Source organism: Sminthopsis crassicaudata, chromosome 5, assembly GCF_048593235.1.
Source record: "Sminthopsis crassicaudata isolate SCR6 chromosome 5, ASM4859323v1, whole genome shotgun sequence".
Classification (NCBI taxonomy): domain Eukaryota; kingdom Metazoa; phylum Chordata; class Mammalia; order Dasyuromorphia; family Dasyuridae; genus Sminthopsis; species Sminthopsis crassicaudata.
The window spans coordinates 56,640,888-56,712,976 of NC_133621.1; the positions used below are offsets into that span (position 1 = coordinate 56,640,888).

Genomic DNA, 72,089 nt, shown 5'->3' on the forward strand with positions numbered 1-72,089 from the left:
GAAAGGTGTCTCAAGATGAAAATAAGCCTTTGAAAAATGAATATTGGCAATGGGAATGTAAAAATCGAAAACAAAGTGAACAAAGTGAAACATAACTTAGAGGCAGATCTGCAGTACAGATTAGGAATAGACAATTGAAGAGACAGATTACCGGACATTTTTACCAAAAAGAGAACCTTAACACAATAACGCAGAAATAATTTGGCGATATTATTTGTGGAATGATAAGACATGAGGGAAAAATATCCAAAGAGGAAAATAACATCCCATAATACCAAGTCAAGGAAATTCATTGGTGGGATTTAAATGCGAACGATAATTGGAATTTACCAAGGCACATCAGCAGCTCTAGTTAAAGACTGGAAAGAGATCTACTAAGTGCTGATTCTGAGAGGGGAGGGTGGAGATAGCATGAGGAGAAAGGAGAAAAATGGATGAGAGAGCATGCAGCAACACCAACTTAGAGAAGACAGAAGAGAAAGGTGTAGTTAAAAGGGGAGAGAGGCAAAGGAGAGAAAGAAGAGAAGAAAGGGAGAGCTTACACTAGAATGTTTGCATAAAGTATATTTAAAATTTTATTTTTATCTTGAAATGAGTATTTTTTTTCTTTCTTTCTTTTTTTTTTTTAATGGATGTCATCACTTTATTTTATTTTTTTTCTTTTTTTATTATTATTATATATATATTTTATAATATTATCCCTTGTATTCATTTTTCCAAATTGCCCCCCCTCCCTCTATTCCCTCCCCCCGACGACAGGCAATACCATACATTTTACATGTGTTACAATATAGTCTAAGTACAATACATGTGTGTGAATATCATTTTCTTGTTGCACAATAAACATTAGAATCCGAAGGTACATGCAACCTGGGCAGACAGATATTAGTGCTAACAATTTACATTCGCTTCCCAGTGTTCCTTCTCTGGGTATAGTTATTTCTGTCCATCATTGATCAACTGGAAGTGAGTTGGATCTTCTTTATGTTGAAGATTTCCACTTCCATCAGAATACATCCTCATACAGTATCGTTGTTGAAGTATACAGTGATCTTCTGGTTCTGCTCATTTCACTCAGCATCAGTTGATTTAAGTCTCTCCAACCCTCTCTGTATTCCTCCTGCTGGTCATTTCTTACTGAGCAATAATATTCCATAACTTTCATATACCACAATTTACCCAACCATTCTCCAACTGATGGACATCCATTCATCTTCCAGTTTCTAGCTACAACAAAAAGAGCTGCCACAAACATGTTGGCACATATATGTCTCTTTCCGCTCTTTAGTATTTCTTTGGGATATAATCCCAGTAGTAGCGCTGCTGGGTCAAAGCGTATGCACAGTTTGATAACTTTTTGGGCATAATTCCAGATTGCTCTCCAGAATGGCTGGATTCTTTCACAACTCCACCAACAATGTATTAGTGTCCCAATTTCCCCACATCCCCTCCAACATTTGTCATTATTTGTTCCTGTCATCTTAGCCAATCTGACAGGTGTGTAGTGGTATCTCAGAGTGGTCTTAATTTGCATTTCTCTGATCAGTAGTGATTTGGAACACTCTTTCATGTGAGTGTAAAAAGGAATTTTGACAGTCACCAGGGTGATGTCAGCGAAGCCTAGAGACTTAGATAAACTGGTGCTAAAGGTAAGGAGCAGAACCAGGAAACCATAGTATGCAGCAACATCAGTACCACAGTCAATTGTAATGGACCTGGCTCTTTTCAACAGTGAAATGATTCAGGCCTGAGCCAATGATCTGTTCATGATGACAATCATCTGCACAAAGAGAGACGACTGTGGGAACCGAGTGTGGATCACAACATAACATTTTCACAGTTTTTGTTATGATTTGCTTGAATTTCATTATCTATTCCATTTTTATTTTTTTTAATTTCATTTGTCTTTTGCATCAAAATAATCGCATAAATGTGTATGCCTATATAGGAATTAACATGTCTTTAACTGTGGTAAGCATATATTGAATTGCATGCCATCCACATGAGGGAGGGGGGGGAAGGTGGGAAGAATTGAAACACATGGTTTTTCAAGGGTCCATAGTGAAAAAAATTTCCTTGTGTATGTTTTGAAAATAAACAACTCCAATGAAAAAATAAATTAAAAGAAGTTTGCCTAAAGCATGTGAATGGAGGTAAAGAGTGTTAGAGAAGATACGAGATGAGAAGGAGGAAGATGTCAAGTTTGTGGCCTGTGCAGTAATGCAAGACATATATCTATCCTGGATTTGAACCAGAAATAGAAAAGACATGAAACCCAAATGAAAAATGTTTTAGAAAGAAGTGAATCCAATTCTCTTTACCCGTGAACACCCGATGTAAATATATTTTTTCTTTGTTAATGGACAGTCCGAGAAAGACAAGAAATTTAAAATTTTAGTGTTCAGAAATATTTTCAATCTTTGGTAAAGGTACACTCTAGGTGGAAGCTGGGAAGAAGTTTGAATGGGAATCTGTGGGAAATACAGTTTGAAACCCAATTCAGGGAGAGTGTCTTTGGTTCAGGAAACAATGTAATGAAGAAGCATGCTGATTGTGCACATATACTCCGGTTGGTAACGGATATAACAGCAAAATGGTTCCATTTGATGTCATCACTACCTCACAATGTGTTACTAGGATAAAAGGCCAGGAGTCTCAACAACCGTGCTCTGTGCGAGAGGGAGAGGAGAGGGAGAGGGAGAGCGAGAGCGAGAGCAAGAGCGAGAGCGAGAGCGAGAGAGCGCCAGAGCCAGGGGTAGGTGGAGAAAGTGAAAGAGGGTTAGGGTTAAGGTTTGTGTGTATTCATTCCACAACCTCATATTTCATCAGCTAAGGGGCTTCCTTGTATTTCCCATCCTGAAAAAGCTGTTACAGGTAAGAAGTTCCTTGGTGCAGACCATTCTGGTGGGAATACATGTAGGACGAAGAATGAGGAAGTTTGTAGTTTGGGGGGAGCTGTGTCATTTTGTGGGAAGACATTGTTCTAGAGATTAATGTGAGAGACCTTCCTTGTGCAAGCAACAGGAAATGGACAAGATACTTGTTCCTCAGTCCTCAATGTCCTCAATACAACTGAGATCCTAAGAGAGAAGCCTCCTGTGTAGTCTCTTAGGAGATAACTCAAATTATCTGAGACTCACCTACAAAGAAAATGGCACTTTCTTGTTTTCCTGAAGAGGCTCCTTTGTTCATGAGTAGAAGAGAGACATGGACCTGGGAGTCAGGATGACTAGAGTTTCAAATTCAGTATAAGACAGAGTTGAGAGTTCCCTGAGGCAAACCAGTTGCCCTGTTTGCCTCCATTTCCTCACAAGATTGATATAAGGATCAAGTGAGATGGTATATTGGGAAAAGATGTTGAGAACAGTGAAAGGACCGAAAAGTGTTTCCTCTTACACCCTCTCCTGATGTGAACCCGAGACTGCCAGCAGATCCTATTGGTTAGATTATTCAAAGAATTCCATCCTTTGGGAGACCAAGCTTAAACCCCAAACACTTGTGGATTCCTTTAGCCAGAGAGGAGGTGGGGCAGAGCAGTATCAATGTTCTTCCACTTTTTCTGACAAGCTACTGGAGCCTCTTCCATCTTTCTCCAAACCATCTTTAAAAGTCATAAAACACATTCTTTGTAATTTCAAAATATCTATCTATTCCATTTTTTCGATGGGAGTGGGTGGACAAGATTTTTCTTTGTATCTGTAGATATCCAGGGAAGGTATGGAAAATCCCTTTCTCTCTGTATATGGGAAGACAGTGTTTCATTACTTCTTAGTGACCTAGTGTGCTTCAAGTCACGGAAAGTGTTCAGAAAGGTGAATCCAGGGTACAAGTGTAGGTTAGGACTTCGAACTTGTATGTCTGGCCCATCTGATCCAATTTGTAATGAGAAGTTTGCCCTTAGGGCTTGTGGATTTGAGAACAGAAATAGAGAACTCTTCAGGGAAAGAAGAAAGAGGGATAGGAGCCAATAGTCTGTCAGCCTGGCAAGTCCATAGGATGTTTTGAAATCAAAAAATATTGTAATTCTCAGAAATTTTGTGCTTTGAGCAGTGTAAAGTAACCACCAAAGCAAACAAATGAATTTGATTGAGAGTTTATACTGAATGACACTTTGTCTGCAAGGTGTCAACTTCTATTTCTCTTGTCCTATAATGGAGTTCCTCATTTGCTGCCTTTGGATTTCTTTTAATATGAGGAACCTGGCAAGAAGGGATGGAGAAAGGAAGAAACAGGGACTGGGACCCAGAGGAATGTATCATTTTTATCAAAGGTGTTGAGGTTGGCTCTACTGTTAAAACATAGAGGACGATGAAAGGAAGCTGCTGGGTTGTGTCCGATGAGCTATTAGAGCCTTCTTGAACTGCTAGCTGCTGCTTTAGCTGGGAAGATAGGGTAGTTATTGGAAACAAAGCTGAGGATTTATTTGTTATCATTCTTTTCCCTCAGGACATCCTTGCAGTTCTACATGATGAAAAGAAATGGAGTATTTCCCCAAGGTGAGAATCCTTGAACCAACATGTAGTAATACTTCTTTTTATATCAGTCACTGAATTAAATGAGGAAGATAGACTACCAGAAATTCCTTGAAAGAGGGAAGACCAAAAGTACATCCACTAGAATATGCCAGATCAATAGAGTCTAGAAAAATAATGTCCTAAAACATAATTGCAATGATACACTGAAGCTATCAGAAGAGCTTAGGAGACAGGTGGACAGGGTAACCAGCTTGTTAGCTATGGGAGTGAAGAAAAGCAAACCTCTGTAGGAAAATGCATTTGAGGAAGTTATGAAAACATGCCTCAGTGAAGCGATGGTATGTGGGCTAAGCAAAGGAAAGTGTGGCAGATGACTGAACCAGCAAACCTCAATGACAGAAAAGCGAATTTCATATGAGAGCAGAGGGTGCAGGACAAAGAACACATTCTGTTTTGGACACATTGGGGGTTCTGGTGCAATTCGGCATCCAGGTCAAAAACAGATATTACATGCGAGTTGGGGAAGACAGTTCAAGACAGAGACTGCAGCACGATCGGTATATTTGGGAGTGTTTTTAAGTTGTATCTATTTCCATTGCTTCATAGGAGGATGATACTTGTAAGTCGCTAGGACATGGCTGTAATTCTGGCAGTTGAAGGAGTAAACATGGCCAGAGAATAAGAGGTGTGAGGTGAAGAGGAAGGGATAACAGCTTTTCTCAAAAAGTGATTTAGTGCAGTGAGATGGGAATGCACTGAGAAAAGGGAAAGGGGCCAATTAACTTCCATTGGAAGTTAGAGTCAAGAAGAAACTTTTCTGTTGGAGGGGAAGAGGGATACATGAGGTTGGTTGAGTGAACCTTATTCTCATCAATATTGCTTCAAATAGGAAACACCATCAATACTGAATAGGGATATCAAACTCTTATCTTAGCTTGCAGGAAAATAGGAGGTTAATGCAACATGAGAAGGGAGGAGTGATTAAAGAAGAGGTCATTTTGGAAGAGTCACTGATAAGCAGCAAACTGCTTTGCAGGAGAGACAGTGTAAAATGAGAGAATAAATTTGGGTTGGAAATGCAATTAGAAATAGTAAATGTAAACGCAATTTTTGAAACAAGTTTCCCTGATAGATGTTCCTTGTTCACTGGGAAATGATGAGCAGAATATTCACAGGGAGAAAAAACCCTACAAAATCCTCCATGAACAGAGTGAAACATGCCATATGTAAAAAGATCTCAATATTCTTCGATGATCAGCACAAAATGATTTAATTATTCTCAGTAATGCAACCATCCTTAATTATTCTGAAGGAGGCATGGTAAAAAACAAAAACAAAAACAAAAACAAAATCAAACAAATAAACAAAAAAGACTATCCATTCACAGAAAAGAATAGAGTGTTCCTGTATACAGATCAAAGCATTCTCTATTTCCCTCTATATCTATTTTTCACTTAATTTTTCTCATGGCAATTTTTTTGTCATTAAGATGGGAGACCTATATTTTGTTAGCTTTTTATTACAGATTTTATTTACAAGATATATGCATGGATAATTTTTCAGCATTGACAAATTGTTCCTACTTTTCCCCTCCTTCTGCTCACCCTTTCCCCCAGATGGCAGGTTGAACACTACATGTTAAATATGTTAAAATATAAGGTAAATTCAATATATGTATACACAGCAAAACAGTTATTTTGCTGTACACAAAGAATCCGACTTTGAAATAGTGCACAATTAGCCTGTGAAGGAAATAAAAAATTCTGATGAACTTTTGATCCAGTCTGCTATCTGCCTCGGTTTAATGGGAGAGTTCATCTCATTAACATTTACAGTTAAAATTCCTAATTCTGTATTTCCTGCCATCATATTATCCTCTGATTATGCTTTTTTCCCCCTTGACCCCCCTGAATCCCTTCCCAAGTATTTAATTTATAGACCCCACTTGTGATGCGCAGCCCTCCCTTTTTAGTATCCCTCCCCCCTCATTTTAAGTCACTACACATTTCTTGTACCCTTCCCTTATTCCCCTTTTCCTTTTCCCTTTTCCTCTCCCCTTTTCAATGAGGTGAGAGAGAATTCTTTGAAAATCAAATATGTCAATTATTTCCTCTTTGAGCCTACTCTGATGAGAGAAGATTCACACAATGTTTCTTCCCCTCTCTAAATTCCCTCAGATGTGGTACATTTTTATGCCTCTCCTGGGATTTGGTTTCTCTATTTTTATCACTCCTTCCCTTTTACTGATACTAAGCCATTCCCTTTCCTACTTCCCTTTTTTATATTATATAAGTAAAATCAAATTACCCATGTGGACTTTTGGTATATCCACAACAGAGATACAGTTCTCAAGAGTTCTTTTTTTGTTTCTCTTCAGTCTTGTGGATGTAGATTAATTTTTTTGTTAAAGTCTGTTTTTTGTTTTGTTTTGTTTTGTTTTTTCTTAGAAACAAATGGAATTCCTCTGTTTCATTAAATGACCATCTTCTTCCATGGAAGAAAATGCTAAACTTAGCTGGGTCGTTTATTCTTGGTGGCAATCCTTGTTCTTTTGCCTTTTGGAATATCAGGTTGCAGGCCCTTTGATCCTTTAATGTGGAGGCAGCCAGATTTCACATGACCCGTACTGTGGCACCTTGATATTTGTTTTTTTTTTTTTTTTTCCCTAGCTACTTGCAATATTTTTTCCTTAGTTTGGTAGTTCTGCAGCTTAGCCACAATATTCCATGGAGTTCTTTTTTTAGGGTCTTTTTCAGAAGGAGTTTGATGAATTCTTTCCACGCCTATTTTCCCTTTTGTTTCTGTTATTTCTGGACATATCCCTTTGATGATTTCCTGTAAAATAGAATCTAGGCTCTTTTTTTCATCATAGGTTTTGGAAAGTCAAATGATCCTCAGATTATCTCTCCTAGATCTATTTTTCAGGTCTATAGATTTTCCCAGTAAGTATTTGATGATATTCTCCAGCTTTAATTTTTTTTTTTGATTTGTATGACTGATTCTTGGTTTTGCAATGAATCATTCATTTCTATTACTTCAGTCCTGATTTTTAATGAATTATTTTCTTCATTCACATTTTTTAGTTCTTTTTTTCCTGGTTGGTTGGAATATTTTTTCTTTAGTCTGATACTTCTGAAATTTAGTCACACTATTCCTTGGAGTTTTTATTTTAAACTCAATTTCAGAAGGTGTTTGATGAATTCTTGCAATACTCATTTTACCTTCTGATTCTATTACTTATGGGCTTTTTTTTGTTTGTTTGTTTGTTTGTTTGTTTGGATGGTTTCTTATTAAAGAATATATATCTCGGCTTTTTATTTTACCATAATTTTCAGGAAGTACAATAATCCTCAGATTATCTCTCCTAGATATACTTTTTAGTTCTTTTTTTCTCCAAGTAGAAATTTCACATTTTTTTTCTATTTTTTATTTTATTGTCTTTGCTTGACTGATTCTTTTCTTTGAATGTTATTTTTATTTTTTTTTACAAAAAAAAATTATGCCTAGGTAATTTTCTAGCATTGATAATTGCAAAATTTTTGTTTCAACTTTTCCCCTCCTTCCCCTTACCCCTTTCTCCAGATAGCAGGTAAACCAATATATGTTACATACATGAAAGCATAAGTTAAATACAATATATGTATACATATCCAAACAATTATTTTGCTGCACAAAACGGATTGGACTTTGAAACAGTGTACAATTAACTTGTGAAGGAAGTAAAAAATGTAAGCAGACAAAAATAAAGGCATTGGGAATCCTATGTAGTGTTTCATAGTCAACTCCCAGAGTTTTTTCCTGAGGGTAGCTGGTTCAGTTCATTACTGCTCTATTAGAACTGTTTTGGCTCATCTCATTGTTGGAGAGGGCCTCATCCATTAAAATTGATCATCATATAGTATTATTGTTGAAGTTTATGATGATCTCCTGGTCATGCTCATTTCACTCAGCAAATTTTCATATAAGTCCCTCTAGGCCTTTCTGAAATCAGCCTGTTGATCACTTTTTATAGGATAATAATATTCCATAATATTCATATACCACAATTTATTCAGCCATTCCCAATTATTGGGTATCCACTCAGTTTCCAGTTTCTGGCCACTACAAAGAGGGCAGGCACAAACATTCTTGCACGTGCAGGTCACTTTCCCTTCTTTAAAACCTCTTTGGGATATAACCCCAGTAGTAATGCCACTGGATAACTGGGTTTGCACAGTTTGATAATGCTTTGAACATTGTTCCAAATTGCTCTTCAGAATGGCTGGATGTATTCACAATTCCAGCAACAGTATATCAGTGTCCCAATTTTTCCACATCCACTTCAACATTCTGTAGTCAATTTCCCTGTCATTCTAGGCAATCTGACAGGTGTGCTTCTTGACTGATTCTTGATGTCTCAGGGAATCATTCATTTATATTTGTTCAGTTCTTATTTTTAATGCGTTTTTTTCATTAGTTTTTTTTTAATTTTTTACTTTTATGTATATTTCTAATTAATTTTTAAATGACTATTTTTGCTCCATGGAATTATTTTCCATTTCATTATTTCTTTTTTATTTATTTATTTATTTATTTTACTGCGTTAATGCTCTTTTGTTTTTTTTCAATTCACAAATCCTGTTATCTTTTTTGAATGCACAAATCCTATTTCCTGGCAGTTCTTTACCTTTTCCAATTCATAAATTCTGTTTCCTTGCACTCCCTTGGAGTTCTTTACCTTTTCCAATTCACATTTCAGGAAGTTCCTTTTGTTTTCCACTTTATCAAATTTTTCTTTAAATGAGTTATATGCCTTTTCTTTCCTCTCTTGCATAGCTTCTCTTTCCTTTCCCCAGTTTCCTTCTAGCTGTCTTTTAAAATATGTTTTTTATCATTTCTTCTAGGAGAGCCTTGTATGATGGGGACAGGTTACATCCCCCTTTAGGGTTTTGTCATGAACCTGTCAGCTATTTGTCTCCTTGGAGGTGAAAACCTGCTCTCTTTCTGAATAGAAGCTATCCATGGTCCATTTGCTATTTTGACTCATTGTTCTAAAGCCCTTATGATGTGCCTTCAGGTCAAGGGTTTTCCAGTTTCCTCTGTAGAGCAGGAAGAGAGATATTGACAATAGCTATCCTTCAAACAGGCTGCAAAGAGCAGAAAGCTGTGGAAGTGGTCTGGGAAAAGCTCCCCACTAAAAGTGTCTCTGCCCTGAGTAGCACAGGCCTAACTGTGGAGCTTCCCTGCTAGAAGCCCTGCAGTTTGGATTAGAGACTACCCTGGGCTAGAAGCATAGCAGCAAAAGTAACTGCCCTAGGCAGGACCTTGCAGTTGGGAGTAGCAGTTGCCTTGGGAAGATCCCTGTACCAGACAGGAAGTGTCTCAGCCCTGGAGAGGGCAATTGCACTGTGAAAGTTCTGTTGCCCCTGGCCCATCCCCTCCCCATGCAGGTTAGAGGCTTCCCTGCCTGGGACCCCCTGCCTGTCAGATTTGTGACTGCCCCGGACAAAATCCCTGTTCTCCAGAATGCAGCTGCACACGTGTGCTGTGATCTGTGCTGAGTCACTCACATCTGGTTTTGGGTGCTTATAGCCAGATCCAGTTAGATTCTGGTGTTATTTTGGAGTACACTCAACCTTTGGCTGTAATTCCTCTGTTGCTCTACTGCTTTGCAACCAAAGCAGAGCAGCCAGCCTGTGGTAGAGTCCTCCTTGTAAATTTTCCAGCCATACAGACCAACCCACCCAGGTGCACTCACTAGACTAGCCTCTCCTTCTATCTCCCTGCTTAAGGTGGTCTGCTCCCTCCACTCAGGATAAACCTTTTCTGGCGATCATACAGATTTTTTTGGATGGTTAGTTGTTGTACTTCCAATCTTTGGGAATTTTACTAGTCAAGCACTATTTTGGAAGCTGAATTTGGTAATTAGTAATGAGGTATGGGAGGAGTTTAGAATATCACATGTGTCTTCTCCACCCTCTTGGCTCTGCCCCTCAAGATGTATGCTTTTTCTCTATGTTTTGAATAATTGTAAATGCAGTTTATTAATCATAGGTGGGAATCAAGGAAAAAGGTTAGAAAACAAAAAAAAAATGAAAAAGGAATTTCTTGAATGTAAATTCGGTAAAATGTCAAATGTATTTATAAAAAGAAAAAATGCAATCACTTTTTAACTTTGGATAAAGTGAGAATCATTTTGCTTTTCAATTAGTAAAACTTGACTGTGTGAGAAACCAGAATCCAGAGTTTCAAAGCCAAAGAAAGAGGATAGAATAAGTGGTGGTTACAGTCAATAAACATTGATTATCTACTCTGCACCAAGCTCCATAACAAGCACTGGGTGTATAAAAAGGCTCAAGGTGGGTTCTGGCCTGAAGGAGCTTCCATTCTAAGGAGGTGACTCCATACAAACAACTCTGTTCAAATAATGGGGTTACCACAAAAATTGGAAGGCAGGAAAGTGTCTCTTGGGCTTCCTCCAAGTATGAAATATAGGAGCGCATGTTGACTAGGGAAAAGTTGTCTTCCAAAGGCCAGTTATCACTATGGGTACGTCATACTCCCTGTGCTATTGCTCTCTTTCCCACACACAGTCTCTTTCTTGATTCCTTCCCGTTTGCTCATATGCTGCCTTCTTCATTCACAGACTTTGTCCAGGATCAACACAAGAGCCTATTGGGGAAAGCAAAATCGCTGATTTTCCGAGGTCCCCCTCACGGAATGCAAGGGCTGGACTTTGAGGGCCAAAAGCACGGCATTCCTGGAAGACCAAAAATGGAGGCAAAGGACGTTGGGGGCCCATCCTGGGTGAGGAGTTCTTCTTACACGACTCCTAAAAATGAAAAAAAAATGAAAAGGGGGATATTTCCACCAATGAAGAGGAAATTAGAGAAATAATAAGGAGTAACTTTGCCCAACTTTATGCCAATAAATTTGATAACTTAATCAAAATAGATGACTTCCTCCAAAAATATAGGCTCCCTAGATTAACAGAGGAGGAGATAAATTGCTTAAATAGTCCCATTTCAGAATAAGAAATAGAACAAGCTATTAATCAACTCCCCAGGAAAAAATCCCCAGGACAAGATGGATTCACATGTGAATTCTACCAAACATTTAAAGAACAATTAGCCCCAATGTTATATAAATTATTTGAAAAAATAGGGGATGAAGGAGTCCTACCAAACTCCTTTTATGACACAGACAGGGTACTGATACCTAAACCAGGTCGAGCGAAAACTGAGAAAGAAAATTATAAACCAATTTCCTTAATGAATATTGATGCTAAAATCTTAAATAAGATATTAGCAAAAAGACTTCAGAAAATCATCTCCAGGATAATACACTATGATCAAGTAGGATTTATTCCAGGAATGCAGGGCTGGTTTAATATTAGGAAAACTATTAGTATAATTGACCATATTAATAATCAAATTAAAAAGAACCACATGATCATCTCAATAGATGTAGAAAAAGCATTTGACAAAATCCTACATCCATTCCTACTAAAAACTCTTGAGAGTATAGGAATAAATGGACGATTCCTTAGAATAATCAGGAGCATATATTTAAGACAGTCAGTAAGCATAAAATGCAATTGAAATAAACTGCAACCTTTCCCAGTAAGATCAAGACTGAAACAAGGCTGCCCACTATCACCATTACTATTCAATATAGTACTATATTAGTACTAGAAACGCTAGCCTCGGCAATAAGAGCCGAGAAAGAGATTCAAGGAATTAGAGTAGGAAATGAGGAAATCAAACTATCACTTTCTGCAGATGACATCTACCAAAGAAAAGTCAGGAATTATATGAGAAAAATTACAAAACACTTGCCACAAAAATAAAGTCAGATTGAAATAATTGGAAAGACATTCAGTGCTCTTGGATAGGCCGAGCGAAAACAATAAAGATGACAATACTCCCCAAACTAATCTATTTATTTAGTGCTATACCAATCAGACTCCCAAGAAACTATTTCAATGACCTAGAAAAAATAACAAAATTCATATGGAAAAATAAAAGGTCGAAAATTGCAAGGGAACTAATGAAAAAAAAAAAACTCAGAGGAAGGTGGTCTAAGTGTACCTGATCTAAAGCTATATTATATAGCAGCAGTCACCAAAACCATTTGGTATTGGCTAAGAAATAGACCGGTAGATCAGTGGAACAGATTAGATACAAAGGACAAAAAAGGGTACATGTATAGCAATCTAATCTTTGACAAACCTAAAGATACCAACAGTAGGGATAAAAATTCATTATTTGGAAAAAACTGTTGGGAAAACTGGAAATTAATATGGCAGAAATTAGATATGGATCCACACTTAACACCATATACCAAGATAAGATCAAAATGGGTCCATGATTTAGGCATAAAGAGGGAGATAATAAATAGATTAGAGGAAGAGACTTGTGGAGGAGGAAGTAATTTATGACCAGAGGAGAACTAGAGATCATTATTGATCACAAAATAGAAGATTTTAATTACATCAAACTAAAAAGTTTCTGTACAAATAATACTAATGCAAACAAGATTAGAAGGGAAGTAACAAATTGGGAAAATATTTTTAAAAGCAAAGGTTCTGACAAAGGTCTCATTTCCAAAATATATAGAGAACTGACACTAATTTATAAGAAACCGACCCATTCTCCAATTGATAAATGGGAAAAGGATATGAACAGACAATTCTCAGATGAAGAAATTGAAACTATATCCACTCACATGAAAGAGTGTTCAAATCACTACTGATCAGAGAAATGCAAATTAAGACAACTCTGAGATACCACTACACACCTGTCAGATTGGGTAAGATGACAGGAACAAATAATAATGAATGTTGGAGGGGATGTGGGGAAACTGGGACACTAAATCATTGCTGGTGGAGTTGTGAAAGAATCCAGCCATTCTTTAGAGCAATTTGGAACTATGCCCAAAAAGCTATCAAACTGTGCATACCCTTTGACCCAGCAGTGCTACTACTGGGCTTATATCCCAAAGAAATACTAAAGAGCGGAAAGAGACATATATGTGCCAAAATGTTTGTGGCAGCTCTTTTTGTTGTAGCTAGAAACTGGAAGATGAATGGATGTCCATCAGTTGGAGAATGGTTGGGTAAATTATGGTATATGAAGGTTATGGAATATTATTGCTCGGTAAGAAATGACCAGCAGGAGGAATACAGAGAGTCCTGGAGAGACTTACATCAACTGATGCTGAGTGAAATGAGCAGAACCAGAAGATCATTGTACACTTCAACAACAATACTGTATGAGGATGTATTCTGATGGAAGTGGAAATCTTCAACATAAAGAAGATCCAACTCACTTCCAGTTGATCAATGATGGACAGAGGTAGCTACACCCAGAAAAGAAAAACTGGGAAGTGAATGTAAATTATTTGCACTAATATCTTTCTGCCCAGGTTACATGTACCTTCGGAATCTAATGCTTATTGTGCAACAAGAAAATGGTATTTACACACATGTATCTAGGTTATATTGTAACACATGTAAAATGTATGGGATTGCCTGTCATCGGGGGGAGGGAATAGAGGGAGGGGGAGATAATTTGGAAAAATGAATACAAGGGATAATATTATAAATATATATGTATATATATATATACATATATATATAATAAAAATTATTAAAATAAAAAAAATAAATGTGACTCCTCCTGACAGCTTTTCCTAGAAGAGGTTGCAAAGAACACTTTTCTGCCACTTCCTGCTTTTGTTTTTTTGTAGACAAACCCTTAGTAAACCTGATTAAAAAAAGGAAAGAGAAAAAGCAAATTGATAGTCTTGAAAATGAAAAGGGTGAACTCACCACTAATGAAGAGGAAATTAGAACAATAGTTAGGAGCTACTTTGCTCAACTTTATGCCGATAAATTCGATAACTTAAATGAAATGGAAGAATACCTTCAAAAATATAGCTTGCCCAGATTAACAGAGGAAGAAGTAAGTAGTCTAAATAGTAGCATCTCAGAAAAAGAAATAGACCAAGCTATTAACCAACTTCCTAAGAAAAAGTCCCCAGGACCAGATGGATTTACAGGTGAATTCTACCAAACATTTAAAGAACAACTAACTCCAATGCTATGTAAACTATTTGAAAAAATAGGGATTGAAGGAGTCCTACCAAATTCCTTCTATGACACAGACATGGTACTGATACCTAAACCAGGTTGATCGAAAACTGAGAAAACTATAGACCAATTTCCTTAATGAATATTGATGCTAAAACCTTAAATAAGATATTAGCAAATAGACTTCAGAAAATCATCCCCAGGATAATACACTATGACCAAGTGGGATAATTTCCAGGAATGCAGGGCTGGTTTAATATTAGCAAAACTATTAGTATAATTAACCATATTAATAATCAAATTAATAAAAACCATATGATCATCTCAATAGATGCAGAAAAGGCATTTGATAAAATCCAACATCCATTCCTACTAAAAATGCTTGAGAGTATAGGAATAAATGGACTATTCCTTAAAACAATAAGGAGCATATATTTAAAACCTTCAGTAAACATCATATGTAATGGTGATAAACTAGAACCTTTCCCTGTAAGATCAGGAGTGAAACAAGGTTGCCCACTATCACCATTACTATTCAATATAGTACTAGAAACTCTAGCCTTGGCAATAAGAGCCGAGAAAGAGATCCAAGGAATTAGAGTAGGAAATGAAGAAATCAAATTGTCACTTTTCGCAGATGACATGATGGTATACTTAGAGAACCCCAAAGACTCTGCTAAAAAGCTATTAGAAATAATTCAGAATTTTAGCAAAGTCGCAGGATACAAAATAAATCCACATAAATCCTCAGCATTTTTATACATTACCAACACAATCCAACAGCAAGAGATACAAAGAGAAATTCCATTCAAAATAACAGTCGATAGTATCAAATATTTGGGAATATATCTACCAAAGGAGAGTCAGGAATTATATGAGCAAAATTACAAAACACTTGCCACAAAAATAAAGTCAGATTTAAATAATTGGAAAGACATTCAATGTTCTTGGATAGGCCAAGCGAATATAATAAAGATGACAATACTCCCCAAACTAATCTATTTATTTAGTGCTATACCAATCAGACTCCCAAGAAACTATCTCAATGACCTAGAAAAAATAACAACAAAATTCATATGGAAGAATAAAAGGTCGAGAATTGCAAGGGAACTAATGAAAAAAAAGTCAGAGGAAGGTGGTCTAAGTGTACCTGATTTAAAGCTATATTATAAAGCAGCAGTCACCAAAACCATTTGGTATTGGCTAAGAAATAGACCGGTAGATCAGTGGAACAGATTAGATACAAAGGACAAAAAAGGGTACATGTATAGCAATCTAATCTTTGACAAACCTAAAGATACCAACAGTAGGGATAAAAATTCATTATTTGGAAAAAACTGTTGGGAAAACTGGAAATTAATATGGCAGAAATTAGATATGGATCCACACTTAACACCATATACCAAGATAAGATCAAAATGGGTTCATGATTTAGGCATAAAGAGGGAGATAATAAATAGATTAGAGGAAGAGACTTGTGGAGGAGGAAGGAATTTATGACCAGAGGAGAACTAGAGATCATTATTGATCACAAAATAGAAGATTTTAATTACATCAAACTAAAAAGTTTCTGTACAAATAATACTAATGCAAACAAGATTAGAAGGGAAGTAACAAATTGGGAAAATATTTTTAAAAGCAAAGGTTCTGACAAAGGTCTCATTTCCAAAATATATAGAGAACTGACACTAATTTATAAGAAACCGACCCATTCTCCAATTGATAAATGGGAAAAGGATATGAACAGACAATTCTCAGATGAAGAAATTGAAACTATATCCACTCACATGAAAGAGTGTTCAAATCACTACTGATCAGAGAAATGCAAATTAAGACAACTCTGAGATACCACTACACACCTGTCAGATTGGGTAAGATGACAGGAACAAATAATAATGAATGTTGGAGGGGATGTGGGGAAACTGGGACACTAAATCATTGCTGGTGGAGTTGTGAAAGAATCCAGCCATTCTTTAGAGCAATTTGGAACTATGCCCAAAAAGCTATCAAACTGTGCATACCCTTTGACCCAGCAGTGCTACTACTGGGCTTATATCCCAAAGAAATACTAAAGAGCGGAAAGAGACATATATGTGCCAAAATGTTTGTGGCAGCTCTTTTTGTTGTAGCTAGAAACTGGAAGATGAATGGATGTCCATCAGTTGGAGAATGGTTGGGTAAATTATGGTATATGAAGGTTATGGAATATTATTGCTCGGTAAGAAATGACCAGCAGGAGGAATACAGAGAGTCCTGGAGAGACTTACATCAACTGATGCTGAGTGAAATGAGCAGAACCAGAAGATCATTGTACACTTCAACAACAATACTGTATGAGGATGTATTCTGATGGAAGTGGAAATCTTCAACATAAAGAAGATCCAACTCACTTCCAGTTGATCAATGATGGACAGAGGTAGCTACACCCAGAAAAGAAACACTGGGAAGTGAATGTAAATTATTTGCACTAATATCTTTCTGCCCAGGTTACATGTACCTTCGGAATCTAATGCTTATTGTGCAACAAGAAAATGGTATTTACACACATGTATCTAGGTTATATTGTAACACATGTAAAATGTATGGGATTGCCTGTCATCGGGGGGAGGGAATAGAGGGAGGGGGAGATAATTTGGAAAAATGAATACAAGGGATAATATTATAAATATATATGTATATATATATATACATATATATATAATAAAAATTATTAAAATAAAAAAAATAAATGTGACTCCTCCTGACAGCTTTTCCTAGAAGAGGTTGCAAAGAACACTTTTCTGCCACTTCCTGCTTTTGTTTTTTTGTAGACAAACCCTTAGTAAACCTGATTAAAAAAAGGAAAGAGAAAAAGCAAATTGATAGTCTTGAAAATGAAAAGGGTGAACTCACCACTAATGAAGAGGAAATTAGAACAATAGTTAGGAGCTACTTTGCTCAACTTTATGCCGATAAATTCGATAACTTAAATGAAATGGAAGAATACCTTCAAAAATATAGCTTGCCCAGATTAACAGAGGAAGAAGTAAGTAGTCTAAATAGTAGCATCTCAGAAAAAGAAATAGACCAAGCTATTAACCAACTTCCTAAGAAAAAGTCCCCAGGACCAGATGGATTTACAGGTGAATTCTACCAAACATTTAAAGAACAACTAACTCCAATGCTATGTAAACTATTTGAAAAAATAGGGATTGAAGGAGTCCTACCAAATTCCTTCTATGACACAGACATGGTACTGATACCTAAACCAGGTTGATCGAAAACTGAGAAAGAAAACTATAGACCAATTTCCTTAATGAATATTGATGCTAAAACCTTAAATAAGATATTAGCAAATAGACTTCAGAAAATCATCCCCAGGATAATACACTATGACCAAGTGGGATAATTTCCAGGAATGCAGGGCTGGTTTAATATTAGCAAAACTATTAGTATAATTAACCATATTAATAATCAAATTAATAAAAACCATATGATCATCTCAATAGATGCAGAAAAGGCATTTGATAAAATCCAACATCCATTCCTACTAAAAATGCTTGAGAGTATAGGAATAAATGGACTATTCCTTAAAACAATAAGGAGCATATATTTAAAACCTTCAGTAAACATCATATGTAATGGTGATAAACTAGAACCTTTCCCTGTAAGATCAGGAGTGAAACAAGGTTGCCCACTATCACCATTACTATTCAATATAGTACTAGAAACTCTAGCCTTGGCAATAAGAGCCGAGAAAGAGATCCAAGGAATTAGAGTAGGAAATGAAGAAATCAAATTGTCACTTTTCGCAGATGACATGATGGTATACTTAGAGAACCCCAAAGACTCTGCTAAAAAGCTATTAGAAATAATTCAGAATTTTAGCAAAGTCGCAGGATACAAAATAAATCCACATAAATCCTCAGCATTTTTATACATTACCAACACAATCCAACAGCAAGAGATACAAAGAGAAATTCCATTCAAAATAACAGTCGATAGTATCAAATATTTGGGAATATATCTACCAAAGGAGAGTCAGGAATTATATGAGCAAAATTACAAAACACTTGCCACAAAAATAAAGTCAGATTTAAATAATTGGAAAGACATTCAATGTTCTTGGATAGGCCGAGCGAATATAATAAAGATGACAATACTCCCCAAACTAATCTATTTATTTAGTGCTATACCAATCAGACTCCCAAGAAACTATCTCAATGACCTAGAAAAAATAACAACAAAATTCATATGGAAGAATAAAAGGTCGAGAATTGCAAGGGAACTAATGAAAAAAAAGTCAGAGGAAGGTGGTCTAAGTGTACCTGATTTAAAGCTATATTATAAAGCAACAGTCACCAAAACCATTTGGTATTGGCTAAGAAATAGACTAGTTGATCAGTGGCATAGGTTAGGTTCACAGGACAAGATAGTGAATAAAAATAGCAATCTAATCTTTGACAAACCCAAAGATCCCAAATTTTGGGATAAGAATTCATTATTTGACAAAAACTGCTGGGAAAACTGGAAATTAGTATGGCAGAAACTAGGCATGGACCCACATTTAACACCACATACTAAGATTAGATCAAAATGGGTCCAAGATTTAGGCATAAAGAACGAAATCATAAATAAATTGGAGGAACATGGGATGGTTTACCTCTCAGACTTGTGGAGGAGGAAGGAGTTTGTGTCCAAGGGAGAACTAGAGACCATTATTGATCACAAAATAGAACATTTTGATTACACCAAATTAAAAAGTTTCTGCACAAACAAAACTAATGCAAACAAGATTAGAAGGGAAGTAACAAATTGGGAAAAAATTTTTACAATTAAAGGTTCTGATAAAGGCCTCATCTCCAAAATATACAGAGAATTGACTTTAATTTATAAGAAATCAAGCCATTCTCCATTTGATAAATGGTCAAAGGATATGAACAGACAATTTTCAGATGATGAAATTAAAACTATTTCCACTCATATGAAAGAGTGTTCCAAATCACTATTGATCAGAGAAATGCAAATTAAGACAACTCTGAGGTATCATTACACACCTGTCAAATTGGCTAAGATGACAGGAACAAATAACGATGAATGTTGGAGGGGCTGTGGGAAAACTGGGACACTGATGCATTGTTGGTGGAGTTGTGAAAGAATCCAACCATTCTGGAGAGCAATCTGGAATTATGCCCAAAAAGTTATCAAAATGTGCATACCCTTTGACCCAGCCATACTACTACTGGGCTTATACCCCAAGGAACTACTAGAGAAGGGAAAGGGTCCTGTATGTGCCAAAATGTTTGTGGCAGCCCTTTTCATAGTGGCTAGAAGCTGGAAGATGAATGGATGTCCATCAATTGGAGAATGGTTGGGCAAACTATGGTATATGAATGTTATGGAATATTATTGTTCTATAAGAAATGACCAACAGGAGAAATACAGAGAGGCTTGGAGAGACTTACATCAACAGATGCTGAGTGAAACGAGCAGAACCAGAAGATCATTATACACTTCAACAATGATACTGTACGAGGATGTATGCTGATGGAAGTGGATTTCTTCAACATAGAGAAGAGCTAATCCAATTCCAATTGATTAATGATGGACAGAACCAGCTACATCCAGAAAAGGAACACTGGGAAATGAATGTAAACTGTTATTTTTACCTTCTGAATCCAATTCTTCCTGTGCAACAAAAAATTCGGTTTTTTAAACTTTCAATATTAATTTTTCTTTTTTTTTTAGAATTTGAAATATAGTATTTGATTGAGGGTTTTTAATTTGGGCTTTTTTTTGAGTGTTTTAAGTTGCTAACCCAATTCATTGATCTTCTCTTTACCTATGTTATTTCAAGTAAGCTTATAGACATGTAACATTTTCCCTCATTTCTGCTTTGGCTACATCCCACAAATTTTGGTTATGATTTCTCATTTTTGTCATTTTCTTGGATCAAATTGTGTTAATAATTTGCTGTTTCACCCAATCATTCTTTAAGATGAGGCTATTTTGTTTCTAATTACTTTTTGATCGATTTATCCCTAGCTTTTTTTGGATGAAGATTTTATTGCATCATTACTGAACAGAATTCATTTACTATTTCTGCCTTCCTGCCTTTAATTTTGAGGTCTTTATGTCCTAATAAAGCAGCAATTTTTATATAGGTTCCATGAACTGCTGAGAAGTAATTATATACCTTTCTGTCTCCATTCAGTTTTCTCCAAAGGTCCTTATTGTGCCCCCCAACTATCAGATTTTTTTTCTGGTTGCTTTGAATATTTTTCCTTAGTCTGATAGTTCTGAAATGTAAATTCCTTGGAGTTTTTGTTGTAGGGTCGGTTGCTGAGGGTGTTTGAGGGATTCTTTCAATGCTCATTTTACCTTCTATTACATATGGGCAGTTCTTTTTGATTTACTGTAAATGTATATCTAGGCTTTTTATTTCACCATAATGTTCAGGAAGTCCAATAATCCTCAGATTACCTCTCCTAGACCTATTTTCCCAGTCTTTTGTTTTACAAAGTAGATATTTGTCATTTATTTTATTTATTTATTTTTTTTTGTTTTACTTGACTGATTCTTGATGTCTTAATGAATCATTGATTTCTATTTGTTCAGTTTTGATTTTTAATGAGTTATGTTTGTCATTAGCTTTTTTTTTCACTTTTTTATATGTTCAATTGAGCATTTAAATGAATTGATTTGATCAATGGAATTATTTTCAATTTCACTCTTTTTTTTTTTTTTTTTTTAACCCAGTTATTTTATTTTTCCAATTCACAAATCCTACTTTCTTGGGAGTCCTTTTTCTTGTTGAATTCACAAATCCTACTTTCCTGGCAGTGCTTTACCTTTTCCTATTCACATTTAAGTAAGTTGCTTTTATCCCCAAATTATCAATTTTTCCTTAAGTGAGTTATATGGCTTTTCTGTACTATCTTACATAGCTTCTCTTTCCTTTCCCCATTTTTCTTGCAGCTCTCTTTTAAGATTTTTTATAATTCCTTCTAGGACAGCCTTGTATTATGGATACCAGGTTACATTCTTCTTTAGCTTTTTGCCTGAAGATTGTCTGCTATTTGTCTCCTTTGGGTTGAAAACCCATTCTCTTTTTGTATAGAAGCCATTAATGGTCCCTTTATTTATATATTTGTTCATTCACTTTTAAAGCCCTTATGGTCTTCCTTCAGGGCAAAGAGCTTCCCAGCTTTCTCTGCAGAGCAGGGAGAGATATATTGACAGTACCTATCCTGCAAATGGGCTACAAAGAGTATCAAGCTGCAGAAGGGCTATGGAAGAAGTTCCCCACTTGAAGTGTCTCTGCCATGGGTAACAGAGGCCGAGTTATGGAGCTGCCTTGTGAAGGAAGGGCCTTGCAGGGAGGATTAAGGACTACCCTGAGGCTAGAGGCAGAGCAGCAAAAGTCATTGCCCTAGGCAGGATCCTGTAGTTGGGATTAGCAACAACCTCGGGAAGATCCATGCACCAGGCTGGAAGTTTCTCAGCCCTGGGGAGGGCATTTGCACTGGGGAAGTTCTGGTACCCCAGGCCCAACCCTTCCTTGTTCAGGTTAGATAGTACCCTGGGCTGAGACCCCCTTCCTGGCAGATTTGTGACTGCTTTAGGAAAATTCCTATTCTACAGAATGCAGCTACACAGCTGTGCTGTGGTCTGTGGTGAGTCATATCTAGTTTGGGGTGTGTGTAGCCAGATCTTGTTAGATTCTGGTGTTTTTTTATAGTACAAACTGCCTTTTTCTCTGCTGCTCTAATGCTTTGCTACCAAAGCAGAGCAGCCAGCCTGTGGTAGAGTCCTTCTTGTAAATTTTCCAGTGATAAAGACCAACCCACCCTGGTAAACTCAATAGACTAGCATCACCTTCTATCTCCCTATTTAAGCTGGCCTGCTCCTCCACTCAGGATAAACCTTTTCTGGCAATCTTACAGATAATCTTTGGCTGGTAAATTATTGCACTTCTAATCTTTGTGAATTTTATCAATCAAGCATTATTTTTGCTGCTGAATTTGGTAATTAGTAATGATGGTATGGGAGGAGTTTAGAATGTTGCATGTGTCTTCTCCACCATCTTGGCTCCGCCCCCCAAGAACTAAATTTTTTGTCAAATTTTATGGAAATGTTTTGAAAAATTGTAAATATACTTTCTTAATAGTGCTTGGGAATAAAGGAAAGAATCTAGGAAGCAAAAAATTAAAAAAAAAACATCTGAAAAAGGATATTTCTTGAATTTAAATTGGGTAAAACATCAAATGTATCTATAAAAAGAAAACAATGCATTCTCTTTTTAACTTTGGAGATCATGAGAATAATTTGACTTTTTAATTAGTAAAACTTGACTATGTGAGAAACCAGAATGCAGAGAGTTTGAAAGCCAAAGAAAGAGGGAAGAATAAGTGGTGGCTACAGTCAATAAACATTGATTATCTACTGTGCACCAAGCTTCATAGTAAGCACTGGGTGTATATGAAAGCTCAAGGTGGGTTCTGGCCTGAGAGAGATTCCAGTCTAAGGAGGTGGCTCCATACAAACAACTCTGTTCAAATAATGGGGTTACCACAAAAATTGGAAGGCAGGAAAGTGTCTCTTGGGCTTCCTCCAAATATAAAATGAAGGAGGACATGTTGACTAGGGAACAGTTGTCCTCCAAAGGCCAGTTATCAATATTGGTAGGTCATTATCCCTGTACCATTGCTCTCTTTCCCTCCTACAGTCTCTTGCCTGATTCCTTCCCATTTGCTCATATGGTGCTTTCTTCTTTCACAGACTTGGTCCAGGAGTAGCACAAGAACCCATTCGAGAAGGCAAAGCTGGTGATTTTCCAAAGTCCACCTCAACAAATTGCAACCTCTTTAAAGAGAAGCAATGCTCAAGCTGTGGCCCTTTAGGGCCAGGATGATGGCATTCTTGGCAGACCAAAAATGGAGGCAGAGGACATTGGGGGCCCATCCTGGGTGAGGAGCCATCTTGCACCATTCCAACAATATCCTGGCATTTCCTTCAATCATGATGCAACCATTACCCGCTGTTTCCCCTGAAAGTCACCCAAAAGCCACCCTGGCCTCTCCTGGCCAAGCAGTCAATGCTGCTGTGAAGAGGACATCAAAAGTCCATTCCAAGCTGGGCATAGATTACAAGACTTCCTCTGAGACTAGGCTTGAACCCTCCTCTGTGTGGCCCCAGGGAGAAGCTTCTGCAGCCAAAGAAGCCACCACAAAATGTGCCATTAAAAGGTTCAGTGCTCTTTGGAAGAAGACCGCCAAAATATCTCATACAGTGCTCAATGAATCCAAGCCATCTCCCAGAGATCTCTCTGAACCCTCCTTTAATTGGGTGCAGGGAGGTGGTCCATCAAACTAAGCAGCCAGCCCAGTTAGTGCCATCAAACCATTGAGGACTCCATGGAAGAGGAGAACCTAAGTATCCCCAGCACTGCCCACTGAGTCCAAGAGAACCTTCCTTCAATTGGGCCCAGGGAGGCGCTTTTGCAGCCCAAGAAGCCAGTCTTGTTAGTGCCACCAAAGGAGTCAGTGCTTTATGGAAGAGGACCAGCAAAATATGCCAGGTGCTACTGGCCTACTGAGTGGGCCAAATACATTCCACAAACCTCTTCCTTGGCCCCCGGGAGAAAGTCCTTGACTCAAAGATGCCATCCGAGGCTCTGCCATCAAAGGAGTGAGTACACTTCAGAAGAGGATGGCCAAGGTTTCCCCAGCACTGCCCAATGTGTCCAAGACACCCCACACTGTTGTCTCCAAACCATCTGACAATTGGCCTCAGGATGAAGGTCCTCCACTCCAAGAAGCTCTCCAAGTCCGTGCCTTTAAAGGAGTCAGTGTTCCTCAGAAGAAGAACACCAATGTATACCGAGTCCCATCCACTGGATCCAATTCATTCCCCAAAGTTGTCTCTGACAGCTCCTCTAATTGGCCCCAGTGGGAAAGCTTCTGTAGGCCAAGAAGCCACCCCGGTCTGTAGCATTAAAGTAGTCATTACCCATATAAAGAGGAGCACAGAAGTATCTCCAGGCCCGCCAACTGAATCTAAGACATTCTGTGAAATTCTGTTAGAATCTTCCTGTAACTGTCCCCAGGAAGAAAGTGCTGGAACTCAACAAGCTCCCCCAGCATGTCCTATCCAATCCAGTGGGCCCTGGAAGAGGACTGTCAAAGTCCAGGCAGCCTCGTCTCCCCAGTCTGAATCTTCAGCGAGGATGGTCACCGAGAACACTGACCAAAGGCCCCAGGAAATAGGCAGTGGACCACAAAGTGTGTTTTGGGCCTTTTGAGAAGATTTAGACATTAGTGGATTGAAGGAAGCTTATGGAGCTCTCCTGATTTCTCCCAGAAAAAGGAACATATTTGCAACTGAGAGAGGGAATAAAGACATAAAGACATTAATATCAGCCTTGGGAGTAGCACAGGGTGGTCCTTCACACATAAGCCCAAAAGCTGTAAAAAAAAAAAAAAAAAAAAAAAGCCATGAGCTGTGGATGAAGCTCACTAAAGTGGCAACAGCTCCAGGCTAAATACACAGAAACAACAAGTAGGGACTCCTGGCCACTCTAGGAGTGGTTGGATCCTCAGAGGAATCATAGACACTTTCATCTCTCAGACTTTTTTTTTCAAGTTGAGGACAGAGTCCTGGAGGCTTGAATGAAGCTGGGTTGACTAGGATGGCAGACGGGGCAGCTGTGCCACTGAAGCCTGAGGGCATGGTCCTGGCAAGGAGGAACCAGCTCCACTGGGTGAAGAGGCAGGGGACTGGGAAGCTGTGGGCAGCTGTTACTTGCATGTGAAAGGAACTCTTGCTTTGGGCTTCCTGTTCTATGAGTTTGCATTTCCTGGTCAGACTCTTTGGGGTTCAACAAAAATCATACCTTCATGAAACAAGGAAAACAAACTTGCAAAGGAGGAAAGGTGTCTCAAGATGAAAATAAGCCTTTGAAAAATGAATATTGGCAATGGGAATGTAAAAATCGAAAACAAAGTGAACAAAGTGAAACATAACTTAGAGGCAGATCTGCAGTACAGATTAGGAATAGACAATTGAAGAGACAGATTAACGGACATTTTTACCCAAAAGAGAACCTTAACACAATAACGCAGAAATAATTTGGCGATATTATTTGTGGAATGATAAGACATGAGGGAAAAATATCCAAAGAGGAAAATAACATCCCATAATACCAAGTCAAGGAAATTCATTGGTGGGATTTAAATGCGAACGATAATTGGAATTTACCAAGGCACATCAGCAGCTCTAGTTAAAGACTGGAAAGAGATCTACTAAGTGCTGATTCTGAGAGGGGAGGGTGGAGATAGCATGAGGAGAAAGGAGAAAAATGGATGAGAGAGCATGCAGCAACACCAACTTAGAGAAGACAGAAGAGAAAGGTGTAGTTAAAAGGGGAGAGAGGCAAAGCAGAGAAAGAAGAGAAGAAAGGGAGAGCTTACACTAGAATGTTTGCATAAAGTATATTTAAAATTTTATTTTTATCTTGAAATGAGTATTTTTTTCAAATATAGGTAGAGACTTCAACATTCATTTTTGTCAATCTTTGTGATCCCAGTGTTCTCCTTCACTCTTTTCACCCCACTCTTCCAAAGACAGCAAATGATCTAAGAGAAATAATTACATTTCTTTTATGCACTAACGCACATTTTCATGTTTTAAAAGAAAAAATCTAATCCTGAGCCAAAAACCCAGGACAAAGAAAAAAATTAGGATTCTGAGTGTGACTTCCTGACTCAGATGGGCTACTCGGAGGCATCTCCAAATACAAACAGAAAGCATGGATTCAGTGCTTGCAAGGTGAGGGCCCAGCACACAAGGAAACAGCCCATCATGTCCCCAGGCCAAAAAGATGGGTTGGCAAAAGAGGAAAAGCCTTGGTTTCAGTGGATGGCTGGAAAAGGAAGTAACAATTGGCCTATGACCAGCAATGCAGTCTCCTTCCTTCATGAAACTTAGGCCTGACCTTTTCTGCCTTACAATCCTATGAGAGTAGAGATCATGTGATGTCCTGAAATTTGGGCTTAAAGTCTTAGGGCCTCTGAGACATCTTCCCCTGATCCCATTCAGTCTCCTCTCTTTAGATGATTCCTTCTCCCACCAGTTCTTTTTTTTTTTTTTTTTTTTTTTAGCTTTTATTGACATTTTTATTTATTTATGGGTAATTTTACAACATTGTCCCTTGCTCTCACTTCTGTTCCAACTTTTCCCTTCCCTTTCTCCACTCCCTCCTGTAGATGGCAAACAGTCTCATACATGTTAAACAATGCGAAAATGTATAAACAAATATATAATGTATTTATTTATGATGTATAATTTATATGTATAGATACATATAGATACATACACACATTTTTAAAATATTCACAAAAAGATGTATTCTTCAAGCAAACATTCTCCCCATTTTCTCATCATCATTCCATGTTTTTCCAAATCCCTTGTTTTTATTGTTTGACCATTTCTTAATTTATGGGCACACAACTTTGTTTCCAGGTTTTCATTCATGAAGAGTTAGAAATGATTAAAAGTAATTATAAAGAGTGGCAGAAGATTAAAATCTCGGAAAGCCAGCGTCTCTCAGAACCGGCCACCCCCAACCCCCATCTAGACTGACTCAGAGCCTTCTCAGAGCCTCAGAGCACAGACTCAGTACAGTCATCGCTGTTCTGTTAGTGCCTCTCTGATGTCCTACCCCCGGTCTGTAGAGGAAGCCCATTGATACCATCCAACCCCAATCCCCGCAAAACAGACCTCCTGTTTCTCTTGTCAATTTGTTTTTTTTTTTTTTTTTTTCGATTCCTACTCTGACAAAATGAACAAAAAATTCAAAAGGGCTCTAAATTTTGACAGCTTTTGTATGGAGAGAGGGCAGACTTCAAACACTGAGGAGACTAAAAACAGACTGTCCCCAGAGGAATCCCCTAAGGGGGATATGAGCTGCTCCTCAATACAAAAGAATCTCATAGAGGAAATCAAAAAGGCTCTCACAAGAGAGCTGGAAGAGAAATGGGAAAAGGAAAAGGAAGCTTGGCAAGAGAGCCAGGAGAAGTCATCCCATGCATTCAAAGACAGAGTGCATAAAGAAATCAAATCATTGAGAAACAAGATTAGTGAGCTGGAAAAAGAAAACAGCTCCCTAAAAAATAAAATGAATAAAATGGAAAAAAAATTCCATAGAAGATAAAAACTCAATTGGACAATTACAAAGAGATATAAAAAAGTGAGTGAAGAAAATACATCATTGAAAATTAGACTGGAACAAGTAGAAAAGAATGACTCAAGGAGAAACCAAGAGGTAGTCAAGCAAAACCAGAGCAATGAAACAATTGAAAAGAATGTCAAGTACCTTACTAGAAAGACAACAGACCTGGAAAACAGATCCAGGAGAGACAATTTGAGAATAATCGGACTCCCTGAAAAATGTGGGGAAAAAAAGAGCTTGGACACCATTTTCGAGGAAATTATCAAAGAAAACTGCCCAGACGTTCTGGAAACAATTCATCAATCACCTACTGAAAGGGACCCTTAAATCAAAATGCCAAGAAATATAGTGGCCAAGTTCAAGAACCATCAGACAAAGGAAAAGATATTGGAAGCTGCTAGAAAAAAGCAATTCAGATATGGAGGATCCACAATAAGGATAACCCAGGATCTAGCAGCGTCCACATTAAAAGAATGAAGGGCCTGGAACATGATATTCTGAAAGGCTAAGGAACTTGGTATGCCGCCAAGAATAACTTACCCAGCAAGAATGAGCATCGTTTTCCAGGGAAGAAGATGCACATTTAACGAAATAAATGAATTCCATCTATTTTTGATGAAAAAACCAGACCTCCATAAAAGGTTGGATCTTCAAATACAGAACTCAAGAGATTTCTAAAAAGGTAAAAAGAAATCTTGAGAACTATACTTCTGCCAAAAAAATACATAAAGAACATATGTACAATTTGTCTTAGAAACTAGAGGTGGAAAGGAAATTATATCATAAAAAAGTGTCAAGTGGTGGTACTACATCTCATGAAGAGGCAAAGCTAACCTATTATATCTGAGAGAAAGAAAAGAGGGAGATGAATATAGTGTGTATCAATAGACATATTCGATTTATGGTGAAACTTCTTCCACTTCATTGAAAAGTGAAAGGGAAGGAGTAAACTAAGGGGAAGGGAATACAGACATTTGGAGGATAAGGGGTAAAATAAGGGGAGGAACTTTAAGGTGGGGGAGGGATCCTAAAAAGGGAGGGCTGTGAAAAGCAAGTGGTGTTCACAAGTTTAATACTGGGTAGGGGGGTAAGAGGGAAGGAAAGGGGAAAAGCATAAGCAGGGGCTTAAGAGGATGGCAAGCAATATAGAATTAGTCCTTCTAACCATAAATCTGAATGGGGCAAACAGCCTCATAAAGAGGAAGCAGTTAGCAGACTGGATTAAAAGTCAGAATCCTACTATATGTTGGTTACAGGAAACACACCTGAAACAAGGTGAGACATTCAAACTAAAAGTAAAAGGGTAGGGAATAGCCAGCCTCATCTCAGATCAAGCAAAAACAAAAATTGATCTAATTAAAAGAGATAAGGAAGGGCATTATATCCTGCTAAAGGGCAGCATCAATAATGAAGCAGTATCAGTATTAAACATATATGCACCAAGTGGTGCAGCATTTAAATTCTTAAAAGAGAAATTAAGAGAGCTGCAAGAGGAAATAGATAGCAAAACTATAATAGTGGGAGATCTCAACCTTGAACTCTCAGAATTAGATAAATCAAACCACAAAATAAATAAGAAAGAAGTCAAAGAGGTAAATAGAATACTAGAAAAGTTTAATATGATAGATCTTTGGCGAAAGCTAAATGGAGACAGAAAGGAGTATACTTTCTTCTCAGCAATTCATGAACCTATACAAAAATTGATCATATGCTAGGGCATAAAAACCTCAAAATCAAATGCAGTAAGGCAGAAATAGTAAATGCATAATTTGCAGACCACAATGCAAGCAAAATTACATTCAATAAAAAGCCAGGGGGAAATAGACCAAAAAATAATTGGAAACTACATAATGTTATACTAAAGAGTGATTGGGTAAAACAGCAAATCATAGACATAATTAATAACTTCACCCAAGAAAATGACAATAAAGAGACACCGTACCAAAATGTGTGGGATACAACCAAAGCAGTAATAAGGGGAAGTTTTATATCTCTACAGGCCTACTTGCATAAAATAGAGAAAGAGGGGGCCAACGAATTGGGCTTACAACTAGAATTGCTAGAAAAGGAACAAATTAAAAACCCCCAGACAAACACAAAACTTGAAATTCAAAAAATAAAAGGTGACATTAATAAAATTGAAAGTAAAAAAACTATTGAATTAATTAATAAAACTAAGACGTGGTTCTATGAAAAAACCAACAAAATAGACAAACCCTTAGCAAACCTGATTAAAAAAAGGAAAGAGAAAAAGTAAATTGTTCGTCTTGAAAATGAAAAGGGTGAACTCACCACTAATGAAGAGGAAATTAGAACAATAGTTAGGAGCTACTTTGCTCAACTTTATGCCGATAAATTCGATAACTTAAATGAAATGGAAGAGATATAAAGGAAGTGCTTCTAATAAGGCGACAGCACTGGCCTGCATGGGCGAATGAAATGAGGCCTCTTCCCACTCTAAATTTCCAAGATTTTGTAGAGTAGCAAGGAGGTTTTGCCTTTTTTAAAGTTACTTGAGGCTTTGGATTTGTTATTGAAAACTTGCTGGCAATCTATACCTGAAAAAGGAGATCATAGACAAAGCTCATATTTGATTTCATAGGATTTCTACATCTACCATCTCATTATCTCTTATCAGCAGTCTTACATATGCTACCCTTTATTAGCCACAGTTTGCAGCTGAGCAAATGGAGTTGTACAAATTGTGTCTCTTTTGAATCTTTACTCAGGCTTTTAAAGTTAGTATCTCAACTAAGAGCTCGAGTCAGGTCTTCTGATTCTAAGACATCAACCTGAAAACTTCTAATAATGTGCTTTAAATAAGCACATTAATAAAAAGAAAATACATTTGCATAAAGCTTGAAAGATTACAGAATGCTTTTCTCAGAATGCTTCATAAATACAAGTGTTGGTATCCATTCCCATTCTCTAGGTGAAGAAACTGAGGATCAAAGGAACAGGTGATATTATTGGAAAACAGGATATTTTTACTATCAAACATCAAGGAAAGCAAGGGAAGATGTATAACAATACAGTATATGCTTCAGTGTGAAATGAACAAGTAGGGGTACAGAGGTTTGGAGTGTTGGCGGAGATCAAGCTCTTTCTGATCTTATTTTCCATTTGATTCGTGGCATTGTTAAGGGAATGAGAGAGGCTGAAATTAGCCCTTTCACAGCAACTGTACTAGTTCCTTCACAAATTGGATGAGTTGAAGTCACCAAATGATTTCAGTAGAGGCAGACTAGACTACCTAAGGTGTGAGAGTAAAAAGGAATTTTGACAGTCACCAGGGTGATGTCAGCGAAGCCTAGAGACTTAGATAAACTGGTGCTAAAGGTAAGGAGCAGAACCAGGAAACCATAGTATGCAGCAACATCAGTACCACAGTCAATTCTAATGGACCTGGCTCTTTTCAACAGTGAAATGATTCAGGCCTGAGCCAATGATCTGTTCATGATGACAATCATCTGCACAAAGAGAGACGACTGTGGGAACTGAGTGTGGATCACAACATAACATTTTCACAGTTTTTGTTATGATTTGCTTGAATTTCATTATCTATTCCATTTTTATTTTTTTTAATTTCATTTGTCTTTTGCATCAAAATAATCGCATAAATGTGTATGCCTATATAGGAATTAACATGTCTTTAACTGTGGTAAGCATATATTGAATTGCATGCCATCCACATGAGGGAGGGGGGGGGAAGGTGGGAAGAATTGAAACACATGATTTTTCAAGGGTCCATAGTGAAAAAAATTTCCTTGTGTATGTTTTGAAAATAAACAACTCCAATGAAAAAATAAATTAAAAGAAGTTTGCCTAAAGCATGTGAATGGAGGTAAAGAGTGTTAGAGAAGATACGAGATGAGAAGGAGGAAGATGTCAAGTTTGTGGCCTGTGCAGTAATGCAAGACATATATCTATCCTGGATTTGAACCAGAAATAGAAAAGACATGAAACCCAAATGAAAAATGTTTTAGAAAGAAGTGAATCCAATTCTCTTTACCCGTGAACACCCGATGTAAATATATTTTTTCTTTGTTAATGGACAGTCCGAGAAAGACAAGAAATTTAAAATTTTAGTGTTCAGAAATATTTTCAATCTTTGGTAAAGGTACACTCTAGGTGGAAGCTGGGAAGAAGTTTGAATGGGAATCTGTGGGAAATACAGTTTGAAACCCAATTCAGGGAGAGTGTCTTTGGTTCAGGAAACAATGTAATGAAGAAGCATGCTGATTGTGCACATATACTCCGGTTGGTAACGGATATAACAGCAAAATGGTTCCATTTGATGTCATCACTACCTCACAATGTGTTACTAGGATAAAAGGCCAGGAGTCTCAACAACCGTGCTCTGTGCGAGAGGGAGAGGAGAGGGAGAGGGAGAGCGAGAGCGAGAGCAAGAGCGAGAGCGAGAGAGCGCCAGAGCCAGGGGTAGGTGGAGAAAGTGAAAGAGGGTTAGCGTTAAGGTTTGTGTGTATTCATTCCACAACCTCATATTTCATCAGCTAAGGGGCTTCCTTGTATTTCCCATCCTGAAAAAGCTGTTACAGGTAAGAAGTTCCTTGGTGCAGACCATTCTGGTGGGAATACATGTAGGACGAAGAATGAGGAAGTTTGTAGTTTGGGGGGAGCTGTGTCATTTTGTGGGAAGACATTGTTCTAGAGATTAATGTGAGAGACCTTCCTTGTGCAAGCAACAGGAAATGGACAAGATACTTGTTCCTCAGTCCTCAATGTCCTCAATACAACTGAGATCCTAAGAGAGAAGCCTCCTGTGTAGTCTCTTAGGAGATAACTCAAATTATCTGAGACTCACCTACAAAGAAAATGGCACTTTCTTGTTTTCCTGAAGAGGCGCCTTTGTTCATGAGTAGAAGAGAGACATGGACCTGGGAGTCAGGATGACTAGAGTTTCAAATTCAGTATAAGACAGAGTTGAGAGTTCCCTGAGGCAAAACAGTTCCCCTGTTTGCCTCCATTTCCTCACAAGATTGATATAAGGATCAAGTGAGATGGTATATTGGGAAAAGATGTTGAGAACAGTGAAAGGACCGAAAAGTGTTTCCTCTTACACCCTCTCCTGATGTGAACCCGAGACTGCCAGCAGATCCTATTGGTTAGACTATTCAAAGAATTCCATCCTTTGGGAGACCAAGCTTAAACCCCAAACACCTGTGGATTCCTTTAGCCAGAGAGGAGTTGGAGCAGAGCAGTATCAATGTTCTTCCACTTTTTCTGACAAGCTACTGGAGCCTCTTCCATCTTTCTCCAAATCATCTTTAAAAGTCATAAAACACATTCTTTGTAATTTCAAAATATCGATCTATTCCATTTTTTCGATGGGAGTGGGTGGACAAGATTTTTCTTTGTATCTGTAGATATCCAGGGAAGGTATGGAAAATCCCTTTCTCTCTGTATATGGGAAGACAGTGTTTCATTACTTCTTAGTGACCTAGTGTGCTTCAAGTCACGGAATGTGTTCAGAAAGGTGAATCCAGGGTACAAGTGTAGGTTAGGACTTCGAACTTGTATGTCTGGCCCATCTGATCCAATTTGTAATGAGAAGTTTGCCCTTAGGGCTTGTGGATTTGAGAACAGAAATAGAGAACTCTTCAGGGAAAGAAGAAAGAGGGATAGGAGCCACTAGTCTGTCAGCCTGGCAAGTCCATAGGATGTTTTGAAATCAAAAAATATTGTAATTCTCAGAAATTTTGTGCTTTGAGCAGTGTAAAGTAACCACCAAAGCAAACAAATGAATTTGATTGAGAGTTTATACTGAATGACACTTTGTCTGCAAAGTGTCAACTTCTATTTCTCTTGTCCTATAATGGAGTTCCTCATTTGCTGCCTTTGGATTTCTTTTAATATGAGGAACCTGGCAAGAAGGGATGGAGAAAGGAAGAAACAGGGACTGGGACCCAGAGGAATGTATCTTTTTTATCAAAGGTGTTGAGGTTGGCTCTACTGTTAAAACATAGAAGACGATGAAAGGAAGCTGCTGGGTTGAGTCCGATGAGCTATTAGAGCCTTCTTGAACTGCTAGCTGCTGCTTTAGCCGGGAAGATGGGGTAATTATTGGAAACAAAGCTGAGGATTTATTTGTTATCATTCTTTTCCCTCAGGACATCCTTGCAGTTCTACATGATGAAAAGAAATGGAGTATTTCCCCAAGGTGAGAATCCTTGAACCAACATGTAGTAATACTTCTTTTTACATCAGTCACTGAATTAAATGAGGAAGATAGACTACCAGAATTTCCTGGAAAGAGGGAAGACCAAAAGTACATCCACTAGAATATGCCAGATCAATAGAGTCTAGAAAACTAATGTCCTAAAACATAATTGCAATGATACACTGAAGCTATCAGAAGAGCTTAGGAGACAGGTGGACAGGGTAACCAGCTTGTTAGCTATGGGAGTGAAGAAAAGCAAACCTCTGTAGGAAAATGCATTTGAGGAAGTTATGAAAACATGCCTCAGTGAAGCGATGGTATGTGGGCTAAGCAAAGGAAAGTGTGGCAGATGACTGAACCAGCAAACCTCAATGACAGAAAAGCGAATTTCATATGAGAGCAGAGGGTGCAGGACAAAGAACACATTCTGTTTTGGACACATTGGGGGTTCTGGTGCAATTCGGCATCCAGGTCAAAAACAGATATTACATGCGAGTTGGGGAAGACAGTTCAAGACAGAGACTGCAGCACGATCGGTATATTTGGGAGTGTTTTTAAGTTGTATCTATTTCCATTGCTTCATAGGAGGATGATACTTGTAAGTCGCTAGGACATGGCTGTAATTCTGGCAGTTGAAGGAGTAAACATGGCCAGAGAATAAGAGGTGTGAGGTGAAGAGGAAGGGATAACAGCTTTTCTCAAAAAGTGATTTAGTGCAGTGAGATGGGAATGCACTGAGAAAAGGGAAAGGGGCCAATTAACTTCCATTGGAAGTTAGAGTCAAGAAGAAACTTTTCTGTTGGAGGGGAAGAGGGATACATGAGGTTGGTTGAGTGAACCTTATTCTCATCAATATTGCTTCAAATAGGAAACACCATCAATACTGAATAGGGATATCAAACTCTTATCTTAGCTTGCAGGAAAATAGGAGGTTAATGCAACATGAGAAGGGAGGAGTGATTAAAGAAGAGGTCATTTTGGAAGAGTCACTGATAAGCAGCAAACTGCTTTGCAGGAGAGACAGTGTAAAATGAGAGAATAAATTTGGGTTGGAAATGCAATTAGAAATAGTAAATGTAAACGCAATTTTTGAAACAAGTTTCCCTGATAGATGTTCCTTGTTCACTGGGAAATGATGAGCAGAATATTCACAGGGAGAAAAAACCCTACAAAATCCTCCATGAACAGAGTGAAACATGCCATATGTAAAAAGATCTCAATATTCTTCGATCATCAGCACAAAATGATTTAATTATTCTCAGTAATGCAACCATCCTTAATTATTCTGAAGGAGGCATGGTAAAAAACAAAAACAAAAACAAAAACAAAATCAAACAAATAAACAAAAAAGACTATCCATTCACAGAAAAGAATAGAGTGTTCCTGTATACAGATCAAAGCATTCTCTATTTCCCTCTATATCTATTTTTCACTTAATTTTTCTCATGGCAATTTTTTTGTCATTAAGATGGGAGACCTATATTTTGTTAGCTTTTTATTACAGATTTTATTTACAAGATATATGCATGGATAATTTTTCAGCATTGACAAATTGTTCCTACTTTTCCCCTCCTTCTGCCCACCCTTTCCCCCAGATGGCAGGTTGAACACTACATGTTAAATATGTTAAAATATAAGGTAAATTCAATATATGTATACACAGCAAAACAGTTATTTTGCTGTACACAAAGAATCCGACTTTGAAATAGTGCACAATTAGCCTGTGAAGGAAATAAAAAATTCTGATGAACTTTTGATCCAGTCTGCTATCTGCCTCGGTTTAATGGGAGAGTTCATCTCATTAACATTTACAGTTAAAATTCCTAATTCTGTATTTCCTGCCATCATATTATCCTCTGATTATGCTTTTTTCCCCCTTGACCCCCCTGAATCCCTTCCCAAGTATTTAATTTATAGACCCCACTTGTGATGCGCAGCCCTCCCTTTTTAGTATCCCTCCCCCCTCATTTTAAGTCACTACACATTTCTTGTACCCTTCCCTTATTCCCCTTTTCCTTTTCCCTTTTCCTCTCCCCTTTTCAATGAGGTGAGAGAGAATTCTTTGAAAATCAAATATGTCAATTATTTCCTCTTTGAGCCTACTCTGATGAGAGAAGATTCACACAATGTTTCTTCCCCTCTCTAAATTCCCTCAGATGTGGTACATTTTTATGCCTCTCCTGGGATTTGGTTTCTCTATTTTTATCACTCCTTCCCCTTTTACTGATACTAAGCCATTCCCTTTCCTACTTCCCTTTTTTATATTATATAAGTAAAATCAAATTACCCATGTGGACTTTTGGTATATCCACAACAGAGATACAGTTCTCAAGAGTTCTTTTTTTGTTTCTCTTCAGTCTTGTGGATGTAGATTAATTTTTTTGTTAAAGTCTGTTTTTTGTTTTGTTTTGTTTTGTTTTTTCTTAGAAACAAATGGAATTCCTCTGTTTCATTAAATGACCATCTTCTTTCATGGAAGAAAATGCTAAACTTAGCTGGGTCGTTTATTCTTGGTGGCAATCCTTGTTCTTTTGCCTTTTGGAATATCAGGTTCCAGGCCCTTTGATCCTTTAATGTGGAGGCAGCCAGATTTCACATGACCCGTACTGTGGCACCTTGATATTTGTTTTTTTTTTTCCTAGCTACTTGCAATATTTTTTCCTTAGTTTGGTAGTTCTGCAGCTTAGCCACAATATTCCATGGAGTTCTTTTTTTAGGGTCTTTTTCAGGAGGAGTTTGATGAATTCTTTCCACGCCTATTTTCCCTTTTGTTTCTGTTATTTCTGGACATATCCCTTTGATGATTTCCTGTAAAATAGAATCTAGGCTCTTTTTTTCATCATAGGTTTTGGAAAGTCCAATGATCCTCAGATTATCTCTCCTAGATCTATTTTTCAGGTCTATAGATTTTCCTAGTAAGTATTTGATGATATTCTCCAGCTTTAATTTTTTTTTTGATTTGTATGACTGATTCTTGGTTTTGCAATGAATCATTCATTTCTATTACTTCAGTCCTGATTTTTAATGAATTATTTTCTTCATTCACATTTTTTAGTTCTTTTTTTCCTGGTTGGTTGGAATATTTTTTCTTTAGTCTGATACTTCTGAAATTTAGTCACACTATTCCTTGGAGTTTTTATTTTAAACTCAATTTCAGAAGGTGTTTGATGAATTCTTGCAATACTCATTTTACCTTCTGATTCTATTACTTATGTGCTGTTTTTTGTTTGTTTGTTTGTTTGTTTGGATGGTTTCTTATTAAAGAATATATATCTCGGCTTTTTATTTTACCATAATTTTCAGGAAGTACAATAATCCTCAGATTATCTCTCCTAGATATACTTTTTAGTTCTTTTTTTCTCCAAGTAGAAATTTCACATTTTTTTTCTATTTTTTATTTTATTGTCTTTGCTTGACTGATTCTTTTCTTTGAATGTTATTTTTATTTTTTTTTTTACAAAAAAAATTATGCCTAGGTAATTTTCTAGCATTGATAATTGCAAAATTTTTGTTTCAACTTTTCCCCTCCTTCCCCTTACCCCTTTCTCCAGATAGCAGGTAAACCAATATATGTTACATACATGAAAGCATAAGTTAAATACAATATGTGTATACATATCCAAACAATTATTTTGCTGCACAAAACGGATTGGACTTTGAAACAGTGTACAATTAACTTGTGAAGGAAGTAAAAAATGTAAGCAGAAAAAAATAAAGGCATTGGGAATCCTATGTAGTGTTTCATAGTCAACTCCCAGAGTTTTTTCCTGAGGGTAGCTGGTTCAGTTCATTACTGCTCTATTAGAACTGTTTTGGCTCATCTCATTGTTGGAGAGGGCCTCATCCATTAAAATTGATCATCATATAGTATTATTGTTGAAGTTTATGATGATCTCCTGGTCATGCTCATTTCACTCAGCAAATTTTCATATAAGTCCCTCTAGGCCTTTCTGAAATCAGCCTGTTGATCACTTTTTATAGGATAATAATATTCCATAATATTCATATACCACAATTTATTCAGCCATTCCCAATTATTGGGTATCCACTCAGTTTCCAGTTTCTGGCCACTACAAAGAGGGCAGGCACAAACATTCTTGCACGTGCAGGTCACTTTCCCTTCTTTAAAACCTCTTTGGGATATAACCCCAGTAGTAATGCCACTGGATAACTGGGTTTGCACAGTTTGATAATGCTTTGAACATTGTTCCAAATTGCTCTTCAGAATGGCTGGATGTATTCACAATTCCAGCAACAGTATATCAGTGTCCCAATTTTTCCACATCCACTTCAACATTCTGTAGTCAATTTCCCTGTCATTCTAGGCAATCTGACAGGTGTGCTTCTTGACTGATTCTTGATGTCTCAGGGAATCATTCATTTATATTTGTTCAGTTCTTATTTTTAATGCGTTTTTTTCATTAGTTTTTTTTAATTTTTTACTTTTATGTATATTTCTAATTAATTTTTAAATGACTATTTTTGCTCCATGGAATTATTTTCCATTTCATTATTTCTTTTTTATTTATTTATTTATTTTACTGCGTTAATGCTCTTTTGTTTTTTTCAATTCACAAATCCTGTTATCTTTTTTGAATGCACAAATCCTATTTCCTGGCAGTTCTTTACCTTTTCCAATTCATAAATTCTGTTTCCTTGCACTCCCTTGGAGTTCTTTACCTTTTCCAATTCACATTTCAGGAAGTTCCTTTTGTTTTCCACTTTATCAAATTTTTCTTTAAATGAGTTATATGCCTTTTCTTTCCTCTCTTGCATAGCTTCTCTTTCCTTTCCCCAGTTTCCTTCTAGCTGTCTTTTAAAATATGTTTTTTATCATTTCTTCTAGGAGAGCCTTGTATGATGGGGACAGGTTACATCCCCCTTTAGGGTTTTGTCATGAACCTGTCAGCTATTTGTCTCCTTGGAGGTGAAAACCTGCTCTCTTTCTGAATAGAAGCTATCCATGGTCCATTTGCTATTTTGACTCATTGTTCTAAAGCCCTTATGATGTGCCTTCAGGTCAAGGGTTTTCCAGTTTCCTCTGTAGAGCAGGAAGAGAGATATTGACAATAGCTATCCTTCAAACAGGCTGCAAAGAGCAGAAAGCTGTGGAAGTGGTCTGGGAAAAGCTCCCCACTAAAAGTGTCTCTGCCCTGAGTAGCACAGGCCTAACTGTGGAGCTTCCCTGCTAGAAGCCCTGCAGTTTGGATTAGAGACTACCCTGGGCTAGAAGCATAGCAGCAAAAGTAACTGCCCTAGGCAGGACCTTGCAGTTGGGAGTAGCAGTTGCCTTGGGAAGATCCCTGTACCAGACAGGAAGTGTCTCAGCCCTGGAGAGGGCAATTGCACTGTGAAAGTTCTGTTGCCCCTGGCCCATCCCCTCCCCATGCAGGTTAGAGGCTTCCCTGCCTGGGACCCCCTGCCTGTCAGATTTGTGACTGCCCCGGACAAAATCCCTGTTCTCCAGAATGCAGCTGCACACGTGTGCTGTGATCTGTGCTGAGTCACTCACATCTGGTTTTGGGTGCTTATAGCCAGATCCAGTTAGATTCTGGTGTTATTTTGGAGTACACTCAACCTTTGGCTGTAATTCCTCTGTTGCTCTACTGCTTTGCAACCAAAGCAGAGCAGCCAGCCTGTGGTAGAGTCCTCCTTGTAAATTTTCCAGCCATACAGACCAACCCACCCAGGTGCACTCACTAGACTAGCCTCTCCTTCTATCTCCCTGCTTAAGGTGGTCTGCTCCCTCCACTCAGGATAAACCTTTTCTGGCGATCATACAGATTTTTTTGGATGGTTAGTTGTTGTACTTCCAATCTTTGGGAATTTTACTAGTCAAGCACTATTTTGGAAGCTGAATTTGGTAATTAGTAATGAGGTATGGGAGGAGTTTAGAATATCACATGTGTCTTCTCCACCCTCTTGGCTCTGCCCCTCAAGATGTATGCTTTTTCTCTATGTTTTGAATAATTGTAAATGCAGTTTATTAATCGTAGGTGGGAATCAAGGAAAAAGGTTAGAAAACAAAAAAAAAATGAAAAAGGAATTTCTTGAATGTAAATTCGGTAAAATGTCAAATGTATTTATAAAAAGAAAAAATGCAATCACTTTTTAACTTTGGATATCATGAGAATCATTTTGCTTTTCAATTAGTAAAACTTGACTGTGTGAGAAACCAGAATCCAGAGTTTCAAAGCCAAAGAAAGAGGATAGAATAAGTGGTGGTTACAGTCAATAAACATTGATTATCTACTCTGCACCAAGCTCCATAACAAGCACTGGGTGTATAAAAAGGCTCAAGGTGGGTTCTGGCCTGAAGGAGCTTCCATTCTAAGGAGGTGACTCCATACAAACAACTCTGTTCAAATAATGGGGTTACCACAAAAATTGGAAGGCAGGAAAGTGTCTCTTGGGCTTCCTCCAAGTATGAAATATAGGAGCGCATGTTGACTAGGGAAAAGTTGTCTTCCAAAGGCCAGTTATCACTATGGGTACGTCATACTCCCTGTGCTATTGCTCTCTTTCCCACACACAGTCTCTTTCTTGATTCCTTCCCGTTTGCTCATATGCTGCCTTCTTCATTCACAGACTTTGTCCAGGATCAACACAAGAGCCTATTGGGGAAAGCAAAATCGCTGATTTTCCGAGGTCCCCCTCACGGAATGCAAGGGCTGGACTTTGAGGGCCAAAAGCACGGCATTCCTGGAAGGCCAAAAATGGAGGCAAAGGACGTTGGGGGCCCATCCTGGGTGAGGAGTTCTTCTTACACCACTCCTAACAATACCATTCTATTTCCTTCAATCGTTATGGAACCATTACTTCCTGTTACCCCTGAATGTCTCCCAAAAGCCACCCCAGCTTATCCTGGCCAAGCCGTCAATGCTGTTCCAAAGAGAACATTCAAAATCCATTTGGCCACAGAATGCCAAACATTGTCTGAGACTGGGCTTGAACGTTCATCTGTGTGGTCCCAGGGAGAATCTTCTGCAGCCAAAGAAGCGGCCCCTAAATGTGACAACAAAAAGATCAGTCGTTTTTGGAAGACCACAGCCAAAGTATCCCCGACACTTCTGAGTGAATCAAAGCTATGTCCCAGAGACCTATCTGGACCTTCCTTGAATTTGGCCCAGGGAGAAGGTCCACCAACCCATGCAGCCACCCCAAAATGTGGCATGCAGAAATTCAGTTCTCTTTGGAGGAAAACAGCCAAAGTTTTCCCGGCACTGCTGAGTGAATTGGAGACATCTTCCAGAGATCTCGATGATCCCTCCTTCAATTGGGCTCAGGGCGAAGGTCCACCACCCCAAGCAGCCAGCCCAGTACGGGCCATCAAAGTAGTCAGAACTCTAGGAAAGAGGAGCACCAAATCATCCCCAGGCCTGCCGACTGTAGCAAATACATTCTCCAGTATACTCTCTTCCCAGGGGCCCCAGGGAGAAATTCCTCAAGCCGAAGAAGGCATAAGAGCTTGTGCCATTAAAGGAGTCAGTGAACTTCGGAAGAGGATGGCCAAGGTTTCCCCAGCACTGCCCAATGTGTCCAAGACACCACACAAAGTTGTGTCTAAACCCTGTGATGTTTGGCTCCAGGATGAAGATCTTCCACTGCAAGAAGCCCTCCAAGTGAAAGGTTTCAGTGCTCCTCGGAACAGGAAGACGACCACTGTAAACCCTCGCCCACCCATTGGATCCAAGACATTCCCCACAGTTGTGTCTGACAGGTCCTCTAATTGGCCCCAGGGGGAAGCTGCTTCAGGCCAGGAAGCCACCCCGTTCTGTGGCATCAAAGTAATAATAACTGGGATAAAAAAGTGCACAGAAGGATCCCCAGGTCTGCCAAGTGAGTCCAAGGCATTGCGTGAAATTATCTTCCAATCTTCCTGTAACTGGACCCAGGAAGAAAATGCTGGGACTCAAATTGCTACTCCAGCATGTCCTCCCCAAACCAGTGGCCCCTGGGAGGGGTCGGTCAAAGTCCAGCTAACCTCGTCCCCCCGGTCTCAACCTTCGCCGAGCCTGGTCACCAAGAACTCTGAGCAAAGGCCCCAGGAGATAGGCTGTGGAAAACATAGTGCATTTGGGGCCTTTTTAGAAAATTTACAGATTGGTGGATTAACAGAAGCTCATCGAGCTCTCCTGATTTCTCCCCGAAAAAGAAACAAATCTGCAAATGAGCAAAAATAAAGAAATTAATATTAGAGTTGGGATAGCACAGATGGGTCCTTCACACATAAGTCTGAAAGCTATAAAAAAAAAAAAGAAAAAAAAAGCCATGGAGGTAGGGATGAAGCCCGGTAAAGTGGCAACACCGCCAGGCTAAATCCACAGAAACAAGTGGGCAATCCTGGCCAATCTAAAAGTGGTTGTATCCTCAGCAGGAAACACAGAGACTTTCATCTCTAAGACTTTCTTTTCAAGTTGAGGACTGAGTCCTGGAAGCCTGAGTGAAGCTGGGCTGACTTTGATGGCAGGGGGGGCAGCTGTGCCACTGTAAGCCTTAGGATATTGTCCTGGAGTGGAGCAACCAGGCCCCCATGGGGACAGATGCAGAGGCCTGGGACGATGTGGGCAGCTGCTCTTTGCATGTGAAGGGAGCTTTTGCTTTGGGCTTCCTGTTTAAAGCGTTTGCCTTTCCTGGACAGAGTCTTTGGGGTGCGTGCTCAGAGAGTGACATTGAAGGGGAGCTTAAGGAACTTTCCCCACACACATCAATTAGAGCAGCTTCACACTCATTCCTATTTTTAAAAATGCACCTGCAAAGAACCCCCCACCATTGAAACATGCTATTGGAACAGGGAAGATCAGAGATTTCATTTTTAGAGGATGTAAAAAAATCTTTTGCCCCAAAGAATAACGTGTAATGGTTGCATACGCAAAGAAAATATGGAGTACTGAAAAAAGAATGTAAAAATCAAAAGAAATTGAGAAAAAATTATCTCAAAAAAATCCTTCTAAGAAAAACCATAAGCTTATGAAACAAGGAAAACAAACTTCTAAAGGAGGAATGGAGTATCCAGATGAAAATAAGGTTTTGATAAATGAATATTTGAAATGGGAAGCCATAGAAGTGTGGTATAACCAAGAAATTACAAGATTGGAAAAATTGAAAACAAATTGAACAAAGTGAAATAAAACTTAAAAGACAGATCTTCAGGAAAGATGAGAATAGACAATTGAAGAGATGAACTACCTGGAAATTTTGACCAAAAAAAGAGCAGTCCTGATCTCATCTCCTGGAAGTGTTTCAACCTAAAAGGGGCAAGTTACTGACCTGGGCTAGTGGGGTGCGGACTGAGGAGGGGCAATGGGTGACATATAAGCGACACCAGAGAGGATGGGTGTGCTGAGTGGCAGAATCAGGGATCCGGTGATTCCAGCTTTGCCAAATCAGTGGGATCTCATTATTTGCTGTCTTGAGGAACCAACTCTGATGATTAGATGAAAAATGCAAGGATCAAATGTGACTAAAATAGAATCAACAAACTGAAGTTACTGTGGGGGTTGCTAAGAACCCCACTCAGAGGAAGACTGAGGAGATAGACAAACCTATCATAAATGTGACTCCTGATTTTGGAGGGGGAGGAGCCAAGATGGCGGAGAAGAAACACACGACTCTGTGAACGTCCTTACTCCCTCACAACCAATTAGACAAATCAGCCTCAGAAGTAGCACTGGACTGATAGATACCACAAGGACTGGAAGCACGACTTACCAGCTGAAGAGAATCTGGATTTTCAACAGAAAAGGTCAGTCCCCAGGGGAGGAAGAAGAGAGGCCAGCAAAGATGGCTGGGTGCTAGCATACTGTGCCTATCGCGCTGGGAAGGGCTCTGGGATCAGAGAAGCCACTGAGATAAAGGAATCTGGCACAGGCTGTTAGCTCTTCTCTGCTTATAATATAGCAGTTCAGAAGAGAAATCTAAAATACTTTAAAAATTCAGATAGATTAGATTTTCCAGGACCCTGGGGGTGACTCAGTAGATCTAGGCACCAGGGGGTGTGGCCTCAGCTCCCACCTGAGAATAGTTAAGAGTTTGACAAGTGGGTGGATATGGCCCAAGGCAACACACACTGCCTAGCTTAGCTGGAGGAAGTGGAACTCAGCTCCAGGAAGTCCCAGAGAAGCGGAACCTTTGAACCACGGACCACGGTTTCTGGCGACACTTCCAGTTTGAGCGCAGGGGCTTTTCACCTCACCTGCTGCAGACATCCACGCCCCACCGGGACGCATAGGCTAGGCTTTGTGCCATATTTACTGTTCAATCTCAACCTCAGCAAGCCACTAAAACACAGCGCCCTCAGGGCACAGCAGTGCTAGTCACCTGGGAGGCACTTCAAGGGAGGGGGTGGGGAACTCTCTCCCAGAGCTCTATCTTAGCTCAGGTGCAAGAGCTGCTGCATCCATCCAGTCTGGTAGGAAGCTGGTAAAGAAGTAAATAAATAATTTCCTACCCCAGGGACAGACCCCAAAAGATTTTGTAAATATGAACAAAAAAGCCAGAAAAACTATAGATTCCTTCTACACAGAGAAAGAGCGGGTATCCAACCCCGAGGAAGTTAACAGCAGAGAGTCAGCAGACAACAACCTAAAGGGGAACGATTCCTAACCCCCATCACATAACTCTCTCTTAGAAGAGTTTATTAAAAAGTTAAGAGAGTTTGAGGAAAAATGGGGAAAGGATAGGGAAGCTATGATAGAGAATAACAACGTCCTGAAATTGGAGTTGGAAAAAATAAAAAATTCACAGGAGATGCAGGGAAACAAAATCTGTGAATTAGAAAAGGTTAAAAAATCACAGGAAAGTATGATTTCTGAATTGGAAAAGATAAAAAAGTCTCAAGAAAATAGAATTTCTGAATTGGAAAAAGAAAATAATTCTCAAAAAAAATTAGGGAAATGGAAAAAATTCCATAGAGCAAAATAATTCATTTAAAAACGAAATTGGGCATTTACAAAAAGAACTAAAAACTGTGAAAAAGGAAAATAACTCCATAAAAGTCAGGATGGAACAAATAGAAATGAATGATTCACATAGAACTCAAGAATCAGTCAAACAAAACAAAAAAAAAAAAATGAGAAGCTGGAGAACAACTTCAAATACTTACTGGGAAAATCTATAGACCTGGAAAATAGATCTAGGAGAGATAATCTGCGGATCATTGGACTTCCAGAGAACTATGACCAAAAAAAGAGCCTAGATTCTATTTTACAGGAAATTATCAAAGAGAACTGACCAGAGATAATAGAAACAGAAGGGAAAGTAGATGTGGAAAGAATTCATTGAACTCCTTCTGAAAAAGACCCTACAAAAAGAACACCACAGAATCTTGTGGCTAAGCTGCAGAATTACCACACAAAGGAGAAAATCCTGCAAGCAGCTAGAAAAAAACAATTTAAATACCAAGGTGTCACAATAAGGGTCACACAAGATCTGGCTGCCTCCACATTAAAAGATAGAAGGGCCTGGAACCTGATATTCCGTAAGGCAAAAGATCAAGGACTGCAACCAAGAATGAACTACCCAGCTAAGTTTAGCATCTTTTTCCATGGAAGAAGATGGTCATTCAATGAAATAGAGGAATTCTATATGTTTCTAAGAAAAAAGCCAGACTTAAACAAAAAAATTGATCTACATCCACAAGACTGAAGAGAAACAGAAAAAGGTACACAGAACCCTTGAGAACTGTAACTCTGTTGTGGGTATATAAAAAGTACTCAAGGATAATTTGATTTTACTGATATAAAAGAAAAAAAGGGGGGTGTAGTAAAGGGAAGGAGGTTGTTGCAGAAAAAGGGGAAGGAATGATAAAAAGAGGGAAACTACATCCCAGGAAGAGGCATAGAAAATACACCATATCTGAGGGAATTTAGTGAGGGGGAGAATCATTGTGTGAATCTTACTCTCATCAGGAGAGGCTCAAAGAGTAAATAATTAACATATTTGTTTTTCAGAGAATTTTCTCTCACCTCATTAAAAGGGGGGAGAGGAAAAGGGAAAAGGAAAAGGAGAATAAGTGAAGGGACTTGGAGGGAGGGGGGAGGGATACCAAAAAAAAAAAAAGAGGGTTGTGCGTCACAAGGGGGGTCTGTAAATTAAATATCGGGGACGGGGATAAGGGGGGTCAAGGGAAAAAGCATAATCTGGGGATAATATGATGGCAGGAAATACAGAATTAGTAATTTTAACTGTAAATGTGAATGGGATGAACGCTCCCATCAAATGGAGACGGATAGCAGATTGGATCAAAAATCAGAACCCTACAATATGTTGTCTGCAGGAAACACACTTAAAGCAGGGAGATACATACAGAGTAAAGATAAAAGGTTGGAACAGAGCCTATTATGCTTCAGGTAAAGCCAAGAAAGCAGGGGCAGCTATCCTTATCTCAGATCAAGCAAAAGCAGAAGTAGATCTAGTTAAAAAAGATAAGGAAGGAAACTATATCCTGGTGAAAGGTACCATAAATAATGAAGCCATATCAATACTAAACATATATGCACCAAGTGGTATAGCATCTAACATTGTAAAGAAAAAGGTAAGAGAATTGCAAGAAGAAATAGACAGTAAAACTATAATAGTGGGAGATCTTAACCTTGCACTCTCAGATTTAGACAAATCAAACCACAAAACAAACAAGAAATTAAAAAATTAAATAGAACATTAGAAAAAGTAGGTATGATAGACCTTTGGAGAAAACTGAATGGCAATACAAAGGAATATACTTTCTTCTCAGCAGTTCATGGATCCTATACAAAAATAGACCATATATTAGGACATAAAGATTTCAAAATTAAATGTAGGAAGGCAGAAATAATAAATGCCTTCTTCTCAGATCACAATGCAATAAAAGCTACATTCAGTAAAAATTTAGGGGTAAATAGACCAAAAAGTAATTGGAAAAAGAATAATCTCATCTTTAAGAATGATTGGGTGAAACAGCAAATTATAGAAACAATAATTTCACCCAAGATAATGACAATGATGAAACACCATACGAAAATCTTTGGGATGCAGCTGAAGCAGTAATAAGGGGAAATTTTATATCTTTAGAGGCTTATTTGAAGAAAACAGGGAAAGAGAAGATTAACGAATTGGGGCTTACAACATAAAAGGCTAGAAAAAGACCAAATTATAAACCCCCAACCAAAAATTAAACTTAAAATACAAAAATCAAAAGGAGAAATCAATAATATTGAAAGTAAAAAAAACTATTGAAATAATAAATAAAACCTAGAGTTGATTTTATGAAAAAGCCAATAAAAGAGATAAACCTTTGGTAAATTTGATCAGAAAAAAGAAAGAGGAAAATCAAATTGTTAGTCTTATAAATGAAAAGGGGGATCTTTCCACCAATGAAGAGGAAATTAGAGAAATAATAAGGAGTTACTTTGCCCAACTTTATGCCAATAAATTTGATAACTTAATCGAAATAGATGACTTCCTCCAAAAATATAGGCTCCCTAGATTAACAGAGGAGGAGATAAATTGCTTAAATAGTCCCATTTCAGAATAAGAAATAGAACAAGCTATTAATCAACTCCCCAGGAAAAAATCCCCAGGACAAGATGGATTCACATGTGAATTCTACCAAACATTTAAAGAACAATTATCCCCAATGTTATATAAATTATTTGAAAAAATAGGGGATGAAGGAGTCCTACCAAACTCCTTTTATGACACAGACAGGGTACTGATACCTAAACCAGGTCGAGCGAAAACTGAGAAAGAAAATTATAAACCAATTTCCTTAATGAATATTGATGCTAAAATCTTAAATAAGATATTAGCAAAAAGACTTCAGAAAATCATCTCCAGGATAATACACTATGATCAAGTAGGATTTATTCCAGGAATGCAGGGCTGGTTTAATATTAGGAAAACTATTAGTATAATTGACCATATTAATAATCAAATTAAAAAGAACCACATGATCATCTCAATAGATGTAGAAAAAGCATTTGACAAAATCCTACATCCATTCCTACTAAAAACTCTTGAGAGTATAGGAATAAATGGACGATTCCTTAGAATAATCAGGAGCATATATTTAAGACAGTCAGTAAGCATAAAATGCAATTGAAATAAACTGCAACCTTTCCCAGTAAGATCAAGACTGAAACAAGGCTGCCCACTATCACCATTACTATTCAATATAGTACTAGAAACGCTAGCCTCGGCAATAAGAGCCGAGAAAGAGATTCAAGGAATTAGAGTAGGAAATGAGGAAATCAAACTATCACTTTCTGCAGATGACATGATGGTATACCAAGAGAACCCCAAAGACTCTGCTAAAAAGCTATTAGAAATAATTCAAAATTTCAGCAAAGTGGCAGGATACAAAATAAATCCACAAAAATCCTCAGCATTTTTATATATCACTAACAAAATGCAACAGCAAGAGATACAAAGAGAAATTCCATTCCAAACAAATGTTGAGAGTATAAAGTATTTGGGAATCCATCTACCAAAGAAAAGTCAGGAATTATATGAGAAAAATTACAAAACACTTGCCATAAAAATAAAGTAAGATTGAAATAATTGGAAAGACATTCAGTGCTCTTGGATAGGCCGAGCGAAAACAATAAAGATGACAATACTCCCCAAACTAATCTATTTATTTAGTGCTATACCAATCAGACTCCCAAGAAACTATTTCAATGACCTAGAAAAAATAACAAAATTCATATGGAAAAATAAAAGGTCGAAAATTGCAAGGGAACTAATGGAAAAAAAAACTCAGAGGAAGGTGGTCTAAGTGTACCTGATCTAAAGCTATATTATATAGCAGCAGTCACCAAAACCATTTGGTATTGGCTAAGAAATAGACCGGTAGATCAGTGGAACAGATTAGATACAAAGGACAAAAAAGGGTACATGTATAGCAATCTAATCTTTGACAAACCTAAAGATACCAACAGTAGGGATAAAAATTCATTATTTGGAAAAAACTGTTGGGAAAACTGGAAATTAATATGGCAGAAATTAGATATGGATCCACACTTAACACCATATACCAAGATAAGATCAAAATGGGTCCATGATTTAGGCATAAAGAGGGAGATAATAAATAGATTAGAGGAAGAGACTTGTGGAGGAGGAAGGAATTTATGACCAGAGGAGAACTAGAGATCATTATTGATCACAAAATAGAAGATTTTAATTACATCAAACTAAAAAGTTTCTGTACAAATAATACTAATGCAAACAAGATTAGAAGGGAAGTAACAAATTGGGAAAATATTTTTAAAAGCAAAGGTTCTGACAAAGGTCTCATTTCCAAAATATATAGAGAACTGACACTAATTTATAAGAAACCGACCCATTCTCCAATTGATAAATGGGAAAAGGATATGAACAGACAATTCTCAGATGAAGAAATTGAAACTATATCCACTCACATGAAAGAGTGTTCAAATCACTACTGATCATAGAAATGCAAATTAAGACAACTCTGAGATACCACTACACACCTGTCAGATTGGGTAAGATGACAGGAACAAATAATAATGAATGTTGGAGGGGATGTGGGGAAACTGGGACACTAAATCATTGCTGGTGGAGTTGTGAAAGAATCCAGCCATTCTTTAGAGCAATTTGGAACTATGCCCAAAAAGCTATCAAACTGTGCATACCCTTTGACCCAGCAGTGCTACTACTGGGCTTATATCCCAAAGAAATACTAAAGAGCGGAAAGAGACATATATGTGCCAAAATGTTTGTGGCAGCTCTTTTTGTTGTAGCTAGAAACTGGAAGATGAATGGATGTCCATCAGTTGGAGAATGGTTGGGTAAATTATGGTATATGAAGGTTATGGAATATTATTGCTCTTTAAGAAATGACCAGCAGGAGGAATACAGAGAGGCCTGGAGAGACTTACATCAACTGATGCTGAGTGAAATGAGCAGAACCAGAAGATCATTGTACACTTCAACAACAATACTGTATGAGGATGTATTCTGATGGAAGTGGAAATCTTCAACATAAAGAAGATCCAACTCACTTCCAGTTGATCAATGATGGACAGAGGTAGCTACACCCAGAAAAGAAACACTGGGAAGTGAATGTAAATTATTTGCACTAATATCTTTCTGCCCAGGTTACATGTACCTTCGGAATCTAATGCTTATTGTGCAACAAGAAAATGGTATTTACACACATGTATCTAGGTTATATTGTAACACATGTAAAATGTATGGGATTGCCTGTCATCGGGGGGAGGGAATAGAGGGAGGGGGAGATAATTTGGAAAAATGAATACAAGGGATAATATTATAAATATATATGTATATATATATATATATATATATATATATATATATATATAATAAAAATTATTAAAATAAAAAAAATAAATGTGACTCCTCCTGACAGCTTTTCCTAGAAGAGTTTGCAAAGAACACTTTTCTGCCACTTCCTGCTTTTGTTTTTTTGTAGACAAACCCTTAGTAAACCTGATTAAAAAAAGGAAAGAGAAAAAGCAAATTGATAGTCTTGAAAATGAAAAGGGTGAACTCACCACTAATGAAGAGGAAATTAGAACAATAGTTAGGAGCTACTTTGCTCAACTTTATGCCGATAAATTCGATAACTTAAATGAAATGGAAGAATACCTTCAAAAATATAGCTTGCCCAGATTAACAGAGGAAGAAGTAAGTAGTCTAAATAGTAGCATCTCAGAAAAAGAAATAGACCAAGCTATTAACCAACTTCCTAAGAAAAAGTCCCCAGGACCAGATGGATTTACAGGTGAATTCTACCAAACATTTAAAGAACAACTAACTCCAATGCTATGTAAACTATTTGAAAAAATAGGGATTGAAGGAGTCCTACCAAATTCCTTCTATGACACAGACATGGTACTGATACCTAAACCAGGTTGATCGAAAACTGAGAAAGAAAACTATAGACCAATTTCCTTAATGAATATTGATGCTAAAATCTTAAATAAGATATTAGCAAATAGACTTCAGAAAATCATCCCCAGGATAATACACTATGACCAAGTGGGATTTATTCCAGGAATGCAGGGCTGGTTTAATATTAGCAAAACTATTAGTATAATTAACCATATTAATAATCAAATTAATAAAAACCATATGATCATCTCAATAGATGCAGAAAAGGCATTTGATAAAATCCAACATCCATTCCTACTAAAAATGCTTGAGAGTATAGGAATAAATGGACTATTCCTTAAAACAATAAGGAGCATATATTTAAAACCTTCAGTAAACATCATATGTAATGGTGATAAACTAGAACCTTTCCCTGTAAGATCAGGAGTGAAACAAGGTTGCCCACTATCACCATTACTATTCAATATAGTACTAGAAACTCTAGCCTTGGCAATAAGAGCCGAGAAAGAGATCCAAGGAATTAGAGTAGGAAATGAAGAAATCAAATTGTCACTTTTCGCAGATGACATGATGGTATACTTAGAGAACCCCAAAGACTCTGCTAAAAAGCTATTAGAAATAATTCAGAATTTTAGCAAAGTCGCAGGATACAAAATAAATCCACATAAATCCTCAGCATTTTTATACATTACCAACACAATCCAACAGCAAGAGATACAAAGAGAAATTCCATTCAAAATAACAGTCGATAGTATCAAATATTTGGGAATATATCTACCAAAGGAGAGTCAGGAATTATATGAGCAAAATTACAAAACACTTGCCACAAAAATAAAGTCAGATTTAAATAATTGGAAAGACATTCAATGTTCTTGGATAGGCCGAGCGAATATAATAAAGATGACAATACTCCCCAAACTAATCTATTTATTTAGTGCTATACCAATCAGACTCCCAAGAAACTATCTCAATGACCTAGAAAAAATAACAACAAAATTCATATGGAAGAATAAAAGGTCGAGAATTGCAAGGGAACTAATGAAAAAAAAGTCAGAGGAAGGTGGTCTAAGTGTACCTGATTTAAAGCTATATTATAAAGCAACAGTCACCAAAACCATTTGGTATTGGCTAAGAAATAGACTAGTTGATCAGTGGCATAGGTTAGGTTCACAGGACAAGATAGTGAATAAAAATAGCAATCTAATCTTTGACAAACCCAAAGATCCCAAATTTTGGGATAAGAATTCATTATTTGACAAAAACTGCTGGGAAAACTGGAAATTAGTATGGCAGAAACTAGGCATGGACCCACATTTAACACCACATACTAAGATTAGATCAAAATGGGTCCAAGATTTAGGCATAAAGAACGAAATCATAAATAAATTGGAGGAACATGGGATGGTTTACCTCTCAGACTTGTGGAGGAGGAAGGAGTTTGTGTCCAAGGGAGAACTAGAGACCATTACTGATCACAAAATAGAACATTTTGATTACACCAAATTAAAAAGTTTCTGCACAAACAAAACTAATGCAAACAAGATTAGAAGGGAAGTAACAAATTGGGAAAAAATTTTTACAGTTAAAGGTTCTGATAAAGGCCTCATCTCCAAAATATACAGAGAATTGACTTTAATTTATAAGAAATCAAGCCATTCTCCATTTGATAAATGGTCAAAGGATATGAACAGACAATTTTCAGATGATGAAATTAAAACTATTTCCACTCATATGAAAGAGTGTTCCAAATCACTATTGATCAGAGAAATGCAAATTAAGACAACTCTGAGGTATCATTACACACCTGTCAAATTGGCTAAGATGACAGGAACAAATAACGATGAATGTTGGAGGGGCTGTGGGAAAACTGGGACACTGATGCATTGTTGGTGGAGTTGTGAAAGAATCCAACCATTCTGGAGAGCAATCTGGAATTATGCCCAAAAAGTTATCAAAATGTGCATACCCTTTGACCCAGCCATACTACTACTGGGCTTATACCCCAAGGAACTACTAGAGAAGGGAAAGGGTCCTGTATGTGCCAAAATGTTTGTGGCAGCCCTTTTCATAGTGGCTAGAAGCTGGAAGATGAATGGATGTCCATCAATTGGAGAATGGTTGGGCAAACTATGGTATATGAATGTTATGGAATATTATTGTTCTATAAGAAATGACCAACAGGAGAAATACAGAGAGGCTTGGAGAGACTTACATCAACAGATGCTGAGTGAAACGAGCAGAACCAGAAGATCATTATACACTTCAACAATGATACTGTACGAGGATGTATGCTGATGGAAGTGGATTTCTTCAACATAGAGAAGAGCTAATCCAATTCCAATTGATTAATGATGGACAGAACCAGCTACATCCAGAAAAGGAACACTGGGAAATGAATGTAAACTGTTATTTTTACCTTCTGAATCCAATTCTTCCTGTGCAACAAAAAATTCGGTTTTTTAAACTTTCAATATTAATTTTTCTTTTTTTTTTAGAATTTGAAATATAGTATTTGATTGAGGGTTTTTAATTTGGGCTTTTTTTTGAGTGTTTTAAGTTGCTAACCCAATTCATTGATCTTCTCTTTACCTATGTTATTTCAAGTAAGCTTATAGACATGTAACATTTTCCCTCATTTCTGCTTTGGCTACATCCCACAAATTTTGGTTATGATTTCTCATTTTTGTCATTTTCTTGGATCAAATTGTGTTAATAATTTGCTGTTTCACCCAATCATTCTTTAAGATGAGGCTATTTTGTTTCTAATTACTTTTTGATCGATTTATCCCTAGCTTTTTTTGGATGAAGATTTTATTGCATCATTACTGAACAGAATTCATTTACTATTTCTGCCTTCCTGCCTTTAATTTTGAGGTCTTTATGTCCTAATAAAGCAGCAATTTTTATATAGGTTCCATGAACTGCTGAGAAGTAATTATATACCTTTCTGTCTCCATTCAGTTTTCTCCAAAGGTCCTTATTGTGCCCCCCAACTATCAGATTTTTTTTCTGGTTGCTTTGAATATTTTTCCTTAGTCTGATAGTTCTGAAATGTAAATTCCTTGGAGTTTTTGTTGTAGGGTCGGTTGCTGAGGGTGTTTGAGGGATTCTTTCAATGCTCATTTTACCTTCTATTACATATGGGCAGTTCTTTTTGATTTACTGTAAATGTATATCTAGGCTTTTTATTTCACCATAATGTTCAGGAAGTCCAATAATCCTCAGATTACCTCTCCTAGACCTATTTTCCCAGTCTTTTGTTTTACAAAGTAGATATTTGCCATTTATTTTTATTTATTTTTTTTTTTGTTTTACTTGACTGATTCTTGATGTCTTAATGAATCATTGATTTCTATTTGTTCAGTTTTGATTTTTAATGAGTTATGTTTGTCATTAGCTTTTTTTTTCACTTTTTTATATGTTCAATTGAGTATTTAAATGAATTGATTTGATCAATGGAATTATTTTCAATTTCACTCTTTTTTTTTTTTTTAACCCAGTTATTTTATTTTTCCAATTCACAAATCCTACTTTCTTGGGAGTCCTTTTTCTTGTTGAATTCACAAATCCTACTTTCCTGGCAGTGCTTTACCTTTTCCTATTCACATTTCAGTAAGTTGCTTTTATCCCCAAATTATCAATTTTTCCTTAAGTGAGTTATATGGCTTTTCTGTACTATCTTACATAGCTTCTCTTTCCTTTCCCCATTTTTCTTGCAGCTCTCTTTTAAGATTTTTTATAATTCCTTCTAGGACAGCCTTGTATTATGGATACCAGGTTACATTCTTCTTTAGCTTTTTGCCTGAAGATTGTCTGCTATTTGTCTCCTTTGGGTTGAAAACCCATTCTCTTTTTGTATAGAAGCCATTAATGGTCCCTTTATTTATATATTTGTTCATTCACTTTTAAAGCCCTTATGGTCTTCCTTCAGGGCAAAGAGCTTCCCAGCTTTCTCTGTAGAGCAGGGAGAGATATATTGACAGTACCTATCCTGCAAATGGGCTACAAAGAGTATCAAGCTGCAGAAGGGCTATGGAAGAAGTTCCCCACTTGAAGTGTCTCTGCCATGGGTAACAGAGGCCGAGTTATGGAGCTGCCTTGTGAAGGAAGGGCCTTGCAGGGAGGATTAAGGACTACCCTGAGGCTAGAGGCAGAGCAGCAAAAGTCATTGCCCTAGACAGGATCCTGTAGTTGGGATTAGCAACAACCTCGGGAAGATCCATGCACCAGGCTGGAAGTTTCTCAGCCCTGGGGAGGGCAATTGCACTGGGGAAGTTCTGGTACCCCAGGCCCAACCCTTCCTTGTTCAGGTTAGATAGTACCCTGGGCTGAGACCCCCTTCCTGGCAGATTTGTGACTGCTTTAGGAAAATTCCTATTCTACAGAATGCAGCTACACAGCTGTGCTGTGGTCTGTGGTGAGTCATATCTAGTTTGGGGTGTGTGTAGCCAGATCTTGTTAGATTCTGGTGTTTTTTTATAGTACAAACTGCCTTTTTCTCTGCTGCTCTAATGCTTTGCTACCAAAGCAGAGCAGCCAGCCTGTGGTAGAGTCCTTCTTGTAAATTTTCCAGTGATAAAGACCAACCCACCCTGGTAAACTCAATAGACTAGCATCACCTTCTATCTCCCTATTTAAGCTGGCCTGCTCCTCCACTCAGGATAAACCTTTTCTGGCAATCTTACAGATAATCTTTGGCTGGTAAATTATTGCACTTCTAATCTTTGTGAATTTTATCAGTCAAGCATTATTTTTGCTGCTGAATTTGGTAATTAGTAATGATGGTATGGGAGGAGTTTAGAATGTTGCATGTGTCTTCTCCACCATCTTGGCTCCGCCCCCCCAAGAACTAAATTTTTTGTCAAATTTTATGGAAATGTTTTGAAAAATTGTAAATATACTTTCTTAATAGTGCTTGGGAATAAAGGAAAGAATCTAGGAAGCAAAAAATTAAAAAAAAACATCTGAAAAAGGATATTTCTTGAATTTAAATTGGGTAAAACATCAAATGTATCTATAAAAAGAAAACAATGCATTCTCTTTTTAACTTTGGAGATCATGAGAATAATTTTACTTTTTAATTAGTAAAACTTGACTATGTGAGAAACCAGAATGCAGAGAGTTTGAAAGCCAAAGAAAGAGGGAAGAATAAGTGGTGGCTACAGTCAATAAACATTGATTATCTACTGTGCACCAAGCTTCATAGTAAGCACTGGGTGTATATGAAAGCTCAAGGTGGGTTCTGGCCTGAGAGAGATTCCAGTCTAAGGAGGTGGCTCCATACAAACAACTCTGTTCAAATAATGGGGTTACCACAAAAATTGGAAGGCAGGAAAGTGTCTCTTGGGCTTCCTCCAAATATAAAATGAATGAGGACATGTTGACTAGGGAACAGTTGTCCTCCAAAGGCCAGTTATCAATATTGGTAGGTCATTATCCCTGTACCATTGCTCTCTTTCCCTCCCACAGTCTCTTGCCTGATTCCTACCCATTTGCTCATATGGTGCTTTCTTCTTTCACAGACTTGGTCCAGGAGCAGCACAAGAGCCCATTCGAGAAGGCAAAGCCGGTGATTTTCCAAAGTCCTCCTCACCGAATTGCAACCTCTTTAAAGAGAAGCAATGCTCAAGCTGTGGCCCTTTAGGGCCAGGATGATGGCATTCTTGGCAGACCAAAAATGGAGGCAAAGGACATTGGAGGCCCATCCTGGGTGAGGAGCCATCTTGCACCATTCCAACAATATCCTGGCATTTCCTTCAATCATGATGCAACCATTACCCGCTGTTTCCCCTGAAAGTCACCCAAAAGCCACCCTGGCCTCTCCTGGCCAAGCAGTCAATGCTGCTGTGAAGAGGACATCAAAAGTCCATTCCAAGCTGGGCATAGAGTACAAGATTTCCTCTGAGACTAGGCTTGAACCCTCCTCTGTGTGGCCCCAGGGAGAAGCTTCTGCAGCCAAAGAAGCCACCACAAAATGTGCCATTAAAAGGTTCAGTGCTCTTTGGAAGAAGACCGCCAAAATATCTCATACAGTGCTCAATGAATCCAAGCCATCTCCCAGAGATCTCTCTGAACCCTCCTTTAATTGGGTACAAGGAGGTGGTCCATCAAACTAAGCAGCCAGCCCAGTTAGTGCCATCAAACCATTGAGGACTCCATGGAAGAGGAGAACCTAAGTATCCCCAGCACTGCCCACTGAGTCCAAGAGAACCTTCCTTCAATTGGGCCCAGGGAGGCGCTTTTGCAGCCCAAGAAGCCAGTCTTGTTAGTGCCACCAAAGGAGTCAGTGCTTTATGGAAGAGGACCAGCAAAATATGCCAGGTGCTACTGGCCTACTGAGTGGGCCAAATACATTCCACAAACCTCTTCCTTGGCCCCCGGGAGAAAGTCCTTGACTCAAAGATGCCATCCGAGGCTCTGCCATCAAAGGAGTGAGTACACTTCAGAAGAGGATGTCCAAGGTTTCCCCAGCACTGCCCAATGTGTCCAAGACACCCCACACTGTTGTCTCCAAACCATCTGACAATTGGCCTCAGGATGAAGGTCCTCCACTCCAAGAAGCTCTCCAAGTCCGTGCCTTTAAAGGAGTCAGTGTTCCTCAGAAGAAGAACACCAATGTATACCGAGTCCCATCCACTGGATCCAATTCATTCCCCAAAGTTGTCTCTGACAGCTCCTCTAATTGGCCCCAGTGGGAAAGCTTCTGTAGGCCAAGAAGCCACCCCGGTCTGTAGCATTAAAGTAGTCATTACCCATATAAAGAGGAGCACAGAAGTATCTCCAGGCCCGCCAACTGAATCTAAGACATTCTGTGAAATTCTGTTAGAATCTTCCTGTAACTGTCCCCAGGAAGAAAGTGCTGGAACTCAACAAGCTCCCCCAGCATGTCCTATCCAATCCAGTGGGCCCTGGAAGAGGACTGTCAAAGTCCAGGCAGCCTCGTCTCCCCAGTCTGAATCTTCAGCGAGGATGGTCACCGAGAACACTGACCAAAGGCCCCAGGAAATAGGCAGTGGACCACAAAGTGTGTTTTGGGCCTTTTGAGAAGATTTAGACATTAGTGGATTGAAGGAAGCTTATGGAGCTCTCCTGATTTCTCCCAGAAAAAGGAACATATTTGCAACTGAGAGAGGGAATAAAGACATAAAGACATTAATATCAGCCTTGGGAGTAGCACAGGGTGGTCCTTCACACATAAGCCCAAAAGCTGTAAAAAAAAAAAAAAAAAAAAAAAAAAAAAAAGGCATGAGCTGTGGATGAAGCTCACTAAAGTGGCAACAGCTCCAGGCTAAATACACAGAAACAACAAGTAAGGACTCCTGGCCACTCTAGGAGTGGTTGGATCCTCAGAGGAATCATAGACACTTTCATCTCTCAGACTTTTTTTTTCAAGTTGAGGACAGAGTCCTGGAGACTTGAATGAAGCTGGGTTGACTAGGATGGCAGATGGGGCAGCTGTGCCACTGAAGCCTGAGGGCATGGTCCTGGCAAGGAGGAACCAGCTCCACTGGGTGAAGAGGCAGGGGACTGGGAAGCTGTGGGCAGCTGTTACTTGCATGTGAAAGGAACTCTTGCTTTGGACTTCCTGTTCTATGAGTTTGCATTTCCTGGTCAGACTCTTTGGGGTTCAACAAAAATCATACCTTCATGAAACAAGGAAAACAAACTTGCAAGGGAGGAAAGGTGTCTCAAGATGAAAATAAGCCTTTGAAAAATGAATATTGGCAATGGGAATGTAAAAATCGAAAACAAAGTGAACAAAGTGAAACATAACTTAGAGGCAGATCTGCAGTACAGATTAGGAATAGACAATTGAAGAGACAGATTACCGGACATTTTTACCAAAAAGAGAACCTTAACACAATAACGCAGAAATAATTTGGCGATATTATTTGTGGAATGATAAGACATGAGGGAAAAATATCCAAAGAGGAAAATAACATCCCATAATACCAAGTCAAGGAAATTCATTGGTGGGATTTAAATGCGAACAATAATTGGAATTTACCAAGGCACATCAGCAGCTCTAGTTAACGACTGGAAAGAGATCTACTAAGTGCTGATTCTGAGAGGGGAGGGTGGAGATAGCATGAGGAGAAAGGAGAAAAATGGATGAGAGAGCATGCAGCAACACCAACTTAGAGAAGACAGAAGAGAAAGGTGTAGTTAAAAGGGGAGAGAGGCAAAGCAGAGAAGGAAGAGAAGAAAGGGAGAGCTTACACTAGAATGTTTGCATAAAGTATATTTAAAATTTTATTTTTATCTTGAAATGAGTATTTTTTTCAAATATAGGTAGAGACTTCAACATTCATTTTTGTCAATCTTTGTGATCCCAGTGTTCTCCTTCACTCTTTTCACCCCACTCTTCCAAAGACAGCAAATGATCTAAGTGAAATAATTACATTTCTTTTATGCACTAACGCACATTTTCATGTTTTAAAAGAAAAAATCTAATCCTGAGCCAAAAACCCAGGACAAAGAAAAAAATTAGGATTCTGAGTGTGACTTCCTGACTCAGATGGGCTACTCGGAGGCATCTCCAAATACAAACAGAAAGCATGGATTCAGTGCTTGCAAGGTGAGGGCCCAGCACACTAAGGAAACAGCCCATCATGTCCCCAGGCCAAAAAGATGGGTTGGCAAAAGAGGAAAAGCCTTGGTTTCAGTGGATGGCTGGAAAAGGAAGTAACAATTGGCCTATGACCAGCAATGCAGTCTCCTTCCTTCATGAAACTTAGGCCTGACCTTTTCTGCCTTACAATCCTATGAGAGTAGAGATCATGTGATGTCCTGAAATTTGGGCTTAAAGTCTTAGGGCCTCTGAGACATCTTCCCCTGATCCCATTCAGTCTCCTCTCTTTAGATGATTCCTTCTCCCACCAGTTCTTTTTTTTTTTTTTTTTTTTTTTTAGCTTTTATTGACATTTTTATTTATTTATGGGTAATTTTACAACATTGTCCCTTGCTCTCACTTCTGTTCCAACTTTTCCCTTCCCTTTCTCCACTCCCTCCTGTAGATGGCAAACAGTCTCATACATGTTAAACAATGCGAAAATGTATAAACAAATATATAATGTATTTATTTATGATGTATAATTTATATGTATAGATACATATAGATACATACACACATTTTTAAAATATTCACAAAAAGATGTATTCTTCAAGCAAACATTCTCCCCATTTTCTCATCATCATTCCATGTTTTTCCAAATCCCTTGTTTTTATTGTTTGACCATTTCTTAATTTATGGGCACACAACTTTGTTTCCAGGTTTTCATTCATGAAGAGTTAGAAATGATTAAAAGTAATTATAAAGAGTGGCAGAAGATTAAAATCTCGGAAAGCCAGCGTCTCTCAGAACCGGCCACCCCCAACCCCCATCTAGACTGACTCAGAGCCTTCTCAGAGCCTCAGAGCACAGACTCAGTACAGTCATCGCTGTTCTGTTAGTGCCTCTCTGATGTCCTACCCCCGGTCTGTAGAGGAAGCCCATTGATACCATCCAACCCCAATCCCCGCAAAACAGACCTCCTGTTTCTCTTGTCAATTTGTTTTTTTTTTTTTTTTTTCGATTCCTACTCTGACAAAATGAACAAAAAATTCAAAAGGGCTCTAAATTTTGACAGCTTTTGTATGGAGAGAGGGCAGACTTCAAACACTGAGGAGACTAAAAACAGACTGTCCCCAGAGGAATCCCCTAAGGGGGATATGAGCTGCTCCTCAATACAAAAGAATCTCATAGAGGAAATAAAAAAGGCTCTCACAAGAGAGCTGGAAGAGAAATGGGAAAAGGAAAAGGAAGCTTGGCAAGAGAGCCAGGAGAAGTCATCCCATGCATTCAAAGACAGAGTGCATAAAGAAATCAAATCATTGAGAAACAAGATTAGTGAGCTGGAAAAAGAAAACAGCTCCCTAAAAAATAAAATGAATAAAATGGAAAAAAAATTCCATAGAAGATAAAAACTCAATTGGACAATTACAAAGAGATATAAAAAAGTGAGTGAAGAAAATACATCATTGAAAATTAGACTGGAACAAGTAGAAAAGAATGACTCAAGGAGAAACCAAGAGGTAGTCAAGCAAAACCAGAGCAATGAAACAATTGAAAAGAATGTCAAGTACCTTACTAGAAAGACAACAGACCTGGAAAACAGATCCAGGAGAGACAATTTGAGAATAATCGGACTCCCTGAAAAATGTGGGGAAAAAAAGAGCTTGGACACCATTTTCGAGGAAATTATCAAAGAAAACTGCCCAGACGTTCTGGAAACAATTCATCAATCACCTACTGAAAGGGACCCTTAAATCAAAATGCCAAGAAATATAGTGGCCAAGTTCAAGAACCATCAGACAAAGGAAAAGATATTGGAAGCTGCTAGAAAAAAGCAATTCAGATATCGAGGATCCACAATAAGGATAACCCAGGATCTAGCAGCGTCCACATTAAAAGAATGAAGGGCCTGGAACATGATATTCTGAAAGGCTAAGGAACTTGGTATGCCGCCAAGAATAACTTACCCAGCAAGAATGAGCATCGTTTTCCAGGGAAGAAGATGCACATTTAACGAAATAAATGAATTCCATCTATTTTTGATGAAAAAACCAGACCTCCATAAAAGGTTGGATCTTCAAATACAGAACTCAAGAGATTTCTAAAAAGGTAAAAAGAAATCTTGAGAACTATACTTCTGCCAAAAAAATACATAAAGAACATATGTACAATTTGTCTTAGAAACTAGAGGTGGAAAGGAAATTATATCATAAAAAAGTGTCAAGTGGTGGTACTACATCTCATGAAGAGGCAAAGCTAACCTATTATATCTGAGAGAAAGAAAAGAGGGAGATGAATATAGTGTGTATCAATAGACATATTCGATTTATGGTGAAACTTCTTCCACTTCATTGAAAAGTGAAAGGGAAGGAGTAAACTAAGGGGAAGGGAATACAGACATTTGGAGGATAAGGGGTAAAATAAGGGGAGGAACTTTAAGGTGGGGGAGGGATCCTAAAAAGGGAGGGCTGTGAAAAGCAAGTGGTGTTCACAAGTTTAATACTGGGTAGGGGGGTAAGAGGGAAGGAAAGGGGAAAAGCATAAGCAGGGGCTTAAGAGGATGGCAAGCAATATAGAATTAGTCCTTCTAACCATAAATCTGAATGGGGCAAACAGCCTCATAAAGAGGAAGCAGTTAGCAGACTGGATTAAAAGTCAGAATCCTACTATATGTTGGTTACAGGAAACACACCTGAAACAAGGTGAGACATTCAAACTAAAAGTAAAAGGGTAGGGAATAGCCAGCCTCATCTCAGATCAAGCAAAAACAAAAATTGATCTAATTAAAAGAGATAAGGAAGGGCATTATATCCTGCTAAAGGGCAGCATCAATAATGAAGCAGTATCAGTATTAAACATATATGCACCAAGTGGTGCAGCATTTAAATTCTTAAAAGAGAAATTAAGAGAGCTGCAAGAGGAAATAGATAGCAAAACTATAATAGTGGGAGATCTCAACCTTGAACTCTCAGAATTAGATAAATCAAACCACAAAATAAATAAGAAAGAAGTCAAAGAGGTAAATAGAATACTAGAAAAGTTTAATATGATAGATCTTTGGCGAAAGCTAAATGGAGACAGAAAGGAGTATACTTTCTTCTCAGCAATTCATGAACCTATACAAAAATTGATCATATGCTAGGGCATAAAAACCTCAAAATCAAATGCAGTAAGGCAGAAATAGTAAATGCATAATTTGCAGACCACAATGCAAGCAAAATTACATTCAATAAAAAGCCAGGAGGAAATAGACCAAAAAATAATTGGAAACTACATAATGTTATACTAAAGAGTGATTGGGTAAAACAGCAAATCATAGACATAATTAATAACTTCACCCAAGAAAATGACAATAAAGAGACACCGTACCAAAATGTGTGGGATACAACCAAAGCAGTAATAAGGGGAAGTTTTATATCTCTACAGGCCTACTTGCATAAAATAGAGAAAGAGGGGGCCAACGAATTGGGCTTACAACTAGAATTGCTAGAAAAGGAACAAATTAAAAACCCCCAGACAAACACAAAACTTGAAATTCAAAAAATAAAAGGTGACATTAATAAAATTGAAAGTAAAAAAAACTATTGAATTAATTAATAAAACTAAGACGTGGTTCTATGAAAAAACCAACAAAATAGACAAACCCTTAGCAAACCTGATTAAAAAAAGGAAAGAGAAAAAGTAAATTGTTCGTCTTGAAAATGAAAAGGGTGAACTCACCACTAATGAAGAGGAAATCAGAACAATAGTTAGGAGCTACTTTGCTCAACTTTATGCCGATAAATTCGATAACTTAAATGAAATGGAAGAGATATAAAGGAAGTGCTTCTAATAAGGCGACAGCACTGGCCTGCATGGGCGAATGAAATGAGGCCTCTTCCCACTCTAAATTTCCAAGATTTTGTAGAGTAGCAAGGAGGTTTTGCCTTTTTTAAAGTTACTTGAGGCTTTGGATTTGTTATTGAAAACTTGCTGGCAATCTATACCTGAAAAAGGAGATCATAGACAAAGCTCATATTTGATTTCATAGGATTTCTACATCTACCATCTCATTATCTCTTATCAGCAGTCTTACATATGCTACCCTTTATTAGCCACAGTTTGCAGCTGAGCAAATGGAGTTGTACAAATTGTGTCTCTTTTGAATCTTTACTCAGGCTTTTAAAGTTAGTATCTCAACTCAGAGCTCGAGTCAGGTCTTCTGATTCTAAGACATCAACCTGAAAACTTCTAATGATGTGCTTTAAATAAGCACATTAATAAAAAGAAAATACATTTGCATAAAGCTTGAAAGATTACAGAATGCTTTTCTCAGAATGCTTCATAAATACAAGTGTTGGTATCCATTCCCATTCTCTAGGTGAAGAAACTGAGGATCAAAGGAACAGGTGATATTATTGGAAAACAGGATATTTTTACTATCAAACATCAAGGAAAGCAAGGGAAGATGTATAACAATACAGTATATGCTTCAGTGTGAAATGAACAAGTAGGGGTACAGAGGTTTGGAGTGTTGGCAGAGATCAAGCTCTTTCTGATCTTATTTTCCATTTGATTCGTGGCATTGTTAAGGGAATGAGAGAGGCTGAAATTAGCCCTTTCACAGCAACTGTACTAGTTCCTTCACAAATTGGATGAGTTGAAGTCACCAAATGATTTCAGTAGAGGCAGACTAGACTACCTAAGGTGTGAGAGTAAAAAGGAATTTTGACAGTCACCAGGGTGATGTCAGCGAAGCCTAGAGACTTAGATAAACTGGTGCTAAAGGTAAGGAGCAGAACCAGGAAACCATAGTATGCAGCAACATCAGTACCACAGTCAATTCTAATGGACCTGGCTCTTTTCAACAGTGAAATGATTCAGGCCTGAGCCAATGATCTGTTCATGATGACAATCATCTGCACAAAGAGAGACGACTGTGGGAACTGAGTGTGGATCACAACATAACATTTTCACAGTTTTTGTTATGATTTGCTTGAATTTCATTATCTATTCCATTTTTATTTTTTTTAATTTCATTTGTCTTTTGCATCAAAATAATCGCATAAATGTGTATGCCTATATAGGAATTAACATGTCTTTAACTGTGGTAAGCATATATTGAATTGCATGCCATCCACATGAGGGAGGGGGGGGGAAGGTGGGAAGAATTGAAACACATGATTTTTCAAGGGTCCATAGTGAAAAAAATTTCCTTGTGTATGTTTTGAAAATAAACAACTCCAATGAAAAAATAAATTAAAAGAAGTTTGCCTAAAGCATGTGAATGGAGGTAAAGAGTGTTAGAGAAGATACGAGATGAGAAGGAGGAAGATGTCAAGTTTGTGGCCTGTGCAGTAATGCAAGATATATCTATCCTGGATTTGAACCAGAAATAGAAAAGACATGAAACCCAAATGAAAAATGTTTTAGAAAGAAGTGAATCCAATTCTCTTTACCCGTGAACACCCGATGTAAATATATTTTTTCTTTGTTAATGGACAGTCCGAGAAAGACAAGAAATTTAAAATTTTAGTGTTCAGAAATATTTTCAATCTTTGGTAAAGGTACACTCTAGGTGGAAGCTGGGAAGAAGTTTGAATGGGAATCTGTGGGAAATACAGTTTGAAACCCAATTCAGGGAGAGTGTCTTTGGTTCAGGAAACAATGTAATGAAGAAGCATGCTGATTGTGCACATATACTCCGGTTGGTAACGGATATAACAGCAAAATGGTTCCATTTGATGTCATCACTACCTCACAATGTGTTACTAGGATAAAAGGCCAGGAGTCTCAACAACCGTGCTCTGTGCGAGAGGGAGAGGAGAGGGAGAGGGAGAGTGAGAGCGAGAGCAAGAGCGAGAGCGAGAGAGCGCCAGAGCCAGGGGTAGGTGGAGAAAGTGAAAGAGGGTTAGCGTTAAGGTTTGTGTGTATTCATTCCACAACCTCATATTTCATCAGCTAAGGGGCTTCCTTGTATTTCCCATCCTGAAAAAGCTGTTACAGGTAAGAAGTTCCTTGGTGCAGACCATTCTGGTGGGAATACATGTAGGACGAAGAATGAGGAAGTTTGTAGTTTGGGGGGAGCTGTGTCATTTTGTGGGAAGACATTGTTCTAGAGATTAATGTGAGAGACCTTCCTTGTGCAAGCACCAGGAAATGGACAAGATACTTGTTCCTCAGTCCTCAATGTCCTCAATACAACTGAGATCCTAAGAGAGAAGCCTCCTGTGTAGTCTCTTAGGAGATAACTCAAATTATCTGAGACTCACCTACAAAGAAAATGGCACTTTGTTGTTTTCCTGAAGAGGCTCCTTTGTTCATGAGTAGAAGAGAGACATGGACCTGGGAGTCAGGATGACTAGAGTTTCAAATTCAGTATAAGACAGAGTTGAGAGTTCCCTGAGGCAAACCAGTTGCCCTGTTTGCCTCCATTTCCTCACAAGATTGATATAAGGATCAAGTGAGATGGTATATTGGGAAAAGATGTTGAGAACAGTGAAAGGACCGAAAAGTGTTTCCTCTTACACCCTCTCCTGATGTGAACCCGAGACTGCCAGCAGATCCTATTGGTTAGATTATTCAAAGAATTCCATCCTTTGGGAGACCAAGCTTAAACCCCAAACACTTGTGGATTCCTTTAGCCAGAGAGGAGGTGGGGCAGAGCAGTATCAATGTTCTTCCACTTTTTCTGACAAGCTACTGGAGCCTCTTCCATCTTTCTCCAAACCATCTTTAAAAGTCATAAAACACATTCTTTGTAATTTCAAAATATCTATCTATTCCATTTTTTCGATGGGAGTGGGTGGACAAGATTTTTCTTTGTATCTGTAGATATCCAGGGAAGGTATGGAAAATCCCTTTCTCTCTGTATATGGGAAGACAGTGTTTCATTACTTCTTAGTGACCTAGTGTGCTTCAAGTCACGGAAAGTATTCAGAAAGGTGAATCCAGGGTACAAGTGTAGGTTAGGACTTCGAACTTGTATGTCTGGCCCATCTGATCCAATTTGTAATGAGAAGTTTGCCCTTAGGGCTTGTGGATTTGAGAACAGAAATAGAGAACTCTTCAGGGAAAGAAGAAAGAGGGATAGGAGCCAATAGTCTGTCAGCCTGGCAAGTCCATAGGATGTTTTGAAATCAAAAAATATTGTAATTCTCAGAAATTTTGTGCTTTGAGCAGTGTAAAGTAACCACCAAAGCAAACAAATGAATTTGATTGAGAGTTTATACTGAATGACACTTTGTCTGCAAGGTGTCAACTTCTATTTCTCTTGTCCTATAATGGAGTTCCTCATTTGCTGCCTTTGGATTTCTTTTAATATGAGGAACCTGGCAAGAAGGGATGGAGAAAGGAAGAAACAGGGACTGGGACCCAGAGGAATGTATCATTTTTATCAAAGGTGTTGAGCTTGGCTCTACTGTTAAAACATAGAGGACGATGAAAGGAAGCTGCTGGGTTGTGTCTGATGAGCTATTAGAGCCTTCTTGAACTGCTAGCTGCTGCTTTAGCCGGGAAGATAGGGTAGTTATTGGAAACAAAGCTGAGGATTTATTTGTTATCATTCTTTTCCCTCAGGACATCCTTGCAGTTCTACATGATGAAAAGAAATGGAGTATTTCCCCAAGGTGAGAATCCTTGAACCAACATGTAGTAATACTTCTTTTTATATCAGTCACTGAATTAAATGAGGAAGATAGACTACCAGAAATTCCTTGAAAGAGGGAAGACCAAAAGTACATCCACTAGAATATGCCAGATCAATAGAGTCTAGAAAAATAATGTCCTAAAACATAATTGCAATGATACACTGAAGCTATCAGAAGAGCTTAGGAGACAGGTGGACAGGGTAACCAGCTTGTTAGCTATGGGAGTGAAGAAAAGCAAACCTCTGTAGGAAAATGCATTTGAGGAAGTTATGAAAACATGCCTCAGTGAAGCGATGGTATCTGGGCTAAGCAAAGGAAAGTGTGGCAGATGACTGAACCAGCAAACCTCAATGACAGAAAAGCGAATTTCATATGAGAGCAGAGGGTGCAGGACAAAGAACACATTCTGTTTTGGACACATTGGGGGTTCTGGTGCAATTCGGCATCCAGGTCAAAAACAGATATTACATGCGAGTTGGGGAAGACAGTTCAAGACAGAGACTGCAGCACGATCGGTATATTTGGGAGTGTTTTTAAGTTGTATCTATTTCCATTGCTTCATAGGAGGATGATACTTGTAAGTCGCTAGGACATGGCTGTAATTCTGGCAGTTGAAGGAGTAAATATGGCCAGAGAATAAGAGGTGTGAGGTGAAGAGGAAGGGATAACAGCTTTTCTCAAAAAGTGATTTAGTGCAGTGAGATGGGAATGCACTGAGAAAAGGGAAAGGGGCCAATTAACTTCCATAGGAAGTTAGAGTCAAGAAGAAACTTTTCTGTTGGAGGGGAAGAGGGATACATGAGGTTGGTTGAGTGAACCTTATTCTCATCAATATTGCTTCAAATAGGAAACACCATCAATACTGAATAGGGATATCAAACTCTTATCTTAGCTTGCAGGAAAATAGGAGGTTAATGCAACATGAGAAGGGAGGAGTGATTAAAGAAGAGGTCATTTTGGAAGAGTCACTGATAAGCAGCAAACTGCTTTGCAGGAGAGACAGTGTAAAATGAGAGAATAAATTTGGGTTGGAAATGCAATTAGAAATAGTAAATGTAAACGCAATTTTTGAAACAAGTTTCCCTGATAGATGTTCCTTGTTCACTGGGAAATGATGAGCAGAATATTCACAGGGAGAAAAAACCCTACAAAATCCTCCATGAACAGAGTGAAACATGCCATATGTAAAAAGATCTCAATATTCTTCGATGATCAGCACAAAATGATTTAATTATTCTCAGTAATGCAACCATCCTTAATTATTCTGAAGGAGGCATGGTAAAAAACAAAAACAAAAACAAAAACAAAATCAAACAAATAAACAAAAAAGACTATCCATTCACAGAAAAGAATAGAGTGTTCCTGTATACAGATCAAAGCATTCTCTATTTCCCTCTATATCTATTTTTCACTTAATTTTTCTCATGGCAATTTTTTTGTCATTAAGATGGGAGACCTATATTTTGTTAGCTTTTTATTACAGGTTTTATTTACAAGATATATGCATGGATAATTTTTCAGCATTGACAAATTGTTCCTACTTTTCCCCTCCTTCTGCCCACCCTTTCCCCCAGATGGCAGGTTGAACACTACATGTTAAATATGTTAAAATATAAGGTAAATTCAATATATGTATACACAGCAAAACAGTTATTTTGCTGTACACAAAGAATCCGACTTTGAAATAGTGCACAATTAGCCTGTGAAGGAAATAAAAAATTCTGATGAACTTTTGATCCAGTCTGCTATCTGCCTCGGTTTAATGGGAGAGTTCATCTCATTAACATTTACAGTTAAAATTCCTAATTCTGTATTTCCTGCCATCATATTATCCTCTGATTATGCTTTTTTCCCCCTTGACCCCCCTGAATCCCTTCCCAAGTATTTAATTTATAGACCCCACTTGTGATGCGCAGCCCTCCCTTTTTAGTATCCCTCCCCCCTCATTTTAAGTCACTACACATTTCTTGTACCCTTCCCTTATTCCCCTTTTCCTTTTCCCTTTTCCTCTCCCCTTTTCAATGAGGTGAGAGAGAATTCTTTGAAAATCAAATATGTCAATTATTTCCTCTTTGAGCCTACTCTGATGAGAGAAGATTCACACAATGTTTCTTCCCCTCTCTAAATTCCCTCAGATGTGGTACATTTTTATGCCTCTCCTGGGATTTGGTTTCTCTATTTTTATCACTCCTTCCCCTTTTACTGATACTAAGCCATTCCCTTTCCTACTTCCCTTTTTTATATTATATAAGTAAAATCAAATTACCCATGTGGACTTTTGGTATATCCACAACAGAGATACAGTTCTCAAGAGTTCTTTTTTTGTTTCTCTTCAGTCTTGTGGATGTAGATTAATTTTTTTGTTAAAGTCTGTTTTTTGTTTTGTTTTGTTTTGTTTTTTCTTAGAAACAAATGGAATTCCTCTGTTTCATTAAATGACCATCTTCTTCCATGGAAGAAAATGCTAAACTTAGCTGGGTCGTTTATTCTTGGTGGCAATCCTTGTTCTTTTGCCTTTTGGAATATCAGGTTGCAGGCCCTTTGATCCTTTAATGTGGAGGCAGCCAGATTTCACATGACCCGTACTGTGGCACCTTGATATTTGTTTTTTTTTTTTTTTTTTTTTCCTAGCTACTTGCAATATTTTTTCCTTAGTTTGGTAGTTCTGCAGCTTAGCCACAATATTCCATGGAGTTCTTTTTTTAGGGTCTTTTTCAGAAGGAGTTTGATGAATTCTTTCCACACCTATTTTCCCTTTTGTTTCTGTTATTTCTGGACATATCCCTTTGATGATTTCCTGTAAAATAGAATCTAGGCTCTTTTTTTCATCATAGGTTTTGGAAAGTCAAATGATCCTCAGATTATCTCTCCTAGATCTATTTTTCAGGTCTATAGATTTTCCCAGTAAGTATTTGATGATATTCTCCAGCTTTAATTTTCTTTTTGATTTGTATGACTGATTCTTGGCTTTGCAATGAATCATTCATTTCTATTACTTCAGTCCTGATTTTTAATGAATTATTTTCTTCATTCACATTTTTTAGTTCTTTTTTTCCTGGTTGGTTGGAATATTTTTTCTTTAGTCTGATACTTCTGAAATTTAGTCACACTATTCCTTGGAGTTTTTATTTTAAACTCAATTTCAGAAGGTGTTTGATGAATTCTTGCAATACTCATTTTACCTTCTGATTCTATTACTTATGGGCTGTTTTTTGTTTGTTTGTTTGTTTGTTTGTTTGGATGGTTTCTTATTAAAGAATATATATCTCGGCTTTTTATTTTACCATAATTTTCAGGAAGTACAATAATCCTCAGATTATCTCTCCTAGATATACTTTTTAGTTCTTTTTTTCTCCAAGTAGAAATTTCACATTTTTTTTCTATTTTTTATTTTATTGTCTTTGCTTGACTGATTCTTTTCTTTGAATGTTATTTTTATTTTTTTTTTTACAAAAAATAATTATGCCTAGGTAATTTTCTAGCATTGATAATTGCAAAATTTTTGTTTCAACTTTTCCCCTCCTTCCCCTTACCCCTTTCTCCAGATAGCAGGTAAACCAATATATGTTACATACATGAAAGCATAAGTTAAATACAATATATGTATACATATCCAAACAATTATTTTGCTGCACAAAACGGATTGGACTTTGAAACAGTGTACAATTAACTTGTGAAGGAAGTAAAAAATGTAAGCAGACAAAAATAAAGGCATTGGGAACCCTATGTAGTGTTTCATAGTCAACTCCCAGAGTTTTTTCCTGAGGGTAGCTGGTTCAGTTCATTACTGCTCTATTAGAACTGTTTTGGCTCATCTCATTGTTGGAGAGGGCCTCATCCATTAAAATTGATCATCATATAGTATTATTGTTGAAATTTATGATGATCTCCTGGTCATGCTCATTTCACTCAGCAAATTTTCATATAAGTCCCTCTAGGCCTTTCTGAAATCAGCCTGTTGATCACTTTTTATAGGATAATAATATTCCATAATATTCATATACCACAATTTATTCAGCCATTCCCAATTATTGGGTATCCACTCAGTTTCCAGTTTCTGGCCACTACAAAGAGGGCAGGCACAAACATTCTTGCACGTGCAGGTCACTTTCCCTTCTTTAAAACCTCTTTGGGATATAACCCCAGTAGTAATGCCACTGGATAACTGGGTTTGCACAGTTTGATAATGCTTTGAACATTGTTCCAAATTGCTCTTCAGAATGGCTGGATGTATTCACAATTCCAGCAACAGTATATCAGTGTCCCAATTTTTCCACATCCACTTCAACATTCTGTAGTCAATTTCCCTGTCATTCTAGGCAATCTGACAGGTGTGCTTCTTGACTGATTCTTGATGTCTCAGGGAATCATTCATTTATATTTGTTCAGTTCTTATTTTTAATGCGTTTTTTTCATTAGTTTTTTTAAATTTTTTACTTTTATGTATATTTCTAATTAATTTTTAAATGACTATTTTTGCTCCATGGAATTATTTTCAATTTCATTAAGTTCTTTTTTATTTATTTATTTATTTTACTGCGTTAATGCTCTTTTGTTTTTTTCAATTCACAAATCCTGTTATCTTTTTTGAATGCACAAATCCTATTTCCTGGCAGTCCTTTACCTTTTCCAATTCATAAATTCTGTTTCCTTGCACTCCCTTGGAGTTCTTTACCTTTTCCAATTCACATTTCAGGAAGTTCCTTTTGTTTTCCACTTTATCAAATTTTTCTTTAAATGAGTTATATGCCTTTTCTTTCCTCTCTTGCATAGCTTCTCTTTCCTTTCCCCAGTTTCCTTCTAGCTGTCTTTTAAAATATGTTTTTTATAATTTCTTCTAGGAGAACCTTGTATGATGGGGACAGGTTACATCCCCCTTTAGGGTTTTGTCATGAACCTGTCAGCTATTTGTCTCCTTGGAGGTGAAAACCTGCTCTCTTTCTGAATAGAAGCTATCCATGGTCCATTTGCTATTTTGACTCATTGTTCTAAAGCCCTTATGATGTGCCTTCAGGTCAAGGGTTTTCCAGTTTCCTCTGTAGAGCAGGAAGAGAGATATTGACAATAGCTATCCTTCAAACAGGCTGCAAAGAGCAGAAAGCTGTGGAAGTG

At 37.8% G+C, this 72,089-nt stretch overlaps 2 protein-coding genes across 3 annotated transcripts in view; both read left to right on the forward strand.

Moving 5' to 3' along the window:
• Nucleotides 1-2,666: 2,666 nt before the first annotated feature.
• On the forward strand, nucleotides 2,667-42,206 carry LOC141543869 (uncharacterized). Of its 2 annotated transcripts, none has more exons than XM_074269546.1 (3): nucleotides 2,667-2,874; nucleotides 4,447-4,496; nucleotides 40,527-42,206. In XM_074269546.1, exons 2-3 carry the CDS (start codon nucleotides 4,466-4,468, stop codon nucleotides 42,119-42,121), a joined length of 1,626 nt encoding a protein of 541 aa, XP_074125647.1. In that variant the 5' UTR covers nucleotides 2,667-2,874; nucleotides 4,447-4,465; the 3' UTR covers nucleotides 42,122-42,206. The 2 variants fall into 2 exon arrangements, with proteins under 2 accessions (XP_074125647.1, XP_074125646.1); XM_074269545.1 differs by lacking the exons at nucleotides 2,667-2,874; nucleotides 4,447-4,496 and adding exons at nucleotides 32,117-32,316; nucleotides 33,889-33,938.
• Nucleotides 42,207-65,132: 22,926 nt separating this feature from the next.
• The window catches only part of LOC141543941 (uncharacterized), a 10,121-nt gene continuing 3,164 nt past the window's right edge, over nucleotides 65,133-72,089 (forward strand). Inside the window, exons 1-2 of the mRNA XM_074269605.1 lie at nucleotides 65,133-65,334; nucleotides 66,907-66,956. Of these exons, the coding sequence (XP_074125706.1) occupies nucleotides 66,926-66,956 (31 nt within the window). The 5' untranslated portion in view covers nucleotides 65,133-65,334; nucleotides 66,907-66,925. The remainder of the gene's footprint in view (nucleotides 65,335-66,906; nucleotides 66,957-72,089) is intronic.

Excerpts from the sequence above, each read along its gene's own strand:
- LOC141543869 (XM_074269546.1), top strand. The coding sequence starts at position 4,466 with ATGATGAAAAGAAATGGAGTATTTCCCCAAG. Across the intron at positions 4,497-40,526 it reads AAATGGAGTATTTCCCCAAG|ACTTTGTCCAGGATCAACAC; the intron begins GTGAGAATCCTT and ends CTTCATTCACAG.